The sequence below is a fragment of the Chanodichthys erythropterus genome, chromosome 8 (genome assembly GCF_024489055.1).
Source record: "Chanodichthys erythropterus isolate Z2021 chromosome 8, ASM2448905v1, whole genome shotgun sequence".
Classification (NCBI taxonomy): Eukaryota; Metazoa; Chordata; class Actinopteri; order Cypriniformes; family Xenocyprididae; genus Chanodichthys; species Chanodichthys erythropterus.
The window spans coordinates 46,535,985-46,596,932 of NC_090228.1; the positions used below are offsets into that span (position 1 = coordinate 46,535,985).

The following is a 60,948-nucleotide window of genomic DNA, read 5'->3' on the forward strand; positions in this document are numbered from 1 at the left end:
ATAATAAAAGATGCAAGTTGATTCAGCTCCTGCTTGTTTATTGCATAGAACACAAACAATAATGATATTATATTCCATTAAAGGATAATTTACTCACCCCCCTGTCACTGAAAATGTTTGTCTTTCTTTCTTCAGTCAAAAAGAAATTAAGGTTTTTGAGGAAAACATTCCATTTCACAGTCTTGTCTAGTGAAATGATTGGTCATTTAAAAAAAAAAAAATTATTTATATACTTTTTAACCTCATCTTGCACTGTTCTGCGATGCACCATGCATTACGTAATCATGTTGGAAAGGTCACGTGTGACGTAGGTGAAAGTACAAATCCAGTTTCTATAAAGCGAATGTGCAAAGACTAAGGGGCACAAAATCACTCTCACGGACTTTCTCCGGGTCTGTTCCTGGCTGGTGGAATGACCTGCCACGCTCTATCTGAGCAGCTGAATCTTTAGCCATTTTCAAAAAAATGCTAAAGATGTATCTTTTTCGCCAGCACTTGACCCAGTAATAGTAGCACTTACCTTGATTTCTATTTTCCTTCCATCTATTTGTGTATTTTACTTAAAAAAAAAAAAAAAAAAAAAAAAAAAAATCAATCAATCCTTGCTACGAGCACTTTACTGTCATAACTGTGACTTCACTCAGCACTTATGTACTGTTGTTCTCATGTTGATTTGATTGATTCTACTATTCTCATTTGTAAGTCGCTTTGGATAAAAGCATCTAAATGACTAAATGTAAATGTAAGTCAAACGCCCTTTTTTGAAACTGCAATTTTGACATTCAACCCGTTGTACCCCACTGAAGTCCACTATATGGAAAAAATCTGGAATGAGAAAAATTCTGGAATGTTTTCCTCAAAAACCTTAATTTATTTTCAACCGATGAAGGAAAGACATTAACATCTTGGATGACACAGGATGAGTAAGTTATCAAGAAATTTTTATAATTCAGATGTGAACTTATCCTTTAACTTCCATCTCATATAATAAGTCATATTAAAATGTTCTTCTCACAGATCCAAAGATAAGCATCATCACATGGGTAATCGGCCCAAATTGACGTATGAACTAGAGCACAGTTTTCTTCTCTTTTTCCATTGGGCTCTGTAGACCACCAAAACCTACAACAACAGATCGCCATTATATGTTCAGTACTGCTTTGTGTGTGAAGTTCGACCCATTGTGAGAGTCATTTATTAGAAAATAATCAGTTCAATTCAGCGATATCTCACCTAAAGGTCGGTGTGCTGCCGTCAACCCATTTCCACGAGCCCTCTTCATCAATGTCAGTCAGACCAATCCAGACTAAAGAACCATGATCAATGTTCTTCTCAACAAAATCCTGACAAGATAAATCAATAACACATATTATAATAAACAACAATTCAGCTGACATTATATCACCTATATGCACGATCATGATTTTTCATGGCCGATTCCGATACCAATTTTTTTACAAGCAAACTGGCCGATTCCGATACCGATTTTTTAAATTATTATTCTTATCAAGCAACAAACAAGAAAGAATGAAAGTATACATTTAAAATAAGATGTTTATTTGGTATATAACAGGCTTTTGGCTATTAAAAACAATAACTGTAACCATCTGAAATTAACAGCAGTAACTGCGCAGTAATTAGCCTATATTCAATACAAACGTAACGTTAGGCCTACTGACAAAAGCATTTAGCTTTTGTTTTTAAATTGGGTTGAAACCTTAAATGAAAACATTAACTGTAGCCATGTCATTTTGAAGGCAACAACTGCATAGTTCCACAATCCAAACAACACAATCAAAACACATTCAACACTCCAAACAAAGATTTTACTTAATCCGTATTCAGCATTTGTTTTCGTTTTTAAACTTGGTGTAAAGAAAAAAGGTCTTTACCAGTGAAACTAAATAAAACCAAGGCTGTTTGCAGTTTACCTGCAGCATCAAACGGCATCTGCCTCTCTTTTCCCCCCGCTTCTCGCACGTAGTTCCTCTCTATCCGTTTCCACAGCAGTCATGGTTACCCCTGCAACAGAGCGCGCGTCAGGGCGTCGCGCTCAGATCACCTCGCGCATGTTGTTTCGCGAATGATTACAAATGTAGTCTGTGCATGCGGGCGCACTTCCGGAAAAACCGGACGAAAAAAATACAAAAAACCGATCGCGTATTATAAGCAAAAACCGGCCGGTTCCGATTTATGGCCGCTCAACCGGTGCATCCCTAAAATCACCTACTACCAGGATTTGTTTCACTCACTTGTTCCTCTTTGTTGTTTATGATGATCAGATCTGCTCCTCTCTCCGTACAGTAACTTCTGCTCTCATTCCAGCTTTTCTTCTCAGAGGAAATGTAGTAAAAACTGGAGTGATTGTAAATCCATCCATCTGTTCACACAACCAGATCATTTATTAACTCAATCTTCTCATCTACACTGAACTATACAAATAGTAATATATGATACATACTGTTCTCTTTAAAAAAATCTTGTCTGCATGTGTTTCTTTCTTTAATCAGGTCATTATTCTTTGACAGTAATGCATCTCTCTCATTTATGAGGTTGGTGTAGTCAGATTGTAGCTGTTGTGTCTCTTCTGTGAGATTGATGATCTTGGTTTGAAGCTGTTGTGTCTTTTCTTCTGTGAGATTGATGATCTTGGTTTGAAGCTGTTGTGTCTCTTGTGTGTAGTTTGTGCTCTTTGTAATGATGTGGACACCCAGCACTATGAGCGCAGTCAGCAGAACAACACACAGCAGCACCGAACACACTGTAGCTGCTCTGTAGTTTCTGATCCTCACAGAATCACCTACTGAACACCACAGACATCAACATAAATGTTACTTCTAATATGGCTAATGTTTGTTATTATAATGAAGTGAGTCTCAGTACCTGAGCTTCCAGGTGTTTGGTGTGTTGTGGAGATCTGTCTTCCTGTCCTGACATCATGACTGTTAGGTTCTTCATTGGCATAGATATTCTCCTCTTTGTTTTCTCTGTCCATTTTCATATTTCCATAATAATGCATAGACATCTTCAGTCTGTTGGAGTTGAACGCACGTCTGCTAGAAGTTGTTGCTTCCTACTTTTGAGCCCTACTTTTAACGGCATCACTGTAGTCAAGAACATGTGACATAAAGTGTCATTGTGTTTTTTTGTTTGTTTTTTTGCTGATTTCAGATGAAAACTTTTTTTCCTTTTCTTACTCTGTTTAGTCACTTCTTGTGGTTCATTGTGAAACACACTAAAATTACTCATTGGTTTCCTCTGCCCAAAACCATTTAAAGAATGTTAATTTGTTGGAGGAAAGTAAAATAAACAGTGAACTGTATATCTAGATCTACATATAACTTGTTTTGATATTGATATTTACGTGTTTCAAAGAAATGTTAGTTTGCTTGTTATTAATAACTGTTTGTTCATGTTAGCTCAGCTCAATTAAATAATACAGTTACAAGTTTTGATTTTAATGTGTTATTAAATGCTGAAATTAACATTAACTAAGATGCTTAATGTCAAGGAGACACAGCCAGCACCATCGTCACCAGACATTCACACTCCTCCCACTCGTTCACAATGCCCTGAGTTCTGATCACCTACACCTCATCACCAGACACACTTTAAAAACATTCACTCCCCACACAGAAGGTGCATATGCATATTTTATTGTATGAATAGGCATGGCAAAATAGAAGTTTTGAAAAGCAGCTGAGGCTCTGTCATTTTTTATTTTACTTTATTTACCCCAGGAGTATTTACTATGTGGCTACGCGTGAAAAAGAAAGATGAGACCCAAACCATGGATTAAGAATACATACAGTTAACCAAATGAGAATTTATTTTCATATGGCATGACAGTTACAGCTTCAAATCTGTTAAGAGTCAATTTTAAATTCAAAAGTAAATTATAATATCTATTTATTTATGTTATATCATAATCTACGTGACACCGTCGTTGACTCTCTTCGATGACGTTTGCAGGGCGTTCCAAATGAGCGATTATTGTCAGCGAAGTCCACTTCAACTCATATACCGTGCTCAGGGAGTAGGGAGCAGTGAACACTGCGTAGGGATCCTGTCGAATGGAACGCAGCTAGTGTCTGGTCTCGTCAGACTTACATGGACTCCTTAACTGTGACTTTCCTGTGATTCACTCCTTTCATCTCCAGTCTCCAACTCCACTCCATATATACGTTCCTTCAACAGAGACTCATATTACACTCGGTTAAGTGACTGTTGCAAAGTGCTTGTTCATCTGCTTACCTGCCATCTACCATCCCTATGTTCATGCCTCTGTGTCAATAAACTTGTGTGTTTCACTTACCCATCTGCCTCCGTCTGTGTCCTGACAGAAGACCAGACCTGTCAGCTGCATCTGTCTGTCCCATGGCCCAACCAGCGACATTCACCGGCACAGCGGGGGATTTTTAGCGGGTTCCTGCTACAGTGTTCTCTCTACCTTGAAGCACATTCACAGCTCTTTCATTCAGAACGTGCCCGGGTGGCGTTTGTGATCTCGCTACTCGCTGGACGAGCGCTACAATGGGCACAACCTCTCTGGGAATCCCATGCTCCTGTAACTGCCTCCATTACCTTCTTCTTCACCCATTTCAGAGAGGTTTTTGGACAAAGCACCGCCTAGCTTTCCGTACATGACCAATTATTCAACCTACGCCAGCAAGATGAATCTGTGAGTATGTATGCCCTCTGTTTCCGTACCCTGGCGGCTGCCAGTGGTTGGAATGAAACTGCCTTAAAAACTGCTTTATGCCAGGGCTTAAATTACCATGTCAAACAACTAATGGTACTATGGGCTTAGAAAATCTAATTCAGAAAACCATCCAGGTCGCCCAACGATTCTCTGCGTGTCAATTCAACTCAACCGCTGTTAATCCTCTGCCTGCCACACCATCTGTCGCCCTTCCAGCACCTGAACCTATGCAGGTGGATTCTACTCTACTAACCCCATGCGGAGCATCAGAGAAGATGCTTATACTGTGGGGGCATCTGATAGCCACTTGTCTGGTTCAACCACCACGCCCAGCTACCAGCTCGCATTGCCCCCCTTACCAGAACACCTGTACATCTCCTAAACTCTCATGTGTGTTTCAGCGCAAGCCCTCATTGACTCTGGCTCTGTTGGGAATTTCATCAGCAACCAGATTCTCCAGAAACTAAATGTACGTCGCAAACAATGCCAACAGGATCTCTGCATTCACACCATACAAGGAAAACTGCTGGGCCGTGGTCATGTTCGTCATTTCTCCCCCACACTGATGCTCCGCATCGGCTGCATGCACTACAGGGAAATCACATTCATGGTGCTGGAAGGTTCCACTGCAGACATCATCCTGGGATGCCCATGGCTCAAGCAACACCAACCTTGTATCCAATGGAACACTGATGAGATCTTCAAGTGGAGTAACAAAGGTTTTCCAAATGTTAATTTATTCCCAGAAAATCCTCTTCGAAGTCACCATAGAGGAAAGATGAGTGATTAACAGTGGTGGTAAGTGACTTATGACTGGATTACACTACATGATTTCTAATAAAATTATATCAGATTTAAAAACAACATTAGGCATTAGGCATACTGTTGATTAAATCTGAACTACTGCAAAATTTCTTATGCCCGCTGGAGCCTAGTGATGAAAGCAAGGAAACATGGATGTGGGAGCTACTGTGAGTTTAACGATGTGAAAGACACTGGCCAAGCGCATTTGTGTGCGAAAGAAAACTTTCATTTATAGTTCGGTTTACTTGTTTTAGTTACCTAAAAATGGGCACATAGTTTCAAAAAGTGGGCCAAAGATGTATTATAGAGAACGAGCCAAACTACAAAGAAGGAAAGAAAATAACACCAAAAGGAAGTGACTATTTACACCACCCTCCTATGAGCAAGAAAAAAGCACAGAAAATATAAACTAAACAGAACACATACAAATGGCAAATATAGCTGCAAGCAGCAGTATGGGCTCAATCAAGAACAGCAATGACAGTCTGGAGCCAGAAGAGCAAAATCTGCAGAAATTGATATACATGATGAACAGATAAGTTTATGTGAGAATGAACTTAAAATGAACAGAAGTTTGGGTTTGAATGAACACAGAATAAACAATATACACATTAAAATAATGAACAGAAAAGACATTAGTACAATGTCTACTCAGGTAAAAGAATTGAAGTGACACATTACATACACTTTTATAAATATGCACCATGGAGGAATCAAAATGAGTTAATTGTTTTATGCAGGAAATTCTGAACAATTTTACATTTGTTAAACAATATATACTTTAAGCAGCAACATAGTATTCTAGTAATTTAACCATGATGGACTATAACCATGTTTTACCTAATTTGATTAAGATCTTCTGTTATTAATGGAAATTTAATGGTTAGTGATAAATGGTTGAATTTTAAAAGAAACAAAGAATGACAAAAAATATATATATATTTTAACAGATTTTTCAGTAACGCTTTAGATTACACCCCGAAAAGTACTGTGCAATTACAATGAATTTACAGCATAACTTTCGATAATTATAGTGTACATATAAAGTAAGAACATGTAAGTGTAGGGGAACAATATGTGAAGTCTGGGGAATAAAGGGGTAACAACCAGAAAAATAACAAATTATTTATAATGTAAATATTTTATAACTAAGGGATTACTTACACTGTTATGATAGGCAACAATCTTACATTTGGGAGCAATTTAGCGAGAAAGTGCACTGATTAAGTTGTTTCAAGGCAAGTAGAAAGAACTATTGCAATCTTTTTTAATACATGGGGAAATATGCTTTTGTTTCACGTAGTTACAGGGTATGACATTACGGGCCGTATATTAAAGTGGAGCTTGTTACACTCTTATTTCATGTAGTTACAGGGTAAGTAATACTAATAATAATAAAGACGCAACCAATCTGATATCACTTGGAAAAAACAACTTCCTAAAAAACAACTTATTTCAAAACAGACTTATAGTAACAACACTTCTTATTAATTTCTCTTGCTTGGCTACCTCCTCCTCTTGTTCCACTTTTTCTTTCCACTGATGAATCTTATGAGGGAATCAAATGTCTATTCTGTAAGTAAATACAGTACACCTGGAAATGTGCTCACCGTTTACTCATCTTTTACCCTCATGCCATCTGAGATGTATATGACTTTCCTTCTTAAGATGAACACAAAAAGGTTTTTAGGAAAAAATAAATAATCTGGGAATGCTTTATATTGCAAGCTCATGTGTTCCTAAAAGTCGAAGCATCAAACAGCACAAACAGTAATAACTATAGTAATCCATACCACCCTAATGGTTGAATCGATGTCTTCTGAAGTGAAACGATATGTATTTGTAAGAAAAATACCAAATATTTTAATATTTTAAACTTTCGACCAACTGTCTTCTGCGCATGCATGCGAGGGTTGAGAGTTCAGGCTTGACGTAACTTGAAGTGTGACATAAGCGTGCCGAGAAACTCACGCAGATGTTGGATTCCGTCAGTTTTTTATTATTATTATTATTATTTTTTTTTTTTTTATTAATGCTCACATCAAAATACACTGAATAACAGATAATGATAATGAGAAACAAACAAGACAGAATAACAGAGACGGCAGTTCTTGCGCGAGTTTCACACGAATCTCCCGCGAGAACGTCATGAAAGCTTCACGTTGCTCATTACAATATGCTTCGTCAAACGCAAAGTCGACTCTCATGCAGGTGCCGGTGACAGCTGATCGGAAGAGAAAAGATGAATAGCCTAAACCATGAGAAAATGTCGGGGTGTACTGTATTTTCTTATAATACAGAATAGCAATGGGATTCCTTCTTAAGATTCATCAGCTGAGAAACAAGAGGAGGAAGCCAAGCGAGAAACAACAACAACCAAAAAATGGACAAAACCATTTTTTTTTTACCATAATTAAACCATAATTTTTTTAATTACTTGCCCTGTAATTACATGAAACAAGAGTGTAACAAGCACCACTTTAATTTACGGCCCATAATGTCATACTTACCCTGTAACTACATGGAAGCATATTTCCCCATGTATTAAAAAAGATTGCAATAGTTATTTCTACTTGCCTTGAAACAACCTAATCAGTGCACTTTCTCGCTAAATTGCTCCCAAACGTAAGATTGTTTTCTATCATAACAGTGCAAGTACCCCTTAGTTCTAAAATACTTACAGTATAAATAATTATTATAAATAATTATAGTTATTTTTCTGGTTGTTAGCCCTTTATTCCCCAGACTTCACATATTGTTCCCCTATACTTACATGTTCTTACTTTATAGGTACACTATAATTATCAAAAGTTACGCTGTAAATTCTTTGTAATTACGCAGTACTTTCTGGGCTGTAATCTAAAGCGTTACCGAATTTTCATAAAGGTGAAGAAACAAAATACAAAAAGCATTACATGTAATGAGGCTATAATTCTTTTATGTATAAGGAACATGAAAATATGGTAGTAATTGATTAATTTAAATTTATTTAAAGGTAAAGAAAACAAAAAGCAATAAATTACATGACACTGAATAAGGAAATGTAAAGTACAGTACCCAATAGAAGAATTTACATTTGAAACAATGTGTCTTTATACATACCATGTAATTAATCTGATATCCATTGACTGTTTAAGTTACATGAAAAAAAAAAAACCCACCCATTATTATACAAACCGACAAATGTAAGAGTTACTGCTATGTGACACACACACACAAGACACATACAGTAGTTATACATACTCCTTAATGTAAGACACACCCACAACCACCTCCCAGCAGACATCTTGTTGTTTGGGTGGGGGAGTGCGTGTTTGTGTTGATGATTGGGATTTAGTGGGTGATGTGATACAGCCTCATGGTTGAGATTCAGTGGGTGGTAAGGTAGATATTTTAGGGGTTGACGTAGTTGGAGTGATGGATGTAGACTTAAAAAATCTTCTAGTATGAAACTTCAAAGTTCTTCATTGGTGGGCTGCTTCATAGTGTGTTGGACAATGGTGTTGTAACAATCAGGGTTGGAACTTAAAGGTGCCCTAGAACCAGTTTTTACAAGATGTAATATAAGTCTAAGGTGTAAGTCTACTCATTTGATTCTGAATGAGTTTGATGGTGCTCCGTGGCTAACGGGCTAAAGCTAACATTACACACTGTTGGAGAGATTTACAAAGAATGAAGTTGTGTTTATGAATTATACAGACTGCAAGTGTTTAAAAATGAAAATAGCGACGGCTCTCTTGTCTCCGTGAATACAGTAATAAACGATGGTAACTTTAACCACGTTTAACAGTACATTAGCAACATGCTAACGAAACATTTAGAAAGACAATTTACAAATATCACAAAAAATATCATGTAATCATGGATCATGTCAGTTATTATTGCTCCATCTGCCATTTTTCGCTATTGTTCTTGCTTGCTTACCTAGTCTGATGATTCAGCTGTGCACATCCAGACGTTAATACTGCCTGCCCTTGTCTAATGCCTTGAACATGAGCTGGCATATGCAAATATTCGGGGCGTACATATTAATGATCCCGACTGTTACATAACATTTTGTTTTACATAACATTTTGATTCTAGGGCACCTTTAAAAGGAACTGAGTTTGAGCAGTTGATATGCATGTTACATTACTATTGTGAATGCTGATGTTGACAGGTGTTTAGTATGGTGGTTGAGAGAGCTTAACCTGCTGGAACTTAAGAAAACATCTTCATCATCAGTTTGACAACACGTGCTTCAAAAGTTCACAACAGATGCAAATAAAAAAAACACGCTGCAAAAATTTACAACACATGCAAATAAAAAAACGCTGCAAAAATTCACAACACACGCAAATAAAAAAAACGCTGCAAAAATTCACAACACATGCAAATAAAAAACACGCTGCAAAAATTCACAACACATGCAAATACAAAAACGCGCTGCAAAAATTCACAACACATGCAAATACAAAAACGCGCTGCAAAAATTCACAACACATGCAAATACAGAAATGCTCTGCAAAAATTCACAACACATGCAAATACAGAAATGCTCTGCAAAAATTCACAACACATGCAAATAAAAACACTGCAAAAATTCACAACACATGCAAATACAAAAATGCAATGCAAAAATTCACAACACATGCAAATACAAAAATGCAATGCAAAAATTCACAACACATGCAAATAAAAAAAACGCTGCAAAAATTCACAACACATGCAAATAAAAAACACGCTGCAAAAATTCACAACACATGCAAATAAAAAACACGCTGCAAAAATTCACAACACATGCAAATACAAAAACGCACTGCAAAAATGCACAACACATGCAAATACAAAAACGCGCTGCAAAAATTCACAACACATGCAAATACAAAAACGCACTGCAAAAATTCACAACACATGCAAATACAGAAATGCTCTGCAAAAATTCACAATACATGCAAATACAAAAATGCAATGCAAAAATTCACAACACATGCAAATACAGAAATGCTCTGCAAAAATTCACAACACATGCAAATAAAAAAAACACTGCAAAAATTCACAACACATGCAAATACAAAAATGCTATGCAAAAATTCACAACACATGCAAATACAGAAATGCTCTGCAAAAATTCACAACACATGCAAATACAGAAATGCACTGCAAAAATTCACAACACATGCAAATACAAAAACACGCTGCAAAAATTCACAACACATGCAAATACAAAAATGCACTGCAAATAGCACATACCAGGCCCGGCGGTCTCAAGCCCCCCTCTGTGATGATTTGAATAATGATGGTGATTAAAAAAACAACTTGTTTGACACATCTCTTTCCATTTTATTCACTACGTATGAGCCACAAGAGAAATATTAAGAAAATAAATTAAGGTTAAATAGTGTTATTAGACCATGTTGAAGCTTTTATCAGCTTTTATCGCTTAGTTTTTATTTTCACTTTCTGCAGTGAATAATTGACTTGGATTTGTGACATAAAATCAAGTCAATTATTTTAAAAAATGTATTATTTATTATTAATAAATTATTATTAAAATATTTTTAGGCAAGATGTGGTTGCGGGATGGTAATCCAATTGCCTTAAAACCCACGAAAATGTCAGACATTGAGATGATATGTAAGGGCTTACCAAGTGTGTCAAACCTGTATGTGATGCTATGAAAGCCTTGTTTATAAATACATGTCTTAACAACATGAATCAGCAACAGGGGGAAACCCTTTTTTCATAAATTTACCATAATTCCTGTCTCACCTTTGAATCATTTAGGACGTGATATCATGCATAAGTTAGGAATGGAAATTATATTTGATAAAAACTCTTTCCTTTCAAACTTACAGCTTTCTGTTGAGCCATTGCCAGAGGATGCAGTGGAGTTAAATGCTGAATAGGAAACCACAGAGCATCACTCACACACACAGGGGCCCACAGCTGAGGAAGTGGTTATTTTTATCGACTAGTGTTTTAACAAGTTTATTAGTTCATAGAGGTGTCTTAGATTGGGAACAAGTATTCTCACTCACACAGAGTGCAAGTTCTGTCAATGTAATATTTTCATATTTAAGTCACAACTATGTTCAGACACACGTCATGAGATTCTAAGGTGTATTAAATGTACTGTATAAAAATAAAAAAGGTAAAACATGAGCTATGTATAATAATCACAAGATGTGTATTCAGTGTTCTTATTGAAAGCATTGTGTAATTTCCATTACAACATCTACTACAACATTCATTTACACGACAATGGCATTTTAGGGGTCTAATAATGCAAATTTTTGAAAACAGGTTTAAAATGCAAGTTTTTGAAAACAATACTGTGATCTTCTTGAATTTGTGAAAACGGTGACGGCATGCATATGCGTATTATGCGTTCAGTCGTGCAGTTTCTGTTGTTTACTCCTGTTATCTCCTGCGTGTTACTGTTGGATTTATTAAAGACTGTTTTGTTTGAAGTCTCTATCGTTTTGCGATTGCTGCAACCACCCCTGACACCTGGACACTCAACTCTTGAACTTTGCATTGTTAGAATCATGCACTACTGATTAACTCAGGTATACATAATATTTTCCCCATTCTTTTCATGGTGTCTAATACACAGAGGAGAGGAATGAAACTGAATTTGCAGTGAGTTTCATCAGGAAAAAAACAGCACAGGTTAAAAATAATAATCTTTTTTGTACTGTAACTTTCTGCAATGTTAGCACAGATATACAAAATGCCAATCTGTGTGGTATAGTATGCCACAAAAAAGATTAACATTTTATCTGCTGTCACGTGTTTTCCAGTATACAGTTGTTAAAGGTAACCTAGAACCCCTTTTCACAAGATGATATATAAGTCTAAGGTGTCCCCTGAATGTGTCTGTGAAGTTTCAGCTAACAATACCCCATAGAATTTTTTATTATTCAATTTTTTAACTGCCTGGAGCAAAATTTCAAGATTTTATTCAGAATACAACATAGATGACATATCAAATGTTTAAACTGAGAAAATGTATAATTTTAAGGGGAAAATAAGTTGATTTTAAATTTCATGGCATCAACACATCTCAAAAAAGTTGGGACAAGCCTTTTTATAACAGTCTGCAAATGTCTGGGGACTGAGGAGATTGCTCAAGTTTAGGAATAGGAATGTTGTCCCATTCTTGTCTAATACAGGCTTCTGGTTGCTCAACTGTCTTAGGTCTTCTTTGTCGCATCTTCCTCTTTATGATGCGCCACATGTTTTCTATGGGTGAAAGATCTAGACTGCAGGCTGGCCATTTCAGTACCCGGATCCTTCTTCTACGCAGCCATGATGTTGTAATTGATGCAGTATGTGGTCTGGCATTGTCATGTTGGAAAATGCAAGGTCTTCCCTGAAAGAGACAATGTCTGGATGGGAGCATATGTTGTTCTAGAACTTGGATATACTTTCAGCATTGATGGTGCCTTTCCAGATGTGTAAGCTGCCCATGCCACACGCACTCATGCAACCCCATACCATCAGAGATGCAGGCTTCTGAACTGAGCGCTGATAACAACTTGGGTTGTCCTTGTCCTCTTTAGTCCAGATGACATGGTGTCCCAGTTTTACAAAAAGAACTTCAAATTTTAATTCGTCTGACCACAGAACAGTTTTCCACTTTGCCACAGTCCATTTTAAATGAGCCTTGGCCCAGAGAAAAGGCCTGCGCTTCTGGATCATGTTTAGATATGGCTTCTTTTTTGACCTATAGAGTTTTAGCCGGCAACGGCGAATGGCACGGTGGATTGTGTTCACCGACAATGTTTTCTGGAAGTATTCCTGAGTCCATGTTGTGATTTCCATTACAGTAGCATTCCTGTATGTGATGCAGTGCTGTCTAAGGGCCCAAAGATCACGGGCATCCAGTATGGTTTTCCGGCCTTGACCCTTATGCACAGAGATTGTTCCAGATTCTCTGAATCTTTGGATGATATTAGGCACTGTAGATGATGATAACTTCAAACTGCAATTTTTCTCTGAGAAACTACTTTCTGATATTGCTCCACTATTTTTCGCCGCAGCATTGGGGGAATTGGTGATCCTTTGCCCATCTTGACTTCTGAGAGACACTGCCACTCTGAGAGGCTCTTTTTATACCCAATCATGTTGCCAGTTGACCTAATAAGTTGCAAATTGGTCCTCCAGCTGTTCCTTATATGTACATTTAACTTTTCCGGCCTCTTATTGCTACCTGTCCCAACTTTTTTGGAATGTGTAGCTCTCATGAAATCCAAAATGAGCCAATGGTGGCGGCGGCGCGCACAGACGCAGCAGCTCTGAGCTCTCTCGATTGGCGTAATGTTTTCCTGGTGTTGTTGATATGGTGCATTTTCTCGCACATCCATCTGGCTGAGGCACTTAAGTACAGCCGTGCTGAACTCCTAGAACTCAACATTGGGGACTTGTTTTTTATCCCTCCTGAGATCGTCAGAAGACCTTTCGGGACACTCGCAGCAGCAAAACCGAGAAGGAAACGCTGCGAGCGGCGGCAGAAGAGAGGCAAGCGGGCCGGCGTGTTAACTAGGCTAAAGGCTAACCCGTTTAAGCCCCCGCTCCCTACCATCTTCCTCTCTAACGCCCGATCAATCCGCAATAAGATGGATGAGATTTGACTGCGACTGACAATGCAGAGGAATTTAGCCAACTGTTGCAGCATGAAACCTGGCTGGATTACACCACCCCAGACACAGCTATCGAGCTAGCCGGCCTTACCTCCTACCGAGCCGACAGAACAGTTGATTCGGGTAAGAAGATTGGCAGAGGCCTGTGTATTTATATCAACAACTCTTGGTGCACAAATGCCACTGTAGTTGAAAGACTCTGTTGCCCTGACGTGGAGTTTATGATGCTTAAATGTAGGCCGTTTTATCTCCAGAGAGAATTTTCTGCTGTATTTATCTGTGCGGTGTATTCCCCCTGATGCTAATGCCAATCTGGCTATAGCACATCTACACGACAGCATTAATAACAGCCTGGCTGCACATCCAGACAGTGTCTTTATAGCAGCAGGGGATTTTAATCATGCTGACTTGAAGACTGTACTCCACAAACTCCACCGTAATGTGAACTGTGCAACCAGGGGAAACAAAACACTGGATCAAGTGTATACTAATGTGGCCAATGCTTACAAAGTCCAGGTATATCCTCATCTGGGTTTGAGTGATCATATGAAGAGTTCAGATGCAAAACCCTCTAAATCCATCAGACATCTTTTCTTTTAAATGAGCATTTTTTACCAGGCTTTTACAATCAAGTTCAGGAGTTTCATTTTAAAGGTAATGATAAGGTTATTAGCTAGTGAATAAAATAACTTTTTTTCAAAAATGTCACTCTAGACAATTTATTGTTTTTTAACGAGTTAGATTTTCTTTTGCGTCAAAACCAGCTAAATCCATTTGTGCTTATTTTACAAAAACCTAGAAATCCACCTATTTGTGGCAAGACATAGTAAATAGTTGAAAAATCACTAAAGATGCAACTAGAAACCCTGAAAAAGATGATAGCACAATCATTTCAAAACTAAACAGTAGACAAACCTCTTTACACAGGGGTCTAACACGTCTTTTCTATTCAGCCTCCACTTTTTGCCTCCTCCGTTTACATGGCACAGCTTCCATATGAGACAGAAGAATAGCATCTTGTTTGACTTTGTCTTTGGCGAAATAGATCTGTTGTTTGATGTATAATAAATCTGATTCCTTCAAAGTAACGGCACTGCACGAAGAACTGTTATGAGTGCATGATACAATTGCAACCAAGCCATTTCCACTGTAGGCTATTTTGCCTTATGACAGGCAGAGTTTTGAGGTAAATAACGTTTTCTTCTGCCATTCAATGTTAGTAGGACAGGCTGATCCATTTCATCGTACTCCATCTTTTAATTTAAAAAACTCAATCTGAATCTGAATCTAAAAAAATCTCCTCAGCACGCCGCTATATTGAAACCGCTCGAAATCATATGATTCGATTCGCGCCTTCTGATTGGTTCTCGGAATATAGTGGCTTTTGCTGCCAAAGGGAAGTGGCGTCTAGAGGCTTTTGCCAACAAACCGATATTTCTGAATGGGCTGACGCTGCGATTTAGAGGATTTGAAGCACGTGATTTGTTGAACGTGTACTACGTGCCGTAAGCATTCGTTCAATGTCATTATGTCATTTTTGACAGAGATGCCGTTTAGCAGCTTTTGCATCTGAACTCTTCGTATCTCCCTCATGTTTCATTCTCGGTATATACCCATTATTAAGACTACTGGGACCACAGTGAAGCCAGCTAGAATTTGGCCAAAAAAATGCTATCCCTGAGCTACAGGACTGCTTCCACCACACAGACTGGGATGTCTTCGGAGACCGGGAATTACTAACACGCCAGGCCCTAGATGAATACACCACAGTAGTTATGGATTATATCAATTTTTGTGTGGACAGAGTTACATCCTGGAAGCTGTTCCATGTTTTTCCTAACCAAAAACCATGGATGATGCATGAGGTTCGGATGCTACTTAAAGCCAGGGATGTAGCATATAGGTCTGGAGACAGAGAGGCCTACAGTACAGCCAGGAGTGCTCTTAAAGGGGCATCAAGTCCGCCAAACTGAATTATAAAAGGAGGATTGAAGCCCATTTCAACATCTCAACGAACTCCCGGCAGGTGTGGGAAGGAATAAGAGCGATCTCGGACTACAAGTGTATAACATCTGCCTCTGTAAATGGTTCTTCCACTCTAGCAGAGGACTTAAACCTGTTCTATGCCCATTTTGATAGGGAGAACAAGGACACATTGTGGTCCCTCCTGCCCACCAACGACAACACTGCACCGGTCCTGAGCCTTCATGAAGTAAGACTCTGCCTCTACTCTGCCTCTACTCTCTGGGTAACATCAACCCCAGGAAGGCACCTGGACCAGACGGAGTTCCGGGCCGAGTGCTAAGAGACTGTGTGGGCGAGCTTGCCGAGGTCTTTACTTCCATCTTTAACCTGTCTCTGACCAAGTCATGGGTCCCAGCATGTTTCAAAGCAGCCATAATCATTCCTGTTCCCAAACAGGCCAAGGTCACATGCCAGAATGACTATAGACCTGTGGGACTTACACCTATCCCTGGCAAATGCTTGGAGCGGCTGGTTGTGAAACGCTTAAAAAAGGCCTTACCAACCGCTCTTGACAAATACCAGTTTGCATACAGGGAGAACAGATCAACAGAGGATGCCATTGCCATTGTGCTCCATATGCTGTTGGAACACCTGGAGCACAAAAACACCTATGCAAAACTGCTTTTTATGGATTTCAGTTCAGCTTTCAATACAATCCGGCCAAACAAACTCCAGCTGAAACTACGTAACCTCGGTCTGAACAACTCATTATGTAATTGGATTATGAATTTTTTAACCAACCGCTCTCAATTTGTGAAAATAGGCGAGCACATTTCAAACAGCATATACATCAGCACTGGTGCCCCTCAGGGTTGCGTGCTCAGCCCATTACTTTACACACTTTATACACATGATTGTTCTGCCTCATCCCCCACTAATTACATCATTAAATTTGCAGACGACACAACTGTGCTCTGTCTCATAACAAACAACAATGAGACGGCATACAGGGAGGAGACTGAACGTTTGGCAGGGTGGTGTAAAGAATATAATTTGACTCTTAACATCAAAAAGACAAAATAAACCGTTGTTGACTTTCGTAAATCAAATCATACTGGACATTCACCACTCTACATTAATGGAGAGGTAGTGGAGAGGGTGCATAGTTTTAAATTCCTGGGTCTCACTGTGTCGGAGGATCTGTCCTGGGGCAGTAACATCACCTCAGCTGTAGGAAAGGCCCAGCAGAGACTCTTTTACTTGAGGAAGCTGAAGAGAGCCAAACTCCCCCAGAGGCTCATGATAAACTTTTATAACTGTGCAATCCAAAGTGTGCTGACTTATGGGCTGTTAGTGTGGTTTTCTAGCTGAACAACAGCTGATCTGCAGAGGATTCAGAGGGTGGTGAAAAATGCCGGGAAGATCATCGGGACTGTTCTCCCGGAGATTTCTACTGTGTACACCTCCTGCTGTCTGCGCAGGACACACAACATTATAAGAGACCGGTCACATCCAGCACACAGTCTGTTCCACCTGCTGCCCTCGGGTAGGAGGTATAGGTCCCTCCAGGCCAGAACATCCAGAATGGCCAACAGTTTCTATCCCCAGGCAGTCATACTGCTGAACAAACATTGTCCCCCTCTGCCCCCCTCACTCACTTAAAGTATAGTAGGTATGATGCACCATCTTCCAATAACTGCAATAACTATGAACTGGACTTTGCATTGCTGCAGCACACTCAATTACACACTTTTTCCAGTTATTATAGTTTATTTATCTTACATATTACACACCTTGTTTGCTACATGTTGTACTGTTCTGTATCACGTACCACCCTCCAACAACTGCAGTAGCTGAAAATCTGGACTTTCCATTGCTGCAGTACACTTAACTATACACATTTTTCCTGGCTACTAGAGGTTATCTATCTTATGTTTTACATTCCTTGTTTGTCACATGCTGTCTGGGTTATATACTGTGCTATTGTAGATCTTTTACACTTTATGAAATCGATTGAATGCTCTAATGTAATCTCGTTGTATTCTTACAATGACAATAAATTATTATTATTATTATTATTTGGCATAACATTTCAAAATGTCTCACTTTCAACATTTGATATGTTATCTATATTCTATTGTGAATAAAATATAAGTTTATGAGATTTGTAAATTATTGCATTCCTTTTTTATTCAAAATTTGTACAGTGTCCCAACTTTTTTGGAATCGGGTTTGTGTAATACATTGCATAAACAAAGTTCACAAAGCTAATATAACCCTCAAAATGGATCTTTACAAAGTGTTTGTCGTCAGATCATGTAAGTATACTATTTATTTGAATTTTTACATTTGATTCTGAATGAGTTTAATAGTATGTTGCAGCTAACGGGGCTAAAGCTAACATTACACACTGTTGGAGAGATTTATAAAGAACAAAGTTGTGTTTATGAATTATACAGACTGCAAGTGTTTAATAATGAAAATAATGACATGCCTTTGGTCTCCGTGAATACAGTAACTGTATTTGTGTGCCCACATTTAACAGTACATTAGCAACATGCTAACGAAACATTTAGAAAGACAGTTTACAAATATCACTAAAAATATCATGATATCATGGATCATGTCAGTTATTATTGCTCCATCTGCCATTTTTTGCTGTTGTCCTTTCTTGCTTACCTGCAAGTCTGATGATTCAGCTGTGCACAGATCCAGACGTTAATACTGCATGCCCTTGTCTAATGCTTTGAACATGAGCTGGCATATGCAAATATTGGGGGCGTACATATTAATGATCCCGACTGTTGCGCCACAGTCAGTGTTATGTTGAGATTCGCCTGTTCTTCAGAGGTCTTTTAACCAAATGAGATTTACATAAGAAGGAGGAAACAATGGTGTTTGAGACTCACTGTATGTCATTTCCATGTACAGAACTCTAATTATTTAACTATGCCAAGATACATTCAATTTTCAATTCTAGGGCACCTTTAATTTTAAAACTGAAACCATAAGTACTATTTATGGTCAATAAAAGGAATCCGCCATAGAGAATAACCAGAGAGACACTTAGAGAACAGGGACATCCCCTAACTAAATCTAGACCAATTAGCATTAAGGGGCTGGAGCTAAAGGTGTCTAAAATAGGTAAAATATCACGAAGCTACAACATAGAACTCAGATCAAGCTACTGTAAGGTAAGATAGGGGACATTCAGTTAAATAATTCCTTATTAAAATATGTAAATATAATACAGAAAATATATGCTATAATATATTCAAAAAGTAGGTACATTACATTACATTACATTGCTGCGTATTGCAATATGCATCGCTGTGCGTCCGTTTACCCCCATATAAATGATGAATGCCTATCAAAAACTATGGTCAGGAAGAGACGAGAGTCCAGCGATAAGAAGCCTCCTCAAAAAAAGACTTGAGATGAAGCATTTGCATCACTTTCAGGTAGGCATATGTTTGCAAAATTGAAAAGGAAATGATTTGTAGTAGTAGAATTAAGTTGTGGATTAACAGTTTAAGAAAATTTAAAGGTGTTTAACACTTTCAATCATTTTACACTCTAAGGTGATCAGATATTTCCTTGTCAAAATATCACTTGTTATTATCTATGATAATAAAAAAACATGAACAATATATATTTGTATGATTTGTTTCTAATTATTATTTTGCATTTTGAGAATAAAGAATATGTTTTTTGACAGTGTAAACAGGGATCTTGTCCTAAAAATGTTGGGACATCAGATATGGAATGCCAAATAAAAAAATAATTACATAAATATATAAATAAATGTAAAAACGACTTTATAACAAGTAATTTTATACTTTTATTTCCTTTTCATATATAAATGTAATTATTACACATTTGTTTATTTTTTCATTTATTCATTTATAAATGTCCACATTTATCTATTAATGGTAGAGCCATCTTTAGTTTGCGCCAACCCTGGGTTTTAGGCACCATGGAAGTGGTTCTGCTTTTAGCACTCCACGGCTAACCTGCTCTGGTGCAGGTTATGTTCTGGGTAAGAGAGAGTAGAGTTGCAACACACTTTGGGTACACAAGATGAAGTGCATAATAGTATGCCATTAGGTAGAGCACACCTTCATGAAGGTTGTAACAGGTGTAGTACCAACGGCTAACATGCAGTTGTCCTCTGACACGATCAGGACGGGACTGAAGAGTTGTCTCCCCTTGAGGAAGGAATCTGGGTTTTCTGTTGGCTAGAAATACAAACACAAAAATAACTTAGGAGCACATCTTGATATAAATGACCACTCTTCGATTTCTCTTGGTCTTGTAGAAATATAATTAAGGTTATATGTCTCCCCTCAAGGATGTTCAGGATTGCTTTACTTGCATGTCCCAAGAAACCAGTATAAACACAGTAAGCAATTTTCCATTTAAAAGACATCTAATACATGTCCAAACACAGCTCTAATGTCTGGACTAAAACAAGGCAAAATTTTGGCTTTGAAAATGTAATGGACGTCTTAATCTTAGGCCAAGAATAGACTAGTCAATTAAATAACATATCAAAGAAATGAAACCAGACACCTTGTAATCACTGTTGACTTTGCTTACATGATGAAATACTGACCACTTCACAAGTTATTTTAGCAAAAACGATAAGAAACCAAATTCAAATTTATTTTGGTTACTCATAACTGGACTATATTGGCTCTATAGTTAAAGGATTAGTTCACTTTCTAATAAAATTTTCCTGATAATTTACTCACCCTCATGTCATCCAAGATGTTTTTTTTTTCTTCAGTCGAAAAGAAATTAAGGTTTTTGATGAAAATATTCCAGGATTATTCTCCTTATAGTGGACTTCAATGGGCACCAAACAGTTGAAGGTCAAAATTACAGTTTCAGTGCAGCTTCAAAGGGCTTTAAATGATACCAGACAAGGAATAAGGGTCTTATCTAGAGAAACGATTGGTCATTTTCGGGAAAAAATGTAAATGTATATGCTTTATATAAAAAAAATGAATCACCCTCCAAGTGGTTCCGCCAAAACCGCACTTTCATATTCTTCAAAAAGCTTATGCTGTATGTCTTACGCCTTCCCTATTCAACTTATGGAACTTAATTAGTATGTAGTAGTTAGACATTTAATATAAAGTGGGACCACATATTCTTATAAATATATAAAACTATATACATTTTCTGATAAATTTGTCTTGTAGGACTTTCAGCTTTTACTGTCAAATCATATCAAATGTTCATTGTTTAAAAACCTGACAGAAAGGACTTTTGCAGGAGCCCCTTGGGTGGCTATTTCAGAGGAATGTACTTTGAAACTCCATAAAAAAACCGATATGCAAAATAAATAGAGTTTAATATAAATATAATTGTATTTCTTATAAATTTTCTAAAAAATTAATTATTCATTTTATTAATTTTCTTAAATAAATATATTTTCTTATACAAATTAGACTTTCTTATACATTTTCTTAAAAATAAATATATTTTCTTAAATTAGACATTTTCTTATACAAATTACACATTTTCTTATAGATTTTCTTTTAAATAGATTATAAAATTTCTCGGTCACACTTTATATTAAATATAAATGTTAGTATATAGTAGTTAAAAGATATTTAAAATAAAGTGGGACCACATATTCTTATAAATAGGGCTGTCAAAATAACGCGTTAATTTCGATTAATTAATCTGAGAAAAAATAACGCGTTAAAAAAATAACGCAGATTAATCCATTCCGTATTGACCTTTGAACCTGGAGCCGTTCTAGCCACCATTCGACTGTAAAATTAAGGAGGGAGACGACTGCTGCGCTGACGGACATAACGAGCAGAACTCCTCCCTCGTGCGCGCGAGCTCTCTTCTTCTTCAAAGTAAGCATTGTCTTCGCACTCTCTCTACCTCACACACAATATCTAAATCAACTGACACAATGCTAAAAGTTCGTAATACCGAATCCATGTTTCACGAGGCGCATTCGGAGAATGTTTTTCCTGAATAACCGTTGGGTGTGAATAGTGCTCAAAAGAACATCACCTCATCTTCTCTGACAGGCGCCTTGCACGTGCAGCTGACATAAACCACACTTTCAGTAAACAAAAAGAAAATCCTATGCAGTGGTTAAGTGTTTTATGCGTTGACTAATCGATATTCTAATAACAGTCGCGATTCGCACGCAACGCGTCAACGTCCGCTAATGTCCAATTCGCGACCTAATGACTCATTTGAACAGATTCATTTGAATGAATCATGACAACAACTGATCGGTCCACACGGTCTATAATGAATCATTTACTCGAACAACTCTGGAATGAGAACATAAGTGTGCTTACCCCATTTAGCAAGAGTGGTTAGTAAAATTAGCCTTAATAATCAACAATATTTTCAGGTTATGTAAATGACAATGTGTAGTAAATTAGGCCTACCTATAAAATCAGTTAGTTTAGACTGGAGTGAGGTGAAACCAGAACAAAGCAAGTTGTTGTTAGCTAGGTGCATTCAATTGTATATGGTAGAAAATTATATTATTAGTTAATATAAAATGCTACTTTTTAATACTTTTCAGGTTTAGCAAAAAAGCATCTTCTCTTACAAAGCTATAAAATCACTTTTTTTTTTTTTTTTGCAAAGAGGGCAAGAAAGAATTACAGTGAGAGTGACGGGTACTTTATTATCGGGCTCGCAGATCACGTGGGTAGGGCACTTTTTTACTGTTTGTGTGGATGACCGTGTCTGTCACCACTGAAGACCATTTTTGACCCAAGAAAAACCCTGCATTGATTCATTTGAATTGAAATATTTAATACTTTCACAGCAAAAATGATGTATGCGATTAATTTAGATTAATTAATCACAGAGTATGTAATTAATTAGATTAAATTTTTTAATCAATTGACAGCCCTAAAATATATAAAACTATATACATTTTCTGACAAATTTTCTTATGAATAAATGATGTGTTTTCTTATAAATAAATAAATTTCCTTGGTATGGAAAAGCCACTTGAGTCCGCCTGCCAGACGAAAAGCTGACTGAAGACTGAAACAAAAGGGTGGCTGTGATGGAGCTGTTTTCTGTTGTTCTCCATGTTACACCATGAACTGAAACGAAAACATATACATCAGCATTATTTAAATAAATACATTCATGGCATTTAGAGCAAATTTGACTTGGTCTAGGATGATATTAAAAAACATTGGACAAAAATGAGTCATTTAGGATCTTAAACCAGTCATGGAGCCACATCTCTTCCAGCCCGAGTCTCTGCTCTGGATCAGGCTGCAGAGAAGCACTAATCATCTGGCAGCATTCTGTGCAAAAAGATGAGAGATATCTGATTATTAGCTCATACTGTACACCTGTTTTGAATGATTATGAATTAAAATTGGCCCTCTTTGTTTTTTTGTTTTTTTTAAATGAAGCTCTCACCTTGTGACAGGCCAGGTTTGCACCATTCGTCTTCGCTGATCATACGCAAGTCGTTGTCTGAGGGATAATACCCACACACCGTGGCAAACAGGAGGATCCCTAGTGACCACACAACCGCTGTTGACGTGGTACTTTATCAGCACATTCTCCAGTTTTATGTCTCGATTGAAGACTCCGCGCTCACAGCAAATGTTAGCAGCGTGAATGACCTGCTGCATAACGTGCCTTGCTGTCCTCTCATCGAGACTTCCTCCTTGAAGCTTCTTGAAGCTTAACATGTTTGTGCATGGGATGGGGTGCTCCAGGACCATGTAGTGGTCTGGGTCGTCCTGCCAGTCCAGCAGTTTAATTATCTGTGGAACTCTGGGGCCTTTATTGGCCATTAATGTCAGGCCGATCTCCATGGGGAGGTGTTTGGGATGGCCAGGCTAAGATCAAGAACAAATAATACAGACCTGCCAACATGTACGCATTTTGCGTACCAGGTACGCATTTTGACCTCAAAGTACGCTGGTACGATTTGTCATTCTATACTACGCAAAAACCCGGTGACTCCTCTGTGCACGCCTAGTACTCAAATCCAGCTCAATCTGAGCGCTGGGTTCATTTCCCTAAATAGCAAGAGGGGATGATTGACAAATGCGTACAGCCTATCAATAAAAAGAGACTGCAAATCGACAGCAATACAAAATCCCGCTCGATCCCTCCTTCCACTCCCGCCGTCTGTGACTGAATTCTCAAGCGAGGACAATACAGCAGTCATGGTACTTCTGACTCCTTAAGGTAAACGAGTATAAAATGTACAAGTAATGTTGAACAACAAATCTAAATAAAATTGAAATCGCTGATTATGAAAATGTTGTGATGTGTGACTGACAAGCGCGAGTCTGGAGAAATAGGCGTTTATTTATTTATTCTCAGTGTTGAGAAACATATATAGCCTACATGTGTTGCGTTATTGTGTTAATACTAACTAAAGTAACTAATTATGTTACATAGCCTACTTATTTTGTATGAAAACTAGCACATTAGTTAATTACGCATTTAAAATGACCGTTGTCTCAATGCTGCGCGAGCCCTCTCTCAAACACAAACGCGTGCGCGCACAGAGAGGTAAAATGAAAATTGCCGTGTTTGGTTTAAAATTTGTTCTTGCTTGTGTTATTTTTTTGGTCAGAAAAGATTTTTAACTATCCACCCGTGTTTTTAAGATTCGGTAAATGACGGACGCTTTAGTTAACACAACCCCTCGTTATATGACTAACTTCTTGATATTCTTGAATACTCGATTCGTTTGCTCTTATTGGTCCTTTCTATTCATTGTCAACTGTTTTCTATAAATATGTTTGCATTGGCTAACCTTTTATTCAGCGAATGTTTGTCTTGTTTATAATTCAAAGACAGCACGCTACAAATAGAAACCATTTTTTCTGTGGGATTTAGTATCATATTTGGATATTGGAATAATAAATTAAGTATTTTAAATGAATCACATGTTTACTATTTTCTAAGGGTTTCTTAATTGTAGACTAGTTTTCATTACAAAACCTGTATGAACGACTCAACTGTCAGGTTAGTTGTATGTAAATATAGCCTTCTTGAAATTGCAAACAAAAAATTTTGTCCATATTAAATATATGAATGTGATTTACTTGTGGTTTGTATAAGCACACATTATGCAATGCAAGATTAATCATGAATTAAAAAAAATGCTTTTGAGCAGGTGTAGTAAAATTTTTAATTGTGTCAAATTAAAAAAACTTTAACAGTCAAAATTAGATTAAAGAAGATGGGTTTGTGTGCTTTGTGTATTGTATCAAAAATGTAATACCCACCCCCCACCCCCCCGTCACGTCACACTGGTACTCGAAAAAATTTTCCAAGGTTGGCAGGTCTGATAATAGTTAGATGGAGGTGATTTCCCAGATTAACATGAATATAAGATGTAATAAATTGAAAACAGTGACTGAGAAGCAATAACACGGTGTACTCACAACTAATATATATGGCATATATAGCTTCTTTTCTGCAATTTTCAAAGCCACCTAAAAAAAACCCCAAAGAATAAACAATTAGCATGTCAGGTTTATATCATTCCAGTCAAAACTCTTGAAGAGATATGCAAAGTTTTGTAAGTAAAAAAGTTTACGGAAAAAGTTATACCTTAATGCCATTCTTGCAGCAAGTCCCTGCTTCCACACAGCCATACCCTCCTTGACCCAGCTTGTGTCTAAATTCATATTGCCAGCAAATGTGGCCTATTAAAAGATAAGCACTTGTAGTTAGCATGAAATATATATATATATAAGCAAGTTGCAACCCACCATTGACAGGAACTATACTCTCATTCCGGCGTAATAATCAAGGAACTTTGCTGCCGTACCATGGCTGCAGCAGGCACAATGATATTACACAGTGCCTCTCACAAATGTCTCCATGGTTGCAAGGCAAGCAGGGGGTCACAGGCGCTGCGTAATATCATTTCGCCTGCTACACTCATGGTACGGCAGCAAAGTTCCTTGATTATTATGCCAGAAAGAGAGTATAGTTCTTTGCCATATCGGCCTAGAAAATCGCAACCTTTCATTTTCCGTCGGTCTTAGTACACGATTTAACTACAGAAGAGTCAAGTTTTAAATAGGAAAAATATCGAAACTCTTTGGTAATTTTTGAGCGAGATGCTAACGATCTAATCAGATTCAATGAACTATGCTAAGCTATGCTAAAAGTGGTTCCGCCAGACCCGGAGATCGGCTGAATGGTAAATGGAAAACGGTAAAACTCAACTGTTTAACTCTAGGGGAGTTGGAAAATGAGCCAATTTTCAAAAACTGTGGAGTGTTCCTTTAAAGCTCAAGATTTATTCACAAGTTCACAAATTTACAAGGAGTGTTTAAAGGTGCCATTGAATTGAAAATTGAATTTACCTCGGCATAGTTGAATAACAAGAGTTCAGTACATGGAAATTACATACAGTGAGTCTCAAACACTATTGTTTCCTCCTTCTTATATAAATCTCATTTGTTTAAAAGACCTCTGAAGAACAGGCGAATCTCAACATAACACAGACTGTTACGTAACAGTCAGGATCATTAATATGTACGCCCCCAAATTCATGCATATGCTCATGTTCAAGGTATTAGACAAGCTAGTATTAACGTCTGGATCTGCACAGCTGAATCATCAGACTAGGTAAGCAAGCAAGGACAACAGCGAAAAATGGCAGATGGAGCAATAATAACTGACATGATCCATGATAACATGATATTTAAAGGGGCCGCAGCATGAATCGGCGCATTTCTAATTATGCCTATTGGTTGATGTATTGGTACTCATCTCCACTAACTGAATCTCTAATATGATATTGGTAAACCCTTTCAGTGTCCATGGTAGATGTTGTAATAATGTGCAACAAAATGTACTTAACATAAAACTAAGTTATGGAACAGCCTGTACTTACAGATTGTAATTATGTCCATGTACTGTTACGCATATGTATCGGGCCGAGTCAGCTATAGTCAATTGGCTGTCAGATTATATGACACAGACTTTTCAGCCTGTGCCTTATATTGTTTCATGGCTGAACTTTGATCATTTACAATGCTGCCTATGACAATTAGGTGGTAGTAAGTAATGCAATTTAAAATAAAAATCCCAATCCTATGTAAACCCTTGTTTATGATGATCAGATCTGCTCCTCTCTCCGTACAGTATCTTCTGCTCTCATTCCAGCTTTTCTTCTCTTTGGAAATGTAGTAAAAACTGGAGTGATTGTAAATCCATCCATCTGTTCACACAACCAGTTCATTTATTAGCTCTCCTCATAAACACTAAACTATACAACTAGTAGTATATAATGCATACTGTATTCTTTAAAATGAACTTTAATCAGGTCATTATTCTTCAACAATAATAAATCTCTCTCATTTATGAGGTTGGTGTTGTCAGATTGTAGCTGGTGTGTCTCTTGTGTGTAGTTTGTGCCCAGCACTATGAGCGCAGTCAGCAGAACAACACACAGCAGCACCAAACACACTGTAGCTGCTCTGTAGTTTCTGATCCTCACAGAATCACCTACTGAACACCACAGACATCAACATAAATGTTACTTCTAATATGGCTAATGTTTGTTATTATTATGAAATGAGTCTCAGTACCTGAGCTTCCAGGTGTTTGGTGTGTTGTGGAGATCTGTCTTCCTGTCCTGACATCATGACTGTTAGGTTCTTCATTAGCATAGATATGCTCTTCATTTTCTCTGTCCATGTTCGAGTTGACATAATTATGCATAGACATCTTCAGTCTGTTGGAGTTGAACGTGCATCTGTTGGAAGTTGTTGCTTCATGCTTTTGAGCCCTACTTTTAAAGGCATCACTGTAGTCAAGAACATGTGACATAAACTGTCTATTTTCCCTTTTTCCCTTACTCTATGTTTAGTCATTTCTTGTGGTTCATTGTGAAACACACTAAAATTACTCATTGGTTTCCTCTGTCCAAATCTATTTAAAGAATGTTAATTTGTCAGAGGAAAGTTAAATAAATTATTTAATAAAATAAACGGCTAACTGTACATCTATATCTTCATATAACTTGTTTTAATATTGATAGTGCTATTCATCTGTTTTAAAATATATATATATATATATATATATTTTAAAACCATCAGCTGAGGGAAGACTGATGAAGACTACATTAAAGAAGGATAAGAGCATAAGAAAAATGACAAATAGTTTAAGAGAAAGCAGAAGAACATCTGGCTGTTGGGCATGAATCACTGAGATTGATACTGAATTGCAAGTATAAAGAAAACAAGTATAAAGTTGTCTGCCACTTTCTGTGGAATAAAGTCATGCTCAGATGTATTACAGTAGCTGCTTTCTGTCTAAAGAAAAGGAAACTTAAACTTAAATGGTTCCTGCAATAATGTGTTAAATTACCCATCATACTACCTAAATTTAACATCTGTACTAGACAAAATATTTAGCACCGCCTTTTAAGCTGTAAAATATGAAAAAAATGTCATAGAAAGCATTAAGTTTAACTTTCTCATGCATGTCAACACATTGTTACAACACTAATTTTGTTTTACAACAAATTATAAGTAAACTGTTTGTTTCTTGTAAATTATTGCTTCAATTAATTTTTTGGCAGATAGAACCTTATAATTCCAAGAGAAAAGTGTTTTTTTTTTTTAGAATTAGAAGGTTCTATCTGCATTTGACCCGTTCTAAAAATCCCCATTTACAAATTTGAGAGGATTTTGATATTGTATATTTAGAATACATTTAGGGTCCCTGTCATTTTCATGTTTGAAAGAAACTTGTTCCCCATATAGTTTTTGCTATATGGAATGCAAAATAATTCCGAGGGGACAATAAATCGTAATAGATACTCAGTGTGCTAATGCTTCATTAACACGTATTCCTACTGCAATTCATGATTAATTCAGGTAGTTATAAAACATTTAGTAGTTAATTCAGGTAGTTATAAAACATTTAGTAGTTGTCAGTGACAACTACTAAATGTTTTATAACTACCTGAATTAATCATAATTTGCAGTAGGAATACGTATATGACGTAAGCGTGCTCTGGCCCGGAACGTTAGTTACTAACGTTCCAGGCCAGAGCACGTTTACGTCATATATGATGCAACTTTTTGAATGGAAGAAAACAGGAAGAAATGCACTTTAGCTAAGATACTGCTTAATATATTTATCATTTATGCTGCACATCGATTTTCACTTGCACGTATTAGAGGATTATTGCGAAGGCACCTGACGTTAATGGTGGAATTTGCAGCTTTATTCACAAACTACAATTCCTGTTCATCAAAAGTGAGAATCAGACCCGTTATAAACTAAAATACACTCAAATTAATTACATGAATTGATAAGTGTACTATCAGAGTAGTAAATGATAAGCGTCGTGATGAGCGTCGTAATGATGTCAGTAGCGCACACAAAAGTTGTAGCTGTTCCATGCTCAGGCACAGATAGTGCTCACACTGCATGCGAACCGCACTCGAGCCCAATTAAACCGTGCTCTGGCCCACCTCTTCCAAGCGAGCCAGGGATGGCTAAATGAACCGCGCCTGGGCACGGAACGGAGCGATCACACTTGTCAAGCGAACCGGGCTTTGGGAGTCAAACGCACTCGGGCACGGTTCAGAGCACATAGTGTGAGTACACCCTAATAAATGCAAAGTTACCCCCCACCCCCCAATTTTTTTTTTTTTTTTTTGCTGATCTGAAAAATGATCCGATCCGTGACTTAATAACCGTGATATGATCCGAACCGTGAGTTTTGTGATCCGTTTGTGATTCTTGAGTTATTCTATGTCAAATAAAATTAAAAAAAATAATTTTGAAAAATAACTATACAGGTGCTGGTCATATAATTAGAATATCGTGAAAAAGTTCGTTTTTTTTATTGTAAATTATTTTAAAAAATGAAACTTTCATTTATTCTAGATTCCCTACATGTAAAGTAAAACATTTCAAAAGTTTTTTTTTAGTTTTTTTTTATTTGTTGATTAGAGCGTACAGCTCATGAAAGTCCAAAATCCAGTATCTCAAAATATTTGAATATTTACATTTGAGTTTCATTAAATGACCATCCCTACAGTATAAACTCCGGGTATCTCTTGTTCTTTGAAACCACACTAATGGGGAAGACTGCTGACTTGGCAGTGGTCCAGGAGACAATCATTGACACCCTCCACAAAGAGAGTAAGTCACAGAAGGTCATTACTGAATGGGGTGGCTGTTTACAGAGTGATGTATCAAAGCATATTAAATGCAAAGTTGACTAGAAGGAAGAAATTGGGTAGGCAAAGGTGCACAAGCAACAGGGATGACCACAAGCTTGAGAATACTGTCAAGTAAAGCCGATTCAAACACTTGGGAGAGCTTCACAATGAGTCAAATGAAGCCGGAGTCAGCACATCAAGAGTCACCACACTCGGACATCTTCAGGAAAAGGACTACCAAGCCACTTCTGAAACAGAAACAACGTCAGAAGCATCTAAGGAGAAAAAGAACTGGACAGTGAACAGTGGTCGAAAGTCCTCTTTTCAGATAAAAGTAAATTTTGCATTTCATGTTGAAATCATGGTCCCAGAGTCTGAAGGAAGACTGGAGAGGCACAGAATCCAAGCTGCTTGAAGTCTAGTAGGAAGTTTCTGAAGTTAGTAATGATTTGGGGGGCTGTGACATCTGCTGGTGTTGGTCCATTGTGTTTTATCAAGTGCAAAGTCAATGCAGCCATCTTCCAGGAGATTTTGGAGCACTTTATGCTTCCATCTGCTGACAAGCTTTATGGAGATGCTGTTTTCCTTTTCCAGCAGGACTTTAGCACCTGCCCACAGTGCAAAAACCACTTCCAAGTGGTTTGCTGACCATGATATTACTGTGTTTTATTATATATAAGTAATATATCAATTGAAACTATAGAATATCTTCTTTTATTTGTATACACTCAGAGTAAAAACACAATGTTGTGCTTTTTGTAAAATAAAGAAAACTAACATGATGCGTGATTTCTCCTCTCCCTCTGAACGAAGTCCAATCTGATAGTTCTCAGAAAATGAACTGTAACTTAGTGAATACTAATCACAGAAAAATTAAACTTATGTCTAAAAAAACGTTGAAATGTCAGGTTTTAAATCATGTAAGTCAAATCGAAAACAAACCTTCTGTGTTTATGTAATCTGTATGAAAAGAGAGCCATGTCAGAAGTCCGTGATTCAGCTCATTATCCGCTAATGCGGCCACGCCCACGGAGCCAGCGCTATTCAGACGCAAATTCAGAGGCAATACATACATTCATCGTCTCAATCGTGTATTTATTGTCTTGAAAAGTGTTTATCTGGATGTAAAAGTCATGGTTAGCGAGCCCTAGAAGACATGCAGTTAGTTCCTGTTTTCTTTTCTTCTATAGATGAATTTTAGATGAGTTTTTGTTTCTTTAGCGCCCTCCGGCTGCAGTATGAATTGGAAACTCCATTCATGGAATAGCCTCTTCTTCTTTTAGATGAATTTGTGGACTAAAAATGCACAGACAGCGCCCTCCGACTTCAAGGATGAATTGAAAACACCAGCGCTCATAGTAATGACAATGAATATTAAATAAATATAACTAATATTCTATATATAATATAAATATAATATAAGAAAATTGACATAAGCATATGAGAATCCAATATTTCTCCAAATGTGCATGCTTTTAAACTAAAAGCCTATATTCAGACTCTTTGCATCACAGAAATACATTATATTTTAAAGTATAATATAAAACCATTACTTTATATTGTAATAATATTTTTCTGTATGTTTCATATATCATGATGAGCTTGAGACATCACAGAAGGTTTTTTTTTTACAGCCTACCTGACTGAAATGCATCATTAATATGCAAGTCATTTCAGCTCATTACTATCCAATTCTTTTGTCTTCTCAGGTGAGAATGGCCCATTATTCAGTGGTGATTCACGCCTCCATGCATACTGTGTTTCTTGGCAAAAAGTGTCTTACAAAAACTAAATCAATATATTGTTTTATATGAAGGAGTAGGCAGCATAATTTTGAAGCAAAAACTCTAGTCTACAACCTCTAAAAACTCTAGTCTACAAAAACTCTAGTCTACAACCTCCAATACCCTAAAGTCTTGTGAACACAGATTTACTATACTTTTTTTTGGCCTTATTTCAGTGACTTAAGTTTTTTGTTTTTCAGTAACCACGCATAAACATTATTCCTTCAAAAACACAAACATGTACATACATGTTCCTCATATATTATTGTAGCCTAGTTTGTGTTGAATACAGTGTAATGACACTTGTGTCATTAATGTGTTTATGAACAAATGAAAAAAGCACAAATGTCAGGGCATGTCAAAACTTCTCCAGGCCCCAAATCAGCCTCAGACTCCAGAGGGTTAAAGAACTTGAACTTTTCTGTTTTGAAAATCCATTTTTTTAATCTTAGGAAATATTCTAATATTTTGAGATACTGGATTTTGGACTTTCATGAGCTGTACGCTCTAATCATCAAAATTAAAAAAAAAAACTTTTGAAATGTTTTACTTTACATGTAGGAAATCTAGAATATATGAACGTTTCATTTTTAAAAATAATTTACAATACAAAAATGAACTTTTTCACGATATTCTAATTATATGACCAGCACCTGTGTATATATATATGTTTTGCCTTTTATCAGCAGTTTCTCAGCATTAAAATGTCTAAATGTAATGTAAGTTATATTTTTTTTAAAATGTAAAAAGTGTTCTATCAAACGATACCTACCTTTTGACTCTCCTTGCTAAAGTTTGAGTTGTGAGTCTTTACTTTTGTATATGTCACTCAAAAAAAAAAAAAAAAAACTCTAAAAATGCCTTCAGGTCTACGCTGTGACAGAAATTAGTTTTTGATAATAATAATATAATAATAATACATTTATTTTGTATAGTGCCTTTAAAAGTTGCTTTCTCAAGGCGCTTTCCAAGAAAGCTACATAAAAGAAAAACACAACAATAAAAGACAATATATTATACAAATCAACAAAAAATAAATCACAAAACAATCAAATAAAAACTTCCCTAAAAAAAGAATGTTTTGAGCAAAGTTTTAAAAACAGCTAAAGAATTGGCATCCCTAATGTCATTTAGGAGAGAGTTCCACAGTTTGAGCATACGATAATGTCTAAATATATGCATCCAAATAGAATATCCACTAAATATAATTATACCTAAAAGTGTTGTCAAAACTGTTGTCAAGGAGTTTTCTCAACCCTGTTTAAAAGTAGGTATATACTGCCTTTAGTGCTTATTCAATATATAACATTATATTATTTGAATTATTTTAACCAAAGAGCAGTTATCTGCCTAATTTTAACTTACATATACAAATTAAAAAATAAATTAAAATGTGTTAATTTATAATATTTGTATTATATATATTGAAATAAAGGGTGTATAATTTATTGGTTACTGAATATGAGACTTGCTCTTATTTTAAACCGTTGCCATGGCAACATCTTTCAAGATATCCTATAATCGTTAGCAATTTAGCATCTTCAGTGTCTTGTCATCATGTTCAGAAAGTTTGGTGGTGATTGCATGTATCCCCTAAGAGGAGTACATAAAAACTGAGTGCATGATTATTCAAAAAATCCACATTCAAACCAAAATAGCTGACTTCCTGTTGGTCGGAGCTAATGAATGTAGATTAGAAAGCTGTCCAGCTTAATGAGAATAATATATGTACTGAGTTTGGTGACTGTAGGTAAACTGTAGCATGCTACATGCCTCAAAACTGTAGCATGCTACATGCCTCAAAAGCATCCAAAACGAAAATTAAAGTTTGATGCGTTGTCATGGCAACAGTTTTTAAAATATCAAAAATCTTTTCACAGGTCTACATTCGCCATGTCTTGACATTATGATGAAGTTTGAAGCAAATCAGGTAAAAATAACTGATCCATAGCATTTAGAAAGTGATACACTTCTTGCTGCCAGTTGGTGGTGCTATAACTTTGACTTACAATAGTCACATCCATGTGATCACATGGTGAAATTTTACCTATCACAGGTTTCAATGCCACATGAAATCTGTTTTTACTTCTTTCATAGCTTGTCTGTAACAAAAGTTATGGTTATCTGAAGTCGGTTGATCGCTTTGATTTTCAGGAACGGAATTTTAAGAAAAACAGGTTTATGACCGTCAGACCCTTTTTCGCATTGACATGAAAATGCACTATCCAAACATAAATGGTTGTAATTCATGAATGCTTTGGAATATAGACCTGAGGTTGCTGTAAAAAAAAAAAGAAGACACTAGTCAGATTATTGTAGAAGTGAAATAATTTATGTGAAGTTTAAGTTTATGAAAATGTAAAAATATAATTGTTTATATTTTATAATAATATATTACAAAGCATGTTTTACTCTTAAACTGCAAGAAAATAAAAGCCAAAAATGTTAAAATTCCAAATTTTAGGTTGAAATATTTAAAAAATGAGCTTTCAGTAAGATTTTGTTTGGGCGCAGTACCAAACGTTTTCACTAGATGACACTAGATGACAAACTCCATATCTGACCATTTAAGGGCGCCTCCATTTATTTGAATGATCTGAACCACATATTTCCATATGTCGTCGCCACCATCGTTCACCCAACTATGACGACTTCTGGTTCGCGAACACATTAGTGTGAAAAGGGTCTATGACTTTATTCTAAAATTGTAATAATTTTATTCTCAACACTGTATTTCAACTTTTTTTTCTAGAAATGTAATGAGTTTAATCTTGAATTATAATGACAATAAGATCATTTTTTTGAATTATTACTTGGCCCTAATCCTCTACCTTTGTACACATTTAACGACACATTTGTATAATAAAAAGAAAGAGTCATAGGCGTCGATCCACACAAGATATTCTTTATTTATTGTAACCAGGAGAAACAACGATTGCAGCTTTCAGACACAACTTTCTTCTCTTTATTTATTCATTTCTTTATCTCCACAAAGATAATAAATTATGATGACTAATACAATGTTTTGCAAATTATTAAATTTACAATATAATACACAAATGGCATATATCTTTACAAAGATTATCTGGAGACCATGGTAACGCATCACTACAATGTTCTCACTACAATTAGCAACTTTACTCTGATGTGGCCACAGCGTATCTGGAATATTAGTTCTAAAAAAAGAGGGACAAAGATGTCCTCACAAAGTAATATCATGCTGACAGAAGGACAACTAACTGCTGACTTCATCAGAATGTACCGTGTTTGCTGGGTGTGACATTATGGCAGGCACTCCTTAAAATGTTGGCTGGGATGTTCAGGTGGTCTTAACGGTTATTCACCAAACAAAGAACCTTGTGCATTTTTCTCAATAAAACTTTCCAGGGAAGGAGCTTTTTTATTTGTCTGATTAACTATCCAATTACATTTCTTGGCAAACTAGTTAGTCTTGTAACAATACATCCCCATTTCCCGCTAAATCCACCCCCCACACTTCATGAGTATTTAATGTCCTTGATCACTTGCGAAATAAACACTTGCTCTCCATTTCACTGTCAGAGTGCTCTGGTCTCTCATCGCTTTACTCAGGTAAAGCATTTTAAAATGTATTAATTCACAATTCTTTTAACATTTTTGAGAATTTATATCACTTCAGGCGGACATATACTGCGATTTTCTTCTGATTTCCATCATTTGTCGTGCAGTGTTCGTTAACTGTAAAGATATAGAAAATAAAAGTAAAACCGACAAGCTTTCGGTGCATAATCTCTTAGAGACAACGAGAGATAAATCCTACTTCAACATGCTGATAACAGTGGGCTATGTCTTAATTTATTTTATTACTATTTCTCTTGTGGCCCATACTTGTATGTAGTGAAAAAAAAATTAAAAGATATATATTTTGTGTTAAACAAGTTGTTTTTGAAGTGAAGCTGCTTTTCATTGACTGATTATTGCAGTGTCTGTTCAGACACATTATACTGTTAATAATTTTAATTATAGGCCTATAATTCATTGTATAAATGTATTTAAATCATTTTCAATGAGGAGTAAGCTAATCTATCGTGCATATAGTGTGAGCAGTCAAGTCACAACTTGACCATCGGACCGCATAGTGTGAGCACATAAATCGTGTGCTTTGGCTTTACATAGCATGCGATCTACTCGTACAGTGTGAGTTGGTAACCTTGTTGACATCGCACAGAAATCGCACAGTGTATGCCTGCCTTTATTGTATTCTTTGCTTTTACATGTACAAAGCTGCTGTCCGCAACTTTTTTTGTGTTCAAAATTTACAAAAATGACATGATGAGAATGTACAACATGAATCCATTTTCCAAACCGTTTATTGTCTTGTCCTGAATCATTATGGTACACTTATAATAAGTGTTTATATTCGGACTATTTCAGACCGGACTGGTAGGACTCGCCACAGAGTATCACAGTAACTGTGTGACTCACCATAGACATAAACGGAGAAGTAGCTCTGGCTACAATGTTCCTCCGCAAGACGCATGCAGTTCTGTTTATTAACCGCTAGAGGGCCAAAAATCGCGGACTGCAGCTTTAAGTTGATTTTTAAATGAGAATTTCCACTGTATTCTGTTTCATTATCTACCTTAAATGTCTTATTTATGAAATAACAATGTTGTTTTCCTCTCTCTCTCTCTCTAGTAAACTTTGGAACTTGAAATATGGAGGTGAGAAATACTTGTTTCCAGCATTTAACATCTTTGACTAATTTATAAATATTAGTTTTACATTCAGTTCTATGCTCCACAATTTGCTCTCTTTAATACAAACAGCACCATAATTTGAACCTGAATTACAGATTGTTTTATTTAAAAGGCCTTTACCATTATAATTTTGATCTAGAAAGTCAAAACCGTGACTGGAAAGTGGAAACACGAATTCGGTTCTGTTATGGAGTTGACGGAGCATGAGAAGGGTCAGATTAGCGGGACGTACAAAACTGCTGTTGAGTTCAAGTCCAACATAGAAGAATAAACTGCTGACCTTGTGGGCTACACCAATACACACCAGGGTGAAGGGGCCGGGACCATTACTATCACCTTCTGTATGGCCTGGAAAGAAGAAGGTGGGTTTGGCCAGGGGAGACATGAAACTATTAATATACTCTGAATAATCTAAATGTTATGAAGCTTTGCCTATCACATAAATGCATCTTGTTTTAAGAATGTTTTTGATAAATTTACTGGAAGATAAGACAAAAATTAGTTTGAATTTTTTTTTGTTTGAAACATTTATTCTCGCATAGGCTCGTGTAGTGGATTCACTGGCCAGATCTACCAGGATAGCCAAGGTGATGTAAGGAAGACCAAGTGGCTTCTACATTCACCTATGCGAAGCCTTGGAAACAACTGGGAAGCAACACGGTTAGATGTTCAGTTTACTTTTAACCCTCAGGGGTCTGAGGATTTTTGGGGCCTTGGAGAAGTTTTGACATGCCCTGACATTTGTGCTTTTTTCAGTTGTTCATAAACATATGAATGGAAAAAGTGTCATTACACTGTATTCAGCACAAACTAGGCTACAATAATATGCGAGGAACATGTATGTACATGTTTGTGTTTTTGAAGGAATAACGTTTATGCGTGGTTATTGAAAAAACAAAAAACTTAAGTCACTGAAATAAAGCCAAAAAATATATATTAAATCTTTGTTCACAAGACTTTAGGGTATTGGAGGTTGTAGACTAGAGTTTTTGCTTCAGAATTATGTAAAAATTATGCTGCCTGCTTGTTCATATAAAACAAAAGAGAGATTTAAATTTTCTAAAACATCTTTGGTCAAGAAACACAGTATGCGTGGAGACGTGAATAATCATGAATAATGGATGATTCTCACCTGAGAAGACAAAAGAATTCCATAAAGAGCTCTAATGAGCTGCATAAATAATGAGCTCTTTCAGTCAGGTAGGCTGTGAAAAAACCCTCTGTAATCATGATTCAAATCTCATCATGGTGTAAATCAAACATACAGAAAAAATAGCAATACTGTGAAATATTACTACAATTTAAAATAATGGTATTCTATTATATTCTTTAAAATATAATGTATTTCTGTGATGCAAAGTGTCTGAACAATTATGTTACCTCTATGGCATTTCATATAGGCTTTTAGCTTAAAAGCATGCACATTTGGAGAAATACTGATGGATTCTCATATGTTTGTCAATTTTCTATTCAGAGGAGTAATATTTACTCAGGATTTATAGTCATTACTATGAGTGCTGGATACTGTGTTTTGAATTCATACTTTGCAGCCGGAGGACGCTCTGTACACCTTTAGTCCACAAATGCCTGAGCACTAAAGAATAGGCAATCCAGGAAATAACTGAACTAACAGAGGCCAGAGATCGCTAACTATGGCTATTCAAAACACTTTTCAAGACAATAAATACACAATTGAGACGATGAATGCATGCATTGACTCAGAATTTGCGTCTGAATAGCGCTGGCTCCATGGGCGTGGCCACATTAGCGGATAATGAGCTGAATCACAGATTTCTGACATGGCTCTCTTTTCATACAGATTACATAAACACAGAATGTTTGTTTTCGATTTGACTTACACGATTTAAAACCTGACATTTAAACGTTTTTTTAGACATAAGTCTAATTTTTTTGTCATTCGTATTCACTAAGTTACAGTTCATTTTCTGAGAACTATCAGATTGGACTTCGTTCAGAGGGAGATGAGAGATCACGCATCTTGTTAGTTTTCTTTATTTTACAAAAAGCACAACATTTTGTTTTTACTCTGAGTGTACACAAATGAAAGAAGATATTCCACAGATTAAAATGGTGTATAACTCTTAATTGTATGTGCAACATTGATGGAGTATTTTGAGTCTCTTTCACACTGGTTAGAAAAAAAACGCGATGATCACGCCGGCGTGACCGCCGACCCGAGAGTGTTAACAGAACTTCAGAAACAATGATGTTTACCCATATGAACTAATATTTCCCTTGTATTTTGGACAGTGTCAGGGAGAACACGTTCCGCAGACAAAGTGGAAAATGACTTGAAAAACATTTTTTAAATGATCAAAATAAAGTTTGATTAACATAAGTTGATATATTTGTATTTTTGTCTTGATTACCAGTAAAAATATCTAAACTTAAGAAGCAAAATTGCATTACATATTAAGACTCCCCCCCCCCCTCAATAATATATCTTAAGTTAGGCTCATACATGCTTGGAACAAGTAAGTTTGACATTTGTACAGTTTGTCATTGTCTAAGAAAATTAAGCTCAACACTTTAAGCATACACTGCATGAAAAGTGTGTGTTTCGTCAGTTAACAGCACTGTAAATTTCCATGGAAGTTTCCAGTTAATGACTGTTCATGGGAATGTGCCGGCAGCACTGTTGGGAACTGCCACGTCCACCCACACACCATGTCCTAACCAGATGCGACAAACAATTTGACTGTCCACACTAGATGCGACGCGACAATGAGAAGTGATAAAATCAATCAAAAACCACAGCCAATCAGAAGAGAGTGTGGGCGGGCTCTCTCTGCAAGAGCACAACAGACACAGTGAAATGGGCAAGTACCAGGGGCGAGGAGGCAGTGCCTCCTCAAAAAAAAAAAAAAATAGGATGAAAAAATAATATATTAATATATAATATATTATATTACATATAAAACAACACAAATATTACAAATTATGACATTAAAAAGAGTGCAAGTCACACGTATATCTTAAGGAACACTGCCCAACAGCGACACCCGCAGGTACAGTTTCAGCAGGAGACATGCCTCCCTTTCCTCTCATAGAAAACAATAGAAAACCATTAGACCCCCGGCATGCAGTGGGTTTTGTGGGGGGTAATTGAGAATGAATGGGGGAAAGTCACGTGAGAGGAGGCAATGTCTCCATCGCGCTATGATTGGATGTAATTGGTTATGATTGGATATGATTGGTTTGTGCAATAAATCCAGCCTCTTATTGATGTGTGCGTTCGGTGCGTCAGTTTGACTGAACAAATGATGGCATTGTTGTGGAGACGGCTCTAACAAGTATGAACTGTACTGAAAATTTCCTATCAAAAGAACTAATTCATCAGGGGAAACCTAGAGTTGATATGGTCAATTTGATTACTCAAGTTTTGCAAAAAGAACAAGATGAAATCAAGAAGAAACAAGATGAGGAAGAGAAGAAGAACCATGAGAGTGGAAGGGATGAAGATGGATCCGGCCAAAAAGGTCAAAGTGGAAACTGGCCAAGATGTATGTTTTATTTTTCATTTTTAGAAGTGTTGAAGCAAGCTAACCACAATATACTTCTTGGGTGCTGAAAGGAGAAGTATTAAGAGGAACTAATGTCAACTAAGATGTATGCTTTTACCACAAGCTAACCAATATGTGTATTTTTAATGCAAGCTATATGCCTTTTTGCAGAACTAGAACTGTTTAAGGAATATTTAGTGTGAAAGTCATTGAGTTCAAGTTAGTAAAATGTGTTAAGACGTGCTGCACGTGTGCAACTTTTAGATGACCTCTGTATCTTGTACTTTGACAAACAAGGAGATGTTTTTAAGTCAGGAAGGAGGATGTGATTAGACTATATATATTGGAAGTTGTATAACAGAAAATTGCCACACCCCGGGTGAAGACTTTACTCGCTTTTATGTTCTTTTATGTTATGATTTTTATTCTGTATCTTGTTATTAAACCGAAGCCATTGTATTTGGCGATTCGTAAACTTTTCTAACCAAGACTCAGAGTTAAATTACTTTTTACATAAGACTATTATCTGAACCTGCAATTACTTTACTCCATCGAGCCTCAAGAGCACCGGACCCTGACTGAGCTGGTGCGTACTGATTAGTTGGTGGTTGGGGGGGATAATAAATACAACAGCATCAATGGGAAGACTAATTGAAAAGCAAGTAAACAGATCACAGTTAGATATTACCGCTTTATGTCACGTCAAAGTCAAACTTGAAATGGACCGAAAACATGATGACTGCAGGGTTTTTTTAGTGCAATCAGCTTGGTGAAATTAAAAATACATTTTGTGTCTGTGACCAACGGTGTTGATGACTGATGATCCAAAATATCCTAGGTTAACAATTAAAAAGAAAAACAGAAATACACAAAATATATTGTTTAAATTATTATTGCCTTTGTTAAATTATTATTGACAATAGATTTGTGAAATTTGCATGGCTGACTGAGACCTGAGAGGAAGGAGAGGGTGTGAGGAGTCAGGAACTCAGCATGGGGGGGAAGAGATGATATTGGGCCAGATGTTGTCCTGTGCTCTTTCTTGTAGATCCCCTCTTTATATTGAGTTTTATTGTTTTATTATAAAACTTTATATTTATTGTTTTGTTATTGTCTTGGTATAATTCATCCTTACAGGAGGCAGTCGATTGTCTACATAAAAAGCAAATTGTAGGCGCTATGAGTTCAGTACATGGAAATAACATACAGTGAGTCTCAAACACTATTGTTTCCTCCTTCTTATATAAATCTCATTTGTTTAAAAGACCTCTGAAGAACAGGCGAATCTCAACATAACACCGACTGTTATGTAACAGTCGGGATCATTAATATGTACGCCCCCAATATTTGCATATGCCAGCTCATGTTCAAGGCATTAGACAAGGGCAAAACGTCTGGATCTGTGCACAGCTGAATCATCAGACTAGGTAAGCAAGCAAGGACAATAGCGAAAAATGGCAGATGGAGCAATAATAACTGACATGATCCATGATATCATGATATTTTTAGTGATATTTGTAAATTGTCTTTCTAAATGTTTAGTTAGCATGTTGCTAATGTACTGTTAAATGTGGTTAAAGTTACCATCGTTTATTACTGTATTCACAGAGACAAGAGCCGTCGTTATTTTCATTATTAAACACTTACAGTCTGTATAATTCATAAACACAACTTCATTCTTTATAAATCTCTCCAACAGTGTGTAATGTTAGATTTAGCCACGGAGCACTATCAAACTCATTCAGAATCAGATGTAACCATCCAAATAAATACCATACTTACATGATCTGATACACTGCATGATGAACACTTTGTAAAGATCCATTTTGAGGGTTATATTAGCTGTGTAAATTTTGTTTATGCTGTTTAAGGCAAGCATGAGCTCCGGGGGCAGGGAGTGTGAGGAATTAAAGGGGCCGCAGCCTGAATCGGCGCATATTTAATGATGCCCCAAAATAGGCAGTTACAAAATGAATAAAAAAAATCTATGGGGTATTTTGAGCTGAAACTTAACAGACAAATTCAGGGGACACCTTAGACTTATATTACATCTTTTAAAAAGACGTTCTATGGCACCTTTAAGAGAAAGCAGAAGGACATCTGGCTGTTGGGCATGAATCACCGAGATTGATACTGAATTGCAATTCCCTGAAAACAAGTATAAAGAGACTGAGGATTATAGCACTCAGAATCTGCCTGGATTAAGCATGAATGACATCCAAAACCCTATTGAGGAAAGCTTAAAGGTTTAGTTCACTTTCAAATGAAAATTAGCCCAAGCTTTACTCACCCTCAAGCCATCCAGGATGTATATGACTTTCTTCTTCCTGATGAACACAATCGGAGATATATTAATAAATATCCTGACACATCCGAGCTTTATAATGGCAGTAAACAGGGGTCACGAGTATGAAGCTGAAGAAAGTGCTTCCATCCACATCCATCCATCATAAACATGTACTCCACACAGCTCTGAAGAGTTAATAAATATGGAGGACCACAAGTGTCACGGAAATAGTAATAAAGCATATCATTAATTAATAACTAACTGTACAATATAAATGTGCATTAGTAAATGTGTTTACAAATTAATTAATTAAACTAAAAATAAATATATTAAACTGCAAAGTAATTATTAGATTTTTTTAATGGGCAATAAAAGCAGTAATTATAAAAAAAATTATAAATGATATATTAATCCATCAATTAATGGTTCAAATTAAAAAGGATTTACTAAAAACAACATAAAACACTCAATAAATACATAATTTAAAAGTACATTTATGAATTTATAAATATTGGAATTTCAAATTGCATTTGAAAATACAATTTAAGGAGAAATATGTAATTGGATTCAGAAATTGAATTACAAATATGGGTTTTAATCGTCCATTAAAAATGGCAAATCAGATAACCGTTTGCGTTTCCATTTCCTCGCAGTTTTTCCTTTATCTATTAGCTATTTCATTTGCTTAATTATTTAGCTTCTCCTTTTAGCCCCATTTAGCCTTTCCATAGACACTTTGGGCCTTTTGATAGTGAAACACAGTAAAACAATGCAAATTAGCGGCTCTTGGAGTCCAGCTGACCCTGCTGACAGTTTCCTTAATTTTTAAAAAGTGTTCCCTTTATCCCAGGGGCATGAAACTCTGTGAATTTTCCTAAATAATCTATCTAAACATGCACAAAAAATCTGGGCTTGATTTGGTTGTTCTAAAGGTGCTTAATGTGTGCCCGCCCACGCGCAGAGCGGTCTATTCATAAGATAATGTGCTGAGGCGATTTATGCAAACTGTAAACGCCCCTAACAGCGTCTTAAAAAGCATCAAGTTTCATCAGATTCATTCGCTTTCCTTCGCGTTTGGAAGATGGCACACTACACAGGTGAGCAGGCTCTTCAGATGGTCCTGGACAGTGAGGAAGTTCACTCTTTCCTCGGAAGAAGAACACGACTCTGACGATGAACGTCTGCATTTTGAAGAGCGACTTGATCCAGCTGAAGATACAGTTTCTGATGAGTAAGTGATTTAGTTTTACTTAAATTATTTGACGTGTTTTTTTTCTATATAAGCGTACATATATATTTGCCTTATATTTACATCTATCTATATAACTATATATATAACGTTTTCTCATTAAAACGCTTATAAATAGAATGCTTTTCTGTTGATATAGGGCCTACTTAAATTATTTATATAAGCGTACATCTATATTTGCCTTATATTTACATCTATCTCTCTATCTATATATATATATATATATATATATATATATATATATATATATATATATAACTTTATCTCATAAAAATGCTTATAAATAGAATGCTTTTCTGTTGATATACTTAAATTATTTGACGTGTTTTTTTTTTTTTATATATAAGCGTACATCTATATTTGCCTTATATTTACATCTATCTATAAATATATATATAGCGTATCTAAGTACCGTATATGATAGGCGTGAATGTGCTAAAATATGCTTGGTTGTGAAATGCGCGAACATGTTGCTATTTGCTAAATGTGCAAACTGATATAGCAGACTGTAAACGTTTACACATTCGCACACTTTGTCCGGTAATGGCCAATTGACAGACATATACAGCATGCTTGTATACCTGTTACTTTCCTGTCAGTTATGCATAGCTAATGGTATGAGAGTATTATCTTATATGCTAATAATAACAGTTTTTTTTTTTTTTTTTACATTTTTTTTTAGGAATGTGGATCCATCACTCTCACATTCACCTGCAATTCCCACTAGGAGGGCACGCAGCAACACAGGCGGAAATGAGAAAGAGTAAGTACACGTTTACCCACTATATGTGCAAACTGATATAGCAGACTGTAAACGTTTACACATTTGCACACTTTGTCCAGTAATGGCCAATTGACAGACATATACAGCATGCTTGTATACCTGTTACTTTCCTGTCAGTTATGCATAGCTAATGGTATGAGAGTATTATCTTATATGCTAATAATAACAGTTTTTTTTTGACAATTTTTTTTTTAGGAATGTGGATCCATCACTCTCACATTCACCTGCAATTCCCACTAGGAGGGCATGCAGCAACACAGGCGGAAATGAGAAAGAGTAAGTACACTTTTACCCACTATATGGTAGGCCTATATTGAAATCTGTAAGATTTTTCATGTTTTTAAAATAAGTTTCGTCTGCTCACCAAGGCTGCATTTATTCAATTAAAAATACAGTAAAAACAGTAATATTGTGAAATATTATTACAATTTAAAATAACTTTTCTATTTGAATATATTTCACAAAGTCATTTATTCTTGTGATGTCCAGCATCATTACTCCAGTCTTCAGTGTCGCATGATCCTTCAGAAATCATTCTAATATGATGATTTGCAGCTCAAGAAACATTTATTGTTTACAATTGTTCAGAAATGTTTCATAAGTAGCAAATCATCATATTTGATGATAATATTTGATGATAATATTCATAAGATTCATATTTGATGATAATATATTTGCAGAGCTCTGTGGTGTGTCGTCACAGAAAGCAGCTCCAAAACAGACCAAAAGTGACCATGTACTGGTTCCAGGAGCAGAGCTGACATCAGATGCAAGGAACAATGCCACCGCTGGTCGTCGGAACTGCATGCTTTGCAAAGTACAGCTTGGTAAAAGGCAAGACACACCTTGGAAATGCCAGGCATGTGACATTTACTTGTGTCTTCAGTTGAACTGTTTTCAAAAATGGCACACAGATGTGTGACTGTTCAGATTCTCTGTTCACCACCTCTCACTGACCATTGGGCTGCAAAGATTATCTATATGTGATCAAGCAGGTTATGTATAGGGTGTAAAAGTGGGCTTTTTTTTATAAACCTTACCTTTATTTGCCTGTACACAAAAAATGTGCCTTTGACCCTAGTTTATATGTGGATTATATTGTTAACTTTATTTTAAATAAAAAAGAAAAAAAACAATGATATGTCTTGTCTTTGCATTTTCTTAGTTGACTCAGTCACATTCCTGACTGAATGGCTCATTATGCGGCTCATTAGGGGCAGGGTCTTAATCTCCCCAGGTGTAAATCACTTCATTATTCATGAAGAGTCACACCTCTTCGCATATGGCCTACCTAAACAAAAAGTGTCTTAGAAATTTAAAATCAATACAATGTTTTATGTGTCAGAGTAGGGAGGATCATTTCCACATCATTTTGAAGCAAAAACTCTACACTAAAATATACAATTCTCAAAAGTCTTGTGAAAAAACATTTAGTATGCATTTTGAGGTATTGTTTCAGTTACTTTTTTTTTTTGTTTTTTCAATAACCACGCATAAACATTATTCCTTTAAAAACACAAACATGTACATACATGTTCCTCACATATTATTGTAGCCTAGTTTGTGCTGAATACAGTGTAATGACACTTTTGTCATTAATATGTTTATAACCAACTGATAAAAGCACAAATGTCAGGGCATGTCAAAACTTCTCCAGGGCCCAAAATCAGCCTCAGACTCCAGAGGGTTAAAGATAATTAGGTCAGACAGGAGAAACAGTACCTCTCTTTACTTTTATACTGATTACATAAAGGGAGAATATTTGTTTTAGAATTTATTTGTTTTGTTTAAAAGTAGACACTTAAAGCTTTCCAAAGACATATCTCTCATGTCCATGTAGCATGTATAAGCCATCTATTTTAGTTACTTTTAGTGACGTTTTAGAACGATGTTTGCAGAGACGGAGACGGCAGGACAGCACACCCTGTATATTTTATTTATTTTTAAAAAGCACAAAGTTTTATTTTGATTGTGAGTGTACACAAAAAAAAGAAGACATTCTATAGTTTCAATTGATATATTACTTATGTCTCTATGACAAAAAATGACGGAGTATTTTACGTCTGTTTTGCTGCAATGTGAAAAAAAAACTGCAAAACGCGCCGGCGCGTTTTTAGACCTCAGAGTGTTAAAAAAGTCCTTTGGGGTCCGATTGACCCCACATTGAAAATGAATGGGAAAATTAAAAAATGTACTTTTTTTTTTATTTCATTTGTCAAAATAAATAAATAAATCCAGTATAAATCTGAAATGTTCTACATTTCCATAAAGGTCTGGTCCTTGACTATAAACACAAAGTGGAACGAACTTTCTATCTCATACACACACAGATACACACACATGTGTGTGACTGCAACAGAGAGCATTTTTATAGAAATTGGCAAATAAAATCAACAAAACTGGCCTAAATCTGAAAAATTTTACATGTAAATAAAGGTCTGGTCCTTGACTATAAACACAAAGTCGAACAAACTTTTTATCTCATACATACACATAAACACAAACACACACAGTCCCTATTGAGTCCCTATTGACCTCTATTGGAGATATGTGGTCATTACACTTTCTTTCTTTAAAGGTGCCCTAGATTCAAAAATTGAATTTATCTTGGCATAGTCAAATAACAAGAGTTCAGTACATGGAAAAGACATACAGTGAGTCTCAAACTCCATTGTTTCCTCCTTCTTACATAAATCTCATTTGTTTAAAAGACCTCTGAAGAACAGGCGAATCTCAACATAACACCGACTGTTACATAACTGTCGGGATCATTAATATGTACGCCCCCAATATTTGCATATGCCAGCCCATGTTCAAGGCATTACACAAGGGCAGCCAGTATTAATGTCTGGATCTGTGCACAGCCGAATCAACAGACTAGGTAAGCAAGCATAGACAATAGCAAAAAATGGCAGATGGAGCAATAATAACTGACATGATCCATGATAACATGATATTTTTAGTGATATTTGTAAATTGTCTTTCTAAATGTTTCGTTAGCATGTTGCTAATGTACTGTTAAATGTGGTTAAAGTTACCATCGTTTCTTACTGTATTCACGGAGACAAGAGCTGTCGTTATTTTCATTTTTAAACACTTGCAGTCTGTATAATTCATAAACACAACTTCATTCTTTATAAATCTCTCCAACAGTGTGTAATGTTAGCTTTAGCCACGGAGCACTATCAAACTCATTCAGAATCAATGTAAACATCAAAATAAACACTGTACTTACGCGATTAGACATGCTGCATGATGAACACTTTGTAAAGATCCATTTTGAGGGTTATATTAGCTGTGTGAACTTTGTTTATGTTGTTTAAGGCAAGCGCGAGCTCTTGGGGTGTGGAGCATGAGAATTAAAGGGCCAAACACCCTGAATCGCAATCACATACCCTATGGGGTATTTTGAGCTGAAACTTCACAGACACATTCAGGGGACACCTTAGACTTATATTACATCTTTTAAAAAAAAATCTAGGGCACCTTTAAAATGCATGACTGTAAAGGATATTACATTTATAAGGGATTTAATACAATTGATTTTGTTTGCCTGAATGGAGTCTAGGGCACCTTTAATTATAATTCCTAAAGTTTTTCCACAAACCTCTAGATGGTAGTATTCTAACCCTAACACATAGAGCAATGTCCAAAAACAATTTAGATTTAATTAAGTTCATCATTAACATGATTTTTTCATTAAAAATCAATTTTTCATAAGCCAATTTATGACATGCTTAAGTAATTGTGCAGTAAATAGGTAGAAAAATACAAAATATCCACAAAAACACAACATAAATGCATAGATGAGAAGTACATTAAAAAAAATTATATATAGTTTATCATATAAAAAATGTATATTTCCTTACACAGTCTGAAATCTGAATCTGAATCTGACCCCAAAGGACTAAAACGTCGGTACAATTAAGATGCGCTTAAGGGTTAAAAGATAAGCACTTATAGTTACCATGAAAAAAAAAATAATAATAATAATACATATAAAATAATACATACAATAGATAGTGTACATATATATTTCTACAGTGATATCCAACACATTGCTGTCGAAACAATAAAGCTTTTGGTGTCATTCATGGTCTGTGGTAATTTAGTAATTTGTTAATGCTGACATAATTACCAGCTTACACATTTCTCCTGCTACGAGCAGCCAACTGTTCTTCCCTCTATAAAGCTTGGCTTTTTTAGAGTACGTTTACAGGACAACGATGTACTAAAAACAATTTTTTTTTTTTTTTTGTATAGATGACAGTGTTGTCAAGACGATCCCCATCGACACAGATCCACAAAAATGAATAATAAAGCTGTATTATATATGCCAGAGCAGTGGTTGTCGATGTCACTTTGTAAAGAAACACTACACGCCTATAGACTAAATGATCTTTATTAACATTCACATTGTTGTTGCACACAAAATCTAGCACTGTTAACATTAAACAAATATTAGTCACTCAAACCCCTTTATCTAAACCTCTTAACTGTTAGTTGTGCACATCCACCATGTTTTGTAGTTTTTTTTAAACACTTTTTACTCGTGTTTGTAGTTCTGAACCGAATCCTCCTCCAAAGTGCAAATTCCAAATTGTTTACTTTTTCAGAATCAAAACCATGCTGACCTACCTGGTGCCCATAGCCAAACATTTATACCTGTAACCAGCAAGTTGCAACCCACCATTGACAGGAACTATACTCTCATTCCAGCGTAATAATCTCATTCCAGGCGCAATGATATTACGCAGCGCCTCTCACAAATGTCTCCATGGTTGCAAGGCACGCTCCCTGTGCAAACGTGGTCACATCTGCTACATAACATCATTGCGTCTGCTGCACTCATGGTACGGCAGCAAAGTTCCTTGATTATTACGCCAGAATAAGAGTATAGTTCCTAGCCATATCAGCCTAGAAAATGACAACTTTTCATTTTCCGTCGGTCTTAGTACATGATGTAACTACATAAGAGTCAAGTTTTAAATAGGAAAAATATTGAAACTCTTTGGTCATTTTTGAGCAAGATGCTAACGGTCTAATCAGATTCAATGAACTATGCTAAGCTATGCTAAAAGTGGTACGTACATATCACTGCAGTTTCCAACGGAAATGAACACTAGAGGCAGTAAAACAGCAAGCGTTTTTAATCGGTTATGATAAGACTTGTTTTTATGTCTCCTTGCACAATATTATGTTATGACTTCAAAAAACTTTTTACCAAAGTGCACAATTTGTAAATGAATATATTTTGGGCTTTTCATTGGATAACCAGCTCATGTTTCGCTTTTCTGACATAACAAGCTTGCTCAGTAGTTCAGCTGATACAGAGTTAAAAATCAAGATGAGGAAGGCTTCGGTACAAATCCGGGGAAAAACGAGTCACGGTAAAAGAGCTCAAAAGGCAGGAACACACCAAGCCGACGGTCGGCCGTCGGGCAGTTTTTGTTCGTTGGCCGACTAAGTTTTTTCAGTGTGTTCCGCACCGTCGGCTGAAGTTGGTCCTCGTCAGCTTTTTTTCTTGCCGATTCGACATGTTGAATCACCGTCGGAGCTCGTCGGTCCATCTGATCATTCTGATTGACTGTTCAGCTACTGCCACCTGCTGGTACGGAAAGGCATTTCATCTTACACAGGCACAGAACGGACATGCTACTTGGCTGTCGACTGATTTGGTGTGTCAGGGCAACCTCGCAGTCTGCTTTCGTAGCCACTAGTTCGTCAGCGTCAGCTTGGTGTGTTCCTGCCTAAAGATGAGAGATCAAAACAAGCTAAAACGGCACGATTAGGGATGCTTTTTATGTCACATTTGCTTTTGTTAACAATATCGGGTAGGTTTAGGTGTAGTGTTGGTGGTACGTTATTTTAAAAAATAATGGAGCACTACACTTTTAGCACCACTCACTGGACAAAATTTCAAATCAGAACTGCGGTGATTCGTATAAAAACCAACTTCATAAAAACATACCATATTCACGTTTATCTGTTCCAGCAAAAAAATGAACATGCTTTTAGCACCACTCGGTGGACATTTCACATTGAAACTTCAGTGAAATGTACGTATTAATACTTATTTTGCGATTTGCGCAAACGAGACCAGGGCTGCGTTCAGCCCCGAAAAAACGTTGCAAAATGTTTTTTGAACAGAAACAGTGGTGCGTTGAACTTTGGTTGAACACCCTGTTCTGATGACACATGAGTTGCAACTATGGCAGCTGAGAAGGCCATTCTTTGTGTTCTTTTTGAAGAATTTTCAGAGCCTGATTAAATCGGTATAAATAGATGTTTAATTCTACAAAGTACGCTCGATGTTACAGTCACTGCCTTTGCAGTCCAGAATAAAAGAGAACATCCCAATCGAGTGAAGAGATTTGTGGAAACTTCTAATTATTGTGATACAACATTTGCCTCGCATTTCAGGATGAAAAGACAAACATTTCAGGTGAAGGATAATCTTACCTCCGAGACTGTGTTGATCTATATTATTTTTATTGTGAGTATTATGCTTATCATTATTGCTGATTACTGTTGTTGTGCTATATATGATATTGTAATATTTACCATTATATAATCAGAGGAGTATAGAAAAGTTTATTAAAGTGTCACTTCACAATACAATAGCAAAATATATAAGTATAGTATTTTTGTTACATTAATACCCATTGTGCAAGCTGTTTCTTTAATACCGCGTGGTTTATATACATCTTGCCGCTGATTGGGCTGACATTTCTGACACACCCACCAAACAAGAGAAAACGTATCTCAAACCTGTTGCACACCGTTTCCAGGAAACATGTCGTTCAACCCGGAAACCGCAGCAAAACGTTGCGCACCGGTTTGAGCTTGAATGTGCCCCAAGGTAAAATTTCCCCATGGGGATTAATAAAGTTTATCAGTATTAAATGTTAAAAATAATAGCTTTCAATTATACTGTAATGTTGAATGGCTATAATTAGCAGCTAAATTGAGGAAAACATTCATAGTGCTTAGTAAAAATATGCCATTAAACAAATATTTAAAATCAACTGTCTTTATGTTGTTTTTACATTTTTTTGGAGATTAAATGAGAAAGTATTACAATGACATGTATATTAAAAATGACAAATTCACAGAATTTTGTTATTTTTAGTTTCAGTTGAATTGGTTGATGTATTGGTACTCACCTGCACTAGCTGAATCTCTAATATGATATTGGTAAACCCTTTCAGTGTCCATGGTAGACGTTGTAATAATGTGCAACAAAATATACTTAACATGTAATTAAGTTATAGAACAGCCTGTACTTACAGATTGTAATTATGTACATGTATTAAGCAGCTACGGTTACACATATGTAACGGTCTGAGTCGGTTAAACAGCTATTTTCATTTGGCTGGCAGATTATATGACACAGACTTTCAGCCTGTGCCTTATATTGTTTCATGGCTGAACTTTGATCATTTACAATGCTGCCTATGACAATTAGGTGGTAGTAAGCAATGCAATTTAAAATAAAATCCCAATCCTATTCTGAAGAACGGCTGATAATTTTTCTTGTTTCCTTTGCATGATGTGTTACATCAGTACCACAAACATCTGAAGGCCTACAAAAGTCAGGGGAGCTTGACTAAAGGCCTTCAAAACTGTAGGTGTGGATCATAACACACTGACTCTGTCTGCACCCCTAGAAGAAATTACATTTGCTTGTCCTTGTTAGCACGACTGCCTCCCATGCTGGAGATGCCGGTTCGAGTCTGGCAGAGTTATACAGGCGAGAGCTACCTATAGGAGGGGGCTGGGTTTGTTTGGGTATCAATTTCAAATATCAACAGTGTTTCTCATGCTTACTGTACTTTAAAATGGTCCTCATTACATATACATAGACAAGTTATAACTTCAAAACCCTAAATGAATCCTGAAATCATGATCAACCTTTACTTTGACAGAATAGACTGATGTTTGTACTTTGTACTTAATCTTTAATTTTCACAGATGACTAAGACAACACACATCACATAACATTTTCTGGTACATTTAAGAAGTAAAACGAAACACTTCATGGATACTTTGGTTAAGTATGTGTAGTAACAAGCATATGATACAATCTAACAAAAAAAGGGCAATAGCATAATATTTTATTACTTTAACTTCCATCTCATATAACAAGTCAAATGAACATGTTCTTCTCACAGATCCAAAGATGAGCGTCATCACATGGGTAATCGGACCAATTTGAAATATAATATAGAACACAGTTTTCTCGTCTTTGTCCACGGGGCTCATTAGACCGCCAAAACCTACAACAACAGATCGACATTAGATGTTCAGTACTGCTTTGTGTGTGACATTCGAACCCATTGTGAGAGTCATTTATTAGATATTAATCAGTTCAATTCAGTGATATCTCACCTAAGGGTCGGTGTGCTGCCGTCAACCCATTTCCACGTGCCCTCTTCATCAATGTCAGTCAGACCAATCCAGAATAAAGAACCAGGATCAATGTTCTTCTGAACAAAATCCTGACAAGATAAATCAATAACACATATTATAATAACAATTCAGCTGACATTATATCACCTACTACCAGGATTTGTTTCACTCACATGTTCCTCTTTGTTGTTTATGATGATCAGATCTGCTCCTCTCTCCGTACAGTAACTTCTGCTCTCATTCCAGCTTTTCTTCTCTTTGGAAATGTAGTAAAAACTGGAGTGACCGTAAATCCATCCATCTGTTCACACAACCAGTTCATTTATTAGCTCTCTCTTCTCATCTACACTGAACTATACAACTAGAAGTTAAATAATACATACTGTCTTCTTTAAAAAAATCTTGTCTGCATGCGTTTCTTTCTTTAATCAGGTCATTATTCTTCAACAATAATAAATCTCTCTCATTTATGAGGTTGGTGTTGTCAGATTGTAGCTGGTGTGTCTCTTGTGTGTAGTTTGTGCCCAGCACTATGAGCGCAGTCAGCAGAACAACACACAGCAGCACCGAACACACTGCAGCTGCTCTGTAGTTTCTGATCCTCACAGAATCACCTACTGAACACCACAGACATCAACATAAATGTTACTTCTAATATGGCTAATGTTTGTTATTATAATGAAGTGAATCTCAGTACCTGAGCTTCCAGGTGTTTGGTGTGTTGTGGAGATCTGTCTTCCTGTCCTGACATCATGACTGTTAGCTTCTTCATTGATGTAGACATGCTGTTCATTTTCTCTGTCCATGTTCGAGTTGACATAATAATGCATAGACATCTTCAGTCTGTTGGAGTTGAACGTGCATCTGTTGGAAGTTGTTGCTTCATGCTTTTGAGCCCTACTTTTAAAGGCATCACTGTAGTCACGAACACGTGACATAAAAAGTGTCTATTTTCCCTTTTCCCTTACTCTATGTTTAGTCATTTCTTGTGGTTCATTGTGAAACACACTAAAATTACTCATTGGTTTCCTCCCTCCAAATCTATTTAAAGAATGTTAATTTGTCAGAGGAAAGTAAAATAAATAATTTAAAAAAAAAACAAAACAAAACAAAATAGTGAACTGTGTATCTAGATCTTCATATAACTTGTTTAAATATTGATATCGCTATTCACCTGTTTCAAAACAATGTTATTTTAAAACCATCAGCTGAGAGAAGACTAATGAAGGCTACAGTAAAGAAGGAGAAGAGCATAAGAAAAATGACAAATAGTTTAAGAGAAAGCAGAAGGACATCTGGCTGTTGGGCATGAATCACCGAGATTGATACTGAATTTAAATTCCTTGAAAACAAATTTAAAGAGACTGAAAGCCTATCGAGGGATGCTTAAAGGATTAGTTCACTTTCAAATGAAAATTACCCAAGCTTTACTCACCCTCAAGCCATCCTAGGTGTATATGACTCTCTTCTTTCTGATGAACACAGTCGGAGATATATTAATAAATATCCTGACGCATCCGAGCTTGATAATGGTAGTGAACAGGGGTCACGAGTATGAAGCTGAAGAAAGTGCTTCCATCCACATCCATCCACCATAAACGTGTGCTCCAGATGACTCCGGGGGTTAAATATGGATTTTTTTTTTTTTTTACACAAACTTATCACTTCCCTTCAGAAGGCCTTTATTAACTCCCTGGAGTCGGTTAACGCGCCGGCGTTTTTTTCACATTGCAGCAAAACAGACTTAAAATACTCCGTCATTTCTCGTCATAGAGACATAAGTAATATATCAATTGAAACTAAAGAATGTCTTCTTTTATTTGTGTACACTCAGAGTAAAAACGCAATGTTGTGCTTTTTGTAAAATAAAGAAAACTAACATGATGCGTGATCTCTCGTCTCCCTCTGAACGAAGTCCAATCTGATAGTTCTCAGAAAATGAACTGTAACTTATGAATACTAATGACAAAAAAAATGACACTTATGTCTAAAGAAACGTTAAAATGTCAGGTTTTAAATCGTGCAAGTCAAATCGAAAACAAACATTCTGTGTTTATGTAATCTGTATGAAAAGAGAGCCATGTCAGAAGTCTGTGATTCAGCTCATTATCCGCTAATGCGGCCACGCCCACGGAGCGAGCGCTATTCAGAGGCAAATTCAGAGGCAATACTTGTATGCATCATCTCAATCGTGTATTTATTGTCCTGAAAAGTGTTTATCTGGATGTTAAAGCCATGGTTAGCGATCTCTAGAAGACATGCCGTTAGTTCCTGGTTCCTTTTCTTCTTTATATGAATTTGTGGCCTGAAGGTGTACATAGCGCCCTCCGGCTGCAAGTATGAATTGAAAACACAGTATCCGGTGCTCATAGTGATGACAATAAATATTGAATAAATATTACTCCTCAGTATAGAAAATTGACATAAACATATAAGAATCCATCAATATTTCTCCAAATGTGCATGCTTTTAAGCTAAAAGCCTATATGAAATGCCATAGAGGTAACATAATTGTTCAGACACTTTGCATCACAGAAATACATTATATTTTAAAGAATATAATAGAATACCTACCATTATTTTAAATTGTAATAATATTTCACAGTATTGCTGTTTATGATGAGCTGAGACATGATTACAGAGGGTTTTTTTCACAAAATGTTGTGCTTTTTGTAAAATAAAGAAAACTAGCATGATGTGTGATCTCTTGTCTCCCTCTGAACAAAGTCCAATCTGATAGTTCTCAGAAAATGAACTGTAACTTAGTGAATACTAATGACACAAAAAATGACTTATGTCTAAAAAAACGTTGAAATGTCAGGTTTTAAATCGTGTAAGTCAAATCGAAAACAAATATTCTCTGTTTATGTAATCTGTATGAAAAAAGAGCCATGTCAGAAGTCCGTGATTCAGCTCATTATCCGCTAATGTGGCCACGCCCATGGAGCCAGCGCTATTCAGATGCAAATTCTGAGGCAATACATGTATACATCATCTCAATCATGTATTTATTGTCTTCAAAAGTGTTTTGAATAGCCATAGTTAGCGATCTCTGGAAGCCTCTGTTAGTTCGGTTAGTTCCTGGATTGTCACATGGCCTATTCTTCTTTAGATTAATTTGTGGACTAAAGGTGCACAGAGCGCCCTCCGGCTGCAAGTATGAATTGAAAACACAGTATCCCGTGTTGACATAAAAAAAAAAAAAAATTGACATAAACATATGAGAATCCATCAATATTTCTCCAAATGTGCATGCTTTTAAGCTAAAAGGCTATATGAAATGCCATAGAGGTAACATGAATGTTTAGACGCTTTGCATCACAAAAATACATTATATTTTAAAGTATGTTTTTTCTGTATGTTTGATTTACACCATGATGAGCTTGAGACATGATCACAGAGGGTTTTTTCACAGCCTACCTGACTGAAAGAGCTCATTATTTATGCAGGTCATTACAACTCATTATGTGATTCTTTTGTCTTCTCAGGTGTAAATGACCCATTATTCATGATGATTCACGCCTCCACGCATACTGTGTTTCTTGACAAAAAGTGTCTTACAAAATTTAAATCAATAAATTGTTTTATATGAATGAGAAAGCAGGATGATTTTTACATAATTTTGAAGCAAAAACTCTAGTCTACAACCTCCAATACCCAGAAGTCGTGTGAACACATATCTAATATAATTTTTTTGGCCTTATTTCAGTGACTTAAGTTTTTTGCTTTTTCAATAACCATGCATAAACGTTATTCCCTCAAAAATACAAACAGGTACATACATGTTCCTCACATATTATTGTAGCCTAGTTTGTGCTGAATACAGTGTAATGACACTTTTTCCATTAATATGTTTATGAACAACTGAAAAAAGCACAAATGTCAGGGCATGTCAAAACTTCTCCAGGCCTCAAATCAGCCTCAGACTCCAGAGGGTTAACAAGTTATGAAGTCAAATATCTAGCTTCCATCAGACCGCCTTCTGTATTCAAACAGAACTTTTTTTGCGTCAGTTTTTCCGTAAGTTTAAATAGGGAAGGCGTAGGACATAGCTTTTTTAACTGCGAGAGTTTTACCCTTTTTTCTTAAGTTGGAATATAGAAGGCAGTCTGGCGAAAGCTAGATATTTTACTTCAAAACTTGTTAAATATGGATATTTTTTTTTAACAAACAAGTTGTTTAGAGTTTGATTATAGAGCTCTTAGATTAGCTGATTAAATTAGTTTGTTTTAAGTTTTATTTTTTTGTATCAACTCCATTGTATTGTAAACAATAAAGTAAGTGTTTTTATTGTTACGAATGCCTCTTGTGAGACTTTACTTACAAACTGAGCCTCAAAAAAGAACAACCTCAAGGGAGTCTTCTATGTCATTTCTGAAGAACCTCAACCTGCAGGTGGGTGAGATCTTTATGGATTAGGCTAGATTTGACTATCCTTACCCTACCTGAATAATCATAGGGTAAAAGGTGTAAGATAAAGACACACCAAGTAACAAACTTTACTGCTTCTTTACAGTTACAGTTCTGTATAATAAAAACATTGAGAGGACAGTGAATGAAATCATGAGCAGACCTTGGCCGGATATAAACACTGATTTTGCAGCAGCGATCAAAATGAGTAAAGGACCTTTGAAACTAATGTTACGCTTCAAAGACATTTACAAATAGATTTATAACATAAATTTTAGACATTTACAAATAGATTTATAACATTAAATACAACATTTTGTCAGAACCTCAAGTAAATGACATGTTATTTTGTTTAGTTGTCTAATGCTTTGTTTTTTAGAGGCGTTTTTTATGATCTGTATTTAAAAAAATAAAAAATAAATAAATAAAAATTCCAGGTTTTCCAGAATCATAAATGATGCTTAAAAGAATATATAATATATTTGGCACCGTTTCTAATATTAAAATGTACAATTTTAAAGACTAGGATGAAGCCTTTATGTACATTAACAAGGTCTTGGGACTATCATGATGCATTATAATCCAAGATTCTGAAATGTTTTCTTATTTTAAAGAAGATATTTTTTTCCCAATACAGTGTGCAAATTGAGGGGACATTTACACATTTGGGGCCCTAAAAATACAAACTTTTGAAAGTGCAAGTGCAAGGACATGGCTGCAGAGAAATAAAGATGAAGTGGCTGATGGGCATTCAGCTGTACTCTTGAAAGAGGAAGGAAGGTGACACTGAGATGTCAGCATGGAAAAAGACTGATCTAATACAGGAAAAGGTGAAACATTCACTTGAAACATTCACTTTCTAAGAGCAAAGAGAACATTCTGCAATGCAAAATTGCTTCTTCTTGACATGACTGATTAAATGAAGACTGCTGAGTGTTTTATATAAACCACACTAAAGAGTATTAAAAGCAACACTGAAATAGCGTTGAAGTTATTGAGATAGTTAAGTGATGAGTATTAGTGAAACGCCCATTGTTAACAAGCAGAATCACTGAAGGACATCAAGAACAGAAAAAAAGAGAAGAGACGACCAGAAAGACAACTACAACTGACTTACAGCCACACAGCCTTAGACGAAATCAACTGCATATTAAAGAACACATTAAGATTAAGCACAGAGGATGATTAAACATCTCCAAAACAGCATTTCCCTCTTAATTTTTATTACCAACCATTTTGAAAATAATTTTGTTTGAAGTCACCATTATGGTGATCGGTGTTACATTAATTTGGGCTCTTGATCCTTGACTTTTTAACAGTTTTTCTCTGGCTGTTGCAACTATGTTAACTCTGTGTATATAAAGCACTTTTGTTACAGAAAGAAAATCCAAGAGAACACGTGGTCAGGTGATGATGGCTTCTTTTTAATGATTTATATCATTATTTTTTAAAACAACATTAGACATTAGGCATGCTTTTAATTAATTCTGAACGACTGCAAAATAGCCTGTGCCCGCTGGAGCCTAGTGACAAAAGCAAGGAAACATGGATGCAGGAGCTGCTGTGAGTTCAAAGATGTGAGACACTGCCCAAGCGCATTTGTGTGCGGTCTAGGTGGATCACACAGACAGGATTAAGATAAGTGTTTAAAGGTTGAACTTCTGTTCTGCTATTTTTGAGCTCCATGGCCATACATTACCTGATCTCTTTTGTATAATTTGAGTTTTGCTGTATTAATCTATCAGTGGTGGTATGATTCATGTATGTAGTTTATTTTTGTGCAAAGTTAACTGACTTCATGTTTTTTTCATGCATCAGTGCATATATTTTAGTGATTCAGCTGCTGACGATATTTATATCATTAGTCACATTATCAAGCTAACATTATTTCTAAGGCTCAGAAAGAAAAATTATGCTTAAAGCTGTTAACAGGATTGTGTTCATTATTAATTCTGCTAGCTTCAATATATAATTTGTCAACACTGAACATCTATATTTTATATTAAACTACTTTGTATGGTTAAGTATTTACTTCTGCACAACCAAATAAATGTATCAGGTCATCAAAAGGGAAGCAAACTCTAAATATGTAGCTGACTACACCACCCTATATACAGGAACATATTAATACTTGTTTACTTGTTTTAGTTACTTAAAAAGGGCACACAGGTTCATAGTTTCAAAAAGTGTGACAAAGACATATTATATAGAATGAAACCAAACTACAAAAAATAAATAAAGAAAGAAAAAATAACATATGCTAAGAGGTTCAAAAATAACACCAAAAGGAGGTGGTTATTCACACCAACCTCCTATGAGCAAGACAATAAACAAAGCAAATAGACACTAAGCAAAGAAAATACAAACTGAACAAATACAAACAGCAAATATAGCTGCAAGCAGCGATATGGGGTCAAGCCCTGAAAGTGCCGCAATGGCAGTCTGGAGCCAGAAGAGTAAATTCTGCAGAAATTGAATGTACATGATGAACAGAAAAGTAAATGTGAGAATGAACTAAAAATGAACAGAAGTTTGGGTTTGAATATACACAATAAACAATATAAATATATTTAAATAATGATTCTATTGCAACGGAAAAAGAAATTAGTACAATGTCTACCCAGGTAAAAGAATTGAAGTGACACATTACATACACTTTTATAAAGATGCACCATGGAAGAATCAAAATGTTGTATTGTAAAATATGTATTTGTTTTATGTAGGAAATTCCGAACAAATAGATTTCACATGTGCTAACCCTTAAATGCATGACTGTTTCGCCAATCATTCTTACATATTCGTGTCTTTATTGACCCGGATCTAAGTAGTGAAAACATTGATAAAATAGTCAACGTGACTACAGTGGTTTAACCTTAATATTATGAAGCGTCGAGAATAATTTTTGTGCGCAAACATAAAAAACTGTGAGTGTCTGTGATACAGAGTATGTATGTTGTAATAACATACAACAAAATGTACTTAACATGTAACTATTATAGAACAGCCTGTACTTACAGATTGTATTTATGTACATGTATTAAGCAGCTACTGTTACACATATGTAACGGTCTGAGTCAGTTACACAGCTATTTTCATTTGGCTGGCAGATTATATGACACAGACTTTTAGCCTGTGCCTTATAGGTTTCATGGCTGAACTTTGATCATTTACAATGCTGCCTATGACAATTAGGCGGGAGTAAGTGAAGTTATTTAAAATCAAATCCCAATCCTATTCTAGTCAGTTTAAAGTGAACGGTTGATCATTTTTCTTGTTTCCTTTGCATGATGTTGTAAATCAGTACCACAAAGATCTGAAGGCCTACAAAAGTCAGGAGAGCATGACTAAAGGCCTTCAAAACTGTAGGTGTGGATCGTAACACACTGACTCTGTTTGCACCCCTAGCAGAAATTACATTTGCTCGTCCTTGTTAGCACGACTGCCTCCCATGCTGGAGATGCCGGTTCGAGTCCAGCAGGGT

The 60,948-nt window shown here is 36.1% G+C and overlaps 1 protein-coding gene, 2 long non-coding RNA genes and 1 pseudogene across 5 annotated transcripts in view; 1 reads left to right on the top strand and 3 right to left on the bottom strand.

The window, feature by feature from the left end:
* The window catches only part of LOC137025079 (CD209 antigen-like protein C), a 5,830-nt gene extending 2,768 nt beyond the window's left edge, over positions 1 to 3,062 (bottom strand). Inside the window, exons 1-6 of one of the 3 annotated variants that reach the window (XM_067393108.1) lie at positions 2,884 to 3,062; positions 2,462 to 2,803; positions 2,253 to 2,380; positions 1,234 to 1,343; positions 1,016 to 1,122; positions 1 to 29 (exon numbers count right to left, since the gene is read on the bottom strand). The exon at positions 1 to 29 is cut by the window's left edge and continues 2,768 nt beyond it. In XM_067393108.1, coding sequence (XP_067249209.1) covers positions 28 to 29; positions 1,016 to 1,122; positions 1,234 to 1,343; positions 2,253 to 2,380; positions 2,462 to 2,803; positions 2,884 to 3,025 — 831 coding nt within the window. In that variant the 5' untranslated portion in view covers positions 3,026 to 3,062 and the 3' untranslated portion in view covers positions 1 to 27. Of the gene's footprint in view, positions 30 to 607; positions 1,123 to 1,233; positions 1,344 to 2,252; positions 2,381 to 2,461; positions 2,804 to 2,883 lie in introns of those variants that run through there. The other 2 variants (XM_067393107.1, XM_067393106.1) reach the window with 2 other exon arrangements.
* A 20,053-nt stretch (positions 3,063 to 23,115) lies between these two features.
* Positions 23,116 to 27,740, bottom strand: LOC137025336 (serine/threonine-protein kinase pim-2-like; annotated as a pseudogene).
* A 15,950-nt stretch (positions 27,741 to 43,690) lies between these two features.
* On the top strand, positions 43,691 to 46,021 carry LOC137024086 (uncharacterized). The gene is made up of 3 exons (XR_010895629.1): positions 43,691 to 43,843; positions 44,544 to 44,624; positions 45,326 to 46,021. It is a non-coding gene; the product is annotated as an uncharacterized lncRNA (long non-coding RNA).
* A 7,030-nt stretch (positions 46,022 to 53,051) lies between these two features.
* Positions 53,052 to 53,845, bottom strand: LOC137024087 (uncharacterized). The gene is made up of 3 exons (XR_010895630.1): positions 53,755 to 53,845; positions 53,231 to 53,674; positions 53,052 to 53,146 (listed from the first exon to the last, which is right to left on the bottom strand). It is a non-coding gene; the product is annotated as an uncharacterized lncRNA (long non-coding RNA).
* Positions 53,846 to 60,948: the final 7,103 nt, after the last annotated feature.